We start from the raw sequence: 71573 nt of genomic DNA, 5'->3' as shown, positions 1-71573 counted from the left end.
TGTTTAGTTTTTAGGGTTTAGGATTTAGAGTCCAGTTAGTTTAGGGTTTACGACTTAGTTTAGGGTTTATGGTTGACTTATTCACTACTAGAAAAATCACTTTTTACAACATTGATTTTACTTTGGTTGATAAGAAACCGACTTAGAAAGAAACACAGTGGCATTTTTGTAAATAAATGCAACAGCTTTACGATGGTTTTCCAAAAACTGTCTTAAAAGGCTGTCATTCTAAGATAGTTTTGTAATATTTTTCACTGGTTTTAATATTTCATTTCTCCCTCGCGCTCTCACTCTTTGATTTCCTATCTCACTCTTTGACTCCCCTTCTAGGGTTCCCAAGCCACCACCTCAGCGTCACAAGGTCATCAACTAATACTCCACGCTCCTCGCTTCCCTCGTCGTCAATGTCGTTCTCTTCATCATGGATGCCGCCAAGCCCAACATGGTTAATCTCTGCGATGTCAAGATCGTGAAGAAGCTCTGCAACATCGTCGATGACACAGAGCATTTGAAAGGTCTTGTCTTTGACAAGAAGGTCAACCACACCACTGGGGTACCCACCCACAGTTTCTTTTATAACTAAAATTACTAAACTTAGGTTTGAAATATTCTACTTTACATCCTTAATTTTCTAATAGTTTTTTTTTGTTGGCAAGTGTTTGAATTTGTATAGGTCGTGGTGGTTTTGGTGGTAGCGGTAGGTTCAGGGGTAGTGGTAAAGGTGACAGAGGCAGAGGAAGGGGTGGTGGAGGAAGAGGGGGAGACAGGGGCACACCCTTCAAAGCTAGAGGTGGTGGTGGCAATGGAGGAGGAAGGGGTGGTGGCCGTGGTGGCAACAGAGGTGGAATGAAGGGAGGTAGCAAGGTTATGGTTCAACCCTATAGACATGATGGTTTTTTCATTGCCAAGGATAAAAAAGACGCTATTGTTAAAAATCTTGTTCTTAGTGAAGCTGTTTACAATGAGAAAAGGATTACTGTTCAGGTTTCTTTTCTTTCTCACCATTATTTTTTTTTCTTCTTAAGTATTGAACCATGGATGCATGATGTCGCAACCTACCCTTCGGCGGGAGGGTGACGCGAGGCTCACAGGTGCATCTTCCAGGTAAGGAAAATGTGCGGAGTCACCACCAACATTTATTTGAGGAAAACGTTACAAAAACCAAAAGGGGTCTACGAATTTAAAGGATAAAAGGTTCGAGAGTTGTTTACATGCAGGAAAGGTATTAGCACCCCAGACGTCCACCTCAAGGGACGACGGCCTTTAATCAATTGTGCAAAATCATGCCTTTAATATTTGTTTATTTTCCCTTTTTATGTTTTTTTTTTTTTACTTTTTGGGGTCGACAAGAGCGTGGCTCTTTCTCCTACATATCCTTAATTGTGATGAGGAACTCAGACCTACATAGTTCTTTTGAAAGCAAGAAAGTTACGCGTAGGGTTGATTTTAGACTTTTGAAAGGTTCATTTTAATCGATAAAAGAAAAAGAGACCGTTAAGGCGTTGGACCTTGAACGGATTCAAGCGATTTTTTATGGATAAAAGCTTGATTATTTGTTGATTTTAGTTTTGGTTTCACTTGGTTACTTTCTAACTCATTAAAAGAGGACTTGCAAAGTAAATGACCAGTTGAAACTTTATTTTTCAAAGATTAACAGAGGTTACAACACAAACGATCAAATGAATTTTTATTTTACAATGATTAAGTGAGATTACAGCATAATTAATCGGTGGAAACTCTCTTTACAATGATAAAAATGAGATTATAGCACAATTAATCGGTCGAAATTCGCTTTACACAAAGAAATAAAATTACTGATGGTAAAAAAATGAAGATAAAGATGCGAAAAGCAAGAGTGAACCCCTAAGACCATTTAAGGGGGACGAGTAATGTGATGGGAACCAATGTGGGGACTCGACAAGTTTAATCACAAGCGTGACGAGATAAAAACTATTTTGAGAAGAATTGAGGAGTCGTATGTTTTGTACAGTTCATAGATAGAGTCTGTGTGCTAAAATGTTTTCTGGGTTGAACCTGAATCAGAAGGGAGAGGCCCTAACGAACTCTTTGGAGTATAGGCCTTGGGCAGAAATACACGCAGTTTGAGTGCTCCTTTAAGTCTATGTTGATCCCATATGGTTAGAACATTCTCGCAAAACAGCATGACCCTGATTGGTCTCCCTGTGATTTTACCTAGTGAGAGTGACCTGACTTACTAGTGTGTGGTTTGTCTTGTCATGTACTCCTAGGCGTCGATGAGGTTTTTCACTGACATGGTACCACATTGCATATAAGATTGAGTCTTAGTGTATCTATTGCATAACTCTTGTGTATTGATCGATATTGATTGATTTAGTGATATTGTGTTTTGATCATTGAGTACGTGAATGTTGTGAAAACGAATAAGACGTGTGGTGTTGTGATGTGATGTTGTGCGACAAAGTGGTGAAATAACGTGAGTTATGCTTAAGTAAGTTGTATTTTGTTTATATGATATTTATACCTACATGTTGTCTTGTTTCTCTTTATTAGTTAGGAATGTGATAACTCACTCCCCGTGTGCTATTTGTATTTGGATCCTGTGATGATCTTGAACTTTGTGTTCGTGGGAACAGATGTATAAGTGGATGACTATGAAGAACCTCATGCTAGAGGATACAAGAACACTACTCTGATAGGATGTGGCATTAGGGTATAGGTTTCTATATTAATTGCATGAAGTCTTAGAAGGCCTTATTTTGAGCTGAGATGATTTATTATTTATTTGGACAAGTTTATTATGATGTTAGAAAAGTGAATGTGAGTCTTTTACCTTTTTGAAAGGCTTGAATTTAAATTTATTTTAAAAACTTTTAATTAATTTTGATTTCTTACTTCTTTTATTATTAGTACATATATGTGAGGGGTAGAGGGCGTCACAGAGCAGCCATAAATTAGAAAAATTTGTTGACAACAAAATTGATCTCAGGTCTAGTAAGGGTAGCATACTGTAATGCACCAACTACAGACCTGTATAAGGTTGGATCATGAAAAGCATCAGCACCATGTCGAGACTACTTGCAGTTGGTTACCATTAGAGAAGAGATATAATGAGCTTTAGCCATGTTAGTCTTGTGAAGTAAATCTCTAATATATTTGGTTTGAGTCATAAGGATAGAACTATTAGGTAGATACTTGATTTCTATACCCAGGAAATAATCTAGATGACCAAGCTGCTTGAGTGAAAAAGCAGTATTTAACTTGTATGTAATCTGTTGTATTAGTGAAGGTGAACTACCTGTTAGAATGATATCATCCACATAGACCAAGAGATAAACAACATGCATTTGATGGTGAAAAATGAATAAAGATGAATATCTAATCTGGTCCATCAAAGTGGGTGAATTGTTTAATATTTTGTGAGTCTCCAGTTACATGAAAGCTAGCTCCAAAATCTGGAATCCAGGTGGTACCAACTTGCCAATTCCCTTGAGAGGTTGAACTAGTGAGCATGGCACTAGGCTGACTATGACTTGGACCAAAATTCTTAGAATTCAGATTAACCCAGGTGTTTGAGGTTCTGACTGAACCAATAGAGTATGGGATAGGTTGTACACGTAATGTAGTAGGATCAATGAAAGTTAAAGATTCATGAGGATGGAAGGTCACATCAGATCGAAAATGACAAACATTAGCCATGTACCAAAATTTGAGACATATTTGACATTGAAAATTTGCAAATCGTCCACCACCATGACCTCTGCCGGAGCCACCACCACCATGTCCCGCACCACAGTCCGAAAAGGCACCACGACTACCACCACAACCATATGCATTGCGAGAACCACCAGAATCACCAATTTTATAGGTGTTTGGATACAAATAGCCTTGCGTGTAATTTATCGAAGCAGAGTTCATCACCTGTGCTTCTTTGTTGTAGCGCATGAGTCGAGTTTCATGTCCGTAGAGCAACGCTTCAATCTCTGTGAATGGACGGAGTTTGCTTTTTGTTTTCGATAATAGAAACCACCGATGCACAATCCGATGGCAGTCCTTCAAGCAGCGCGTTAACGTATTCCTCATGACGAACAGGGACACCAACACCCGCAAGTTCATCCACAAACCCATTGATTTTTTGCAAGTACTCCTCAATTGTTTTGCCGTCAAGAGTAACTGCTCTCATGGCAGTGCGAAGCTATCGTGCTCGAGTTTTCGTGTGAAGGATAAAATGCTCATGAATTTTATCTCAAACCTAATAGGAATGATCTGGACCAAGAACACGCGACAACACTGATTTAGAAAGAGTTGACTGTAGCCATACCAGGAGTGTTTGATCTTGGAATTCCCAGACTTCATAATCAGGGTTGATACGATCCGCAACGATCATCTTCTATGAGATAATGAGGAGGAATAATCAGATTAACCACGAAACGTTGCAATCTGTGTGACTTGATAACTGGTTCAACGTGTTGACGCCAGTGAAGATAGTTGGAATCATCGAGTTTTTCAGCCACAGAGTTGGAAAATGATTGAGGAACTGAACTGGTAGGAGCGAAAACCATGAACACAGAAGAACATTGGACCTTGTAAAGGAATTAGGAATTCGAAAAAATGTCTCTAGATACCATGTTGAATAGACTGAGAGAGAGAAGGGAGAGAAAACTTGTTGAACATAAAGGCTAATTTTATTGATTATCAAAAGTTGATTACAAAAGGTTATAAAAGAGGTATATATAGACCTCTGTTCTGTTATTGTAACAAGTTGTAACTAACTAACAGAATTGTAACTAACAGAACCTAACCAACTTTAACTGATTCTAACCAACTCTAAGATAGGTGTTGTTAGCAAAAGCTAACAACCCTTACAATTAGTTTACAGAACTGTTTTCATAGTTGACTAACAGCATACTCTAATACTTGGTAGCGAGGAACTGTGTTGAATGCACTTTTATGTATAAATATTTTACGATCCTCAAACAAGTACGCACACTTGTGATATGCTAACTTTGTTATTACAGATATAGATAACTAAATCAAGCCTCCAAGTCCTCTTAACAATATTAGTTCACTAGTAGCATTCAACCACTAACCTATGAATTGAAATATATTTCAAAATTTATAAAGTCACCATAATGTCATCAGATCTATAGAAAGCTCCAATTGAAACAAACAAGTATGCACACTCTCATCCAGGGTTTATGCTCAGAAAGAAACATGTACCTCAAATATAACTGTAAAATATATTCTCCTTTGGGAAGATTAGAAGAGCTTGGATATGCGTCTCCAATTGAATATACATGCTATAATCAGAAGAGAAAAAGCATGAGATAAAATATATGAAGCAAACGAAGTACATGTTTATTTTAGAGAAATAATCGTTTTATTTTTTTTCCCAGCTCCTTGGAAACAAGCATTTCCAAACATGTGCAAAGAGCTACCAGAATAGAAAAGATGTTGGAATACACCAAAGAAACAGATATTGTCTGGAAAATGCCCATTACTGATTAACACGTGCATTCTCACCCAATAGGTTATAAATCCCACTACTTAGTCCCTGACTACTAGTGCATTACAATTAGTTAGGTGAAAATTTGCAACAAAAAAATATATATAAAAAACTCAGCATTTCTATATATGAGCACAACTTACATGCAACTTATTATTATTCATAGGATTGTGCAAAAGAATCTCTAATGTAAACTATTTCATTCATTTTTAGTAGAAGGAAATTAAATATTAATATACCTTATTGGAGTCAGAAATCATATAAAATTGAGACTCAAATTTAGTTTCATATATCCGGTCATTTAGCAAAGGTATGTGAGGTTTTATTTGAGCTCCATCTTCTAATTTGATCTTGTAGCTGCAAAATCAGAATACTGAGAAAAGGCTATCCAAATTATCTAAAGACAAATGACACAATAATATTTATAACTCACTTCAAAGTCAGTGCCAGTATCTGCTTTCCAGAAGGAAGTTTGTCACGATCTGTTGAAAGTGCAATAATCTTAGAATTTATTGGTCGATATGGAACCCTAATCTGCAAGTTTAATATACATTAGTAGAACAGGTAAATCTCATTGGTTTCCAAACCAACAGCATGACAAAATAGCATTAATATAGGGAGAGGGAGCTTTAAAAAGACCTTGTTTAGAAGTGCCACTGGTGCAAGTTCCTCAAATACCAGTAGAGTTTCAGCATCAATCCTGACAGGGGCGTCACTACCATCAAGTATAACTTCTTCTTCATTGACTTTTATCCCGTGCAAAACAACCTGGAATTTTATGTAGACAGCAGGATTGTATATTCAATGTAGAATGAAATGACACATCATATCCCACATTATAAAAGAGATTATACGTGAAGCAAAAAAAATTCAGAGAAAAAGATCAAATTATAGCTTCAGAGGCTGCAATATATGAAAGGACAACTACTACTGGATCAAGCTGAAGAAAAAAATCATATGTTTATTCCTCGTGAGATTTATATATCTACAGCCTTCACCTTTTAACATTTGTTATTTTAAGTACCTGATCTGTTATATAGATATAAAAATGACAAACTATTAACCATTATCACACAATACAAGCAAGGTGATAAAAAGGAATTGAGATGCATTCAATTTATCAACATCAACTTCCAATATCAACAGGAATAATCATTATGTACCATGCAATTCAAAAAACTACAAGATCTTTCAGTTTGTCAAAAAGAAACAGAAAAATATTTCCAAACATCTGGGAGGGGGGGAAGTTCATCTAAATAAGAATTCTAGTACCTCAAAATCCACACTCGCAGTCTCATGACTCCCTGTACCGCTAGGCCAAAACTGAGAAATGACTAGTTCCAATGTCTGACTGCTTACTACCCTAAAGGAAAAGCTTTTGGCAGCAGAGAAGGAAAATTTACAGAAGTCTCCCATTTCAAAGGTCTTCGCAGTGGGCACAGCTGGGCATAGAAAACATGTCAACAAGACTGACCACAATCTGAGAAAATTTCAAGCCTCAAGTCGTACCTGAACAGCACCCACATAAAATCTTCGTACTGTGTCAAAACCTGATGTTTTCATCGTTACTTCAGCCCAAGATGCACCATGCGGCACTTCTATGTATCTCCTTTCTATATGGCCTAGTGAATCAAAAAATATAAAGAAAATAACAAAAAGTGTTACACAGATTAAGGACACTAGCAAAAAGAAGCATGAAAATAAACTTAATCAACTAATGCACACCTGGCCGGAATAACATCTTTGAAAATGAAATATGTGAAGGCTAGTTAGTTATGGCCTTGGGCTTTGTTATGGTAATTGGAATTCTGAAGAGAGGACCACGCCATGGAGCTTTGCAGTCAATACCATAGACCTCAAAATAATGAAGACCATCGGAAAGATTGGAAGGATCCACCACTACATTGAGAGTGGAAGAAACAAGTTGTGCAGTAAACAAAAAAAAAAAACTACAAATTAACATTATTTAATAGAAACTCAATCAAAATAATCAATAAAAAAAGAGCTGTATGCTAAGTCTATTTTAGTTCTACCTAGTGAATATTCCATCAGGATGAAGTTGTAATCATGAATCATGATAGTCTTGTTGGAGTTGTTGTAAACTCTTTTTGCTAGACTGTTTATTTTATAGTTTAATTGGATTAATATTGGTTTGGTTTAGACCGTTTTACTTAATTAATTATTAGCCAATAATGCTTATGCGTCACTTGTCCTGTGTCAATTATAAGGTAGAAACTCGTAACTGCTCAGCACAAGCTCACCCAAATTATGGATATATGTTTTTTAATAATGGCGAAGAGTTGTCTTATTACCAACAAGGTCCAGCACAGTTGATAGATGGTTGGGTTCCTTAAAATTGCTGACAAGGGTTCGATTCCCTAGCTGTGCATATGAAGAAGACTTTGTTGGATACAATGCTCATATGGGAAATTTCAATACTTCTGTTTTGTTAACATATAGAAGTCTGATAAGCTAGTACTCAAATAATAGATTATAGTAGATATAGCTGAGTCATTGCTAACTCAGCACAAGAGTTAGTTAGTTAAGCTAACTACTTTGGTAGTTAGAACACTCTATATATACTCTACTTTGTAATTCTGTTGTAACTAACTCATTCATAAATACAATAATAGTTTCATAATAGTTTAGTTTTCTCTTTTTCTCTCTCACCTCAATGAAAATCTACATGGTATTCAGAGCTTCCTAATGCCTTCAATGGCATTTTATCCTTATTTTTCGTTTCCTTCATTGCGGTTTCTCAGCTCACATCTCAGACTCATGATTTTTTTTGCTTGCAATCTCCGTATCAGGTTTCACGTTTGTGTTTCCTTGTGTTTGCTATGTCCTTGTCACTGATTAATGTCGTTTCGATGACCAGAGGTCCAGCGAACTCCTCCTCCAGCACTGCAAATAATTTTGCCTATCATGTTACGGCAAAATTTACGGATGATAATTTTCTTCTTTGGAAGCAGCAAATTGAACCAGTTCTCAAGGTTCATCAACTTCAACGGTTTGTTGTAAGTCCACTAATTCCCCTAAAGTATCTTACACAGGAAGATGCAGACATGGATAATGAAAATCCAGCATATGCAGCCTGAGTACACCAATGCCGGTGTTTATGGAAGACGAAACTCTGGATCAAATAAGGAAGCGTTCGAAATGGGAGAACGACGATTACATTTGTCGTGGACACATTTTGAACGGTATGTCTGACTCTCTCTTTGATATTTATCAAAATGTTGAGTCTGCTAAGGAATTATGGGACTCTCTTGAATCCAAGTATATGGCAGAAGATGCCTCAAGTAACAAATTCTTAGTTAGTAATTTCTTTAATTACAAAATGATTGATTCGAGGCCTGTTATGGAACAATATAATGAACTGCTGCGGATTTTGGGTCAGTTTACTCAACATGATTTGAAAATGAATGAATCCATTGCAGTTTCATCTATAATTGATAAACTGCCTTCTTCTTGGAAAGACTTCAAGCATACCTTGAAACATAAGAAGGAAGAGTTGACTCTGGTTCAACTCGGTAGTCATTTCATGATTGAGGAGTCGCTGAGGGCTCAGGAAATTGACAAAGCCAATGATAAAAACGTAGCAGGTTCCTCTTCCATTAATATGGTAGAGGAAAGTGGAACAGTTAAGCAAAATTACAATGCTAAAGGTAACAAACAAAAATTTCAAGGAAATAAGAACAAAGGTCCAAACAAACAGACAAAATTGTCATGTTGGAAGTGCGGGAAACCTGGTCATTTAAAGAGGGATTGTCGGGTGTTCAAAGGAAAGAACAAGGCTGGTCCAAGTGGGTCTAATGATCCTGAAAAGCAACAAGGTCAGATTGTAGTGAATAATTTTAATTTGAATACGAATTCAAATTATGTATCACTAATATCTTATGCATTCTATGTGCAGGAAGATGATGTTGCTTGGTGGTTTGATTCGGGAGCAACAAGCCATGTGTGCAAAGATCGTCGTTGGTTCAAGGAATTTAGACCAATCGATGATGGCTCTATTATGAAGATGGGCAATGTTGCAACTGAACCAATCCTAGGATTAGGTTGTGTGAATTTAGTTTTTACTTCCGGAAAAATTTTGTATTTGGATAATGTCTTATTTGTACCTGGTATTCGTAAGAACTTATTGTCTGGTATGGTTTTAAATAATTGTGGTTTCAAGCAAGTACTTGAAAGTGACAAGTACATCTTGTCAAGACATGGTTCGTTTGTTAGATTTGGTTATCGTTGTAATGGAATGTTTAAATTAAACATTGATGTTCCTTTTGTTCATGAATCTGTTTGTATGGCCTCGTGTAGTTCTATAACTAATATGACAAAATCAGAAATTTGGCATGCTAGATTAGGACATGTTCATTACAAAAGATTAAAAGATATGTCAAAAACAAATATGATTCCTCCTTTTGATATGAACATTGAAAAATGCAAAACTTGCATGTTGACCAAGATCACTAGGAAACCTTTTAAGGATGTTAAAAGTGAGACTAAAGTCTTAGACCTTATTCATAGTGATTTGTGTGATTTGCATGCTACTCCATCATTAGGTCATAAAAAATATCTTGTTACTTTTATTGATGATGAATCAAGGTATTGTTATGTATATTTATTAAATACAAAAGATGAAGCTCTTGATAAATTTAAAATTTATAAGAAAGAGGTAGAACTTCATCAAAATGGGCTAATCAAAACTCTTCGTACGGATAGGGGAGGTGAGTATTATGATCCGGTTTATTTTCAATCTACTGGAATAATACATCAAACTACAGCTCCCTATACACCACAACAGAATGGTGTAGCCGAAAGGAAGAATAGAACCTTGAAAAAAATGGTGAATTCCATGTTATCCTATTCGGGTTTAAGTGAAGGATTTTGGGGTGAGGCTATGTTGACAGCCTGTTACTTGTTGAACCGAATTCCTAACAAAAGGAATAAGGTTACCCCATATGAACTTTGACACAAAAAGACACCAAATTTGAGTTATCTCAAAATTTGGGGATGTAGGGCTATAGTCAGGCTTACAGAACCTAAAAGGAAAATCATAGGTGAAAGAGGTATAGATTGCATATTTATTGGATATGCTGAACATTCTAAAGCATATAGATTCTATGTGCTAGAATCTAATGATTCTGTTGCTGTGAACTCGGTTATAAAGTCACGGGATGCTATCTTTGATGAACAAAGGTTTACATCTATACCTAGGCCAAAGGACATGAATTCCATGTCGAAAGTCTCAGTTAATATTGAGGATATACCTTCAACTAGTACTGAAACTAGAAAGAGTACGAGAGTAAGAAAGGCTAAGTCATTTGGTGATGACTTTCAACACTATTTGGTTGAAGGGTCAAGGAATGATATTGAATTTCAATATCAATATTGCCTTAATGTTGAGGAAGACCCAAAGACTTTTAGTGAAGCAATGGCTTCAAGGGATGTTGTATTCTGGAAAGAAGCAATCCAAAGTGAGATGGATTCCATCATGCAAAATAATACCTGGAAATTGGTTGACTTACCTCCTGGATGTAAGCCATTAGGATGTAAGATGATCTTTAGGAGAAAGATGAAAGTGGATGGTACTGTTGACAAGTACAAAGCCAGATTGGTTATCCAAGGCTTTAGGCAAAAGGAGAATATTGATTTTTTCGATACATACACTGCTACAAAATTGATATTCTACAACACGTTTTTAACATCGGTGGTGCAGAAAACGTCTTAGTTTACAAGGCAATGGCATTTTAGTAAATATAACTTTTATTTCAACAACGTTTTGGTTAAAAACGATGTTGAATTCGCTTTACAAAAACGGGTCAATAGGCACGTCGTTGTATTCTATTATTCAAAGACAGTGGTTATAAACACCGTCTTTGAAATTGAAGCAATTTAATTAATTTCTTTTTCCCTCATGAAGTCGTATACCCTAGCCCTCGTCTGAGTTGCTTCCTTTGTCCCTCTTCGTCTTAGTCGATTGTCTCCATAGGCTTTCCAGCACCTCTTTGTACTACCTTTTCTCCCTCTTCGTCATAATCGATCATCGTGAAGGCTTTCCAGCACCTCTGTGGTTCTCGCGCGTGGTTGACTACCGTCTTCACTCCTCGTCTTCGATCAAGGTTTGTTCCTCGTCCTCAATCAAGTTCCATTCTTATTTTATGTTTTTTTTTTCTTTCTTTCGTTTGTAGTCTCATGTTTTAATTGAAATTGTTGATTTATTCCATATTTTGTGAATTTAGTGATGGTGAACCCTAATCGTAGTATCCTGTGAGCGTTCCTATTTGGTTTGTCTCCTCTTCTTCGATTTGTCAACATCACAGTAAGCCAATGGTTCGATCTTGCATTTTAATCTCTTTTCGATTTGTCTCACCTCGCCGTCATTGGGTCACTACTTACTATGGAGGCCATGTAAGTAGTTCTTTCTCTCTACTCAATTGCGACATTCATATGGATATTATTCATTCCGCAACATACCTTTTGTATATTAATTATAACTTTTAGAAGTTTTTGTACTCAGCATTGGGTAAAATATTCATTCATTTTCTTTCAATAAGATATTCATTTTGCAAATTAAAGTGGTTCACGAACCTTACCTGAGGCTCTCCTTCGGTGCTCTTGAAAACATGGGAAAACAGAGCACACAATTCTCTGCCCTCAACTACATCCACCTTGCACTTGATTTGGATGCTATTTTTTTTATCAGCCAGAAATGCTTGGAGAGCCCATAGCAACTCTGCGTTTGCTGCACTATGAAGGTATTGAATCTATAGCACTATGAAGGTATTGAATCTTACAAGTTAACCTCTCTGGAATTCTTTGCTTTCTGGACTAAACATTGATCAGCCAACACTACTTCACTACTATATATTTGGTTGCTGTTGTACTGTTTTTATTTTTGAGAAATTAGGAACTTGGGGTTTAGGAGAAATTATCTGATTACACAGCTTTTGCAGGTTTGGCTCACTGCAGCAAGTTGTGTAACCAAGGATATCAAAGAGCTTGGGTTTAGGAGAAAATATCTGGTTCAGGTTTGTTGTGAACTTAGTCTTATGATGCTTGCATAAAACAAGAATCTGGTGATCTTTTATTCACATACATTTCAGAAAGCATTCTCTTTTTTATTATAGTAGTAGTTCCATTTTCATTTTTCTTGTAGCATTGATTTTTATTTATTGTTCTGGAATGCTTAGTTTGTGAGAAAATGCGCCCTTATCTTTTGATAATATACTATAAATATATAACTTAGAAAGGCAAATATTGTTGTTGATAAATTATTCTGCATTCAGGATTAAATTTAAAGAGAAAAATGATCATTATATACCACAAATATTATTTTTGTTACATCCAACTATACTCATTCCTTATAATTTTAAATTTATTTAGATCTTTCTTGAGGCTTGGCAGTGAAAATTTATGTTGATTTTAGGGAAGCCACGGGTTCAAAATCAGACTACTGGTTTTATTGCAGTCAACAACTTGTTTTGTGTGGTGTGGTGACACGCATATATGATGCAGAGTTGGAGAAAATTGAAGGGAGTGGGAAACTACTATTATTTTTATTTCTTTTTCACTTCCTCTTGTATTCAATGAAAATATATACGTTTTCATTTTATTAAATTTTTTGAAAAAAATTGTTATTAATTTTAAAAAGTTACCTTTTAAATTATTCTTAAATTAATTATTATAAAAATCATCATCTTAATGACACACACATTACCTTTTTAATAGTAATAGAATTAATTGTGATAGAATTATCTTTTGAATTTAAATTAATGACAACACAAGTTATTCTTTTTAATTGTAACCAAATTAATTTGATTATTATTAATAAAGATAATTCATACGGTAAATTTAATTTAAAAATGTAATTATATGATATTACCATTAAAAGGTAAATTGTATCTTAATTAATTTAATTTTAATTTTAAAATATATGATTTGTATTACTATTAATGGAATTAGTTTTTAAAAAAATTAACTTATATCTATAACTTAGAAAGACAAATATTGTTGTTGATAAATTATTCTGCATTCAGGATTAAATTTAAAGAGAAAAATGATCATTATATACCACAAATATTATTTTTGTTACATCCAACTATACTCATTCCTTATAATTTTAAATTTATTTAGATCTTTCTTGATTTCTTCATCTCTTTTTTTAATTTAAATTAATTTAAATAAGATGCCTTATACTTTAACTCATTTTATATTTCCTAAATGCCATTGTGATGACAATTTTCTCATAGGTAGCCCAAGACACATTCTCTCAGGATCATGTAGTTTTAACTAAATTTCATGTAGTTTTAACCAAACTTTTCTTCAGGACTAATGTCATCAAGGCCTGAAATTGGAAACAAGAGCAAAACACAGAACAATGCAGAAAATGAAGGGTTTGCTGAAAGCCAGGGCAATGAAGTTATCCCTACAGGTTTCCCCGTTGGTCCGTGGGATGATTCTGCAATCATATCTGACAATATATGACAGGTCTGAAGAGATTTAGAGATGAAGATGTGAAACCATTTTCTGGTTTAAATGCACCTGAAAGTCAGGTAGAGTACCACTGGACCAAGGTAATATATTTGGTGTGTAATTTTGAACTGCAATGTCAGTGACATGCTTTTGTTGCATTGTTCAGAATGAAATTAGAGGCCAACAACCTTCTTCTTCTGCTTTGGCTCATCAATTGAGTTTGCCAAACACTTCTGCAGAAATGACAGCCATTGAGAAGTTTCTTCAACTCTCGGATTTTGTTCCTAGCAAAATTCGTGCCAAGCGGGGCTGTGCCACTCACCCTAGAAGCATTGCAGAGAAGGTATGATTTGTTCTCTCATGTTATGCATGTTTCATTGGGATTGTTTTTGGAGATATTATTGCTTATTTAAAAAAAAAAACTATTATTTCTCTGGGGATGCAGATTGGGTCATTGCTGGCACATGCTTGGAAAGTAGGACCAAATATTTCATTAATCTCTATTGTTTGCACTGTAAGATACCTTTCTAAGCTTTTATAAGCTCGAAACATTCAGACATATGCAATATATTCAATTTTGTACATAAAAGGTTCATTGGAGTATAGTTGGAGCGGCAATAGTATCATTTTGCTTTTATAAGCTCTAATTATTTTTTATTTTTAATAAATTTTATCGAATAGAAAAATGTGTTAGAAAGATTATATTCCTTATACTCTTTTTAAATATTTTTAATCTCAAAAGATATGACCCAAAAGAGAAAAAAGAGAGTGAGTAGACAAAGAAGAGAGATAATTTTCTTAAAATCTTCACCTACTTTTTTATATAAAAAATACATGTTTTTCTCTTCTCTTTTGAAATAAAACTACTTAATGACGTGTGAAATTTTAATATGGTAGAGTGGTGGAGGATTGGTCGAGTTTGCTGTTGCTAAGAAAAACATTTTGATCAATGCTACATTAGGTGGTGTAGGTCACTATGCACTCCATAGGCCTATTGTAAATTAACATCGTTTCTTAACTGAGCACCGATGTGAAAATCGCTATTTTACATCGTTTCTTATGATAACACTGATGTAGAAGGTCTAACTTCTACATCATTTCTTAACTGACCACCGATGTAGAAGGTCTAACTTCTACATCGTTTCTTAACTCAGCACCGATGTGGAAAAACACTATTTTACATCGTTTTCAATGATAACACCGATGTAGAAGGTCTAACTTCTACATCGTTTCTTAAGTAAGCACCGATGTGGAAAAATGTTGTCTTTCTACAACAGTGGTAGGAGAATCGATGTTGAAATTTTTAACTTTCAACAACATCTTATTCAACATCGGTTGACCACCGATGTAAAATGTGCTTTTCCACCGATGTTGAAACTGCCTTTTCTAGTAGTGATATGCTCCTGTTGCTAGGATATCCACTATTAGACTGTTGTTAGCACTTGCTGCTATCCACAATCTGGTGATTCACCAAATGGATGTGAAAACTACATTCTTAAATGGTGAATTGGATGAAGAGATATACATGAAACAACCTGAAGGGTTTATTATGCCAGGAAATGAAAATAAGGTGTGTAAACTGATGAAATCTCTTTATGGCTTGAAGCAAGCACCTAAACAATGGCATCAAAATTTTGATGAGGTTGTGTTGTCTAGTGGTTTTGTTCTAAACCAAGCAGATAAATGTCTATACAGCAAGTTTGATACTCATGGCAAAGGAGTTATCATTTGTCTGTATGTAGACGACATGTTGATCTTTGGTACCGACCAAGATCAAGTTGATGAAACTAAGGCATTTTTGTCTTATAAGTTTGATATGAAAGATATGGGGGAGGCGGATGTGATCTTAGGAATAAAGATCAAACGTGGAAACAATGGCATTTCCATCTCTCAATCACATTATATTGAGAAGATATTGGAGAAATTTAATTTTAAAGATTGTTCTCCGGTAAGTACTCCCATTGATCCTAACCTGAAGTTATTACCTAATAAAGGTGTAGCAGTGTCTCAACTTGAATACTCAAGGGCGATATGATCACTCATGTATGCAATGATTAGTACTAGGCCTGATATAGCTTATGCTATTGCTAAACTTAGTAGGTTTACAAGTAATCCCAGTTCTCATCATTGGCAAGCTATGAATAGAGTATTCAAGTACTTAAAGGGAACCATTGACTATGGTTTGACATATACTGGATTTCCTTCAGTTATTGAAGGTTACTCTTATGCAAGTTGGATAACCAATATGGAAGATTATTCATCCACAAGTGGTTGGGCATTCCTCCTTGGAGGAGGTGCTATCTCTTGGGCATCCAAGAAGCAGACCTGCATTACAAATTCAACAATGGAATTTGAATTTGTAGCTTTAGCAGCAGCTAGTAAAGAAGCTGAGTGGCTAAGAAATCTGATCTATGAGATTCCATTGTGGCCCAAACCTATACCTCCCATGTCTATCAGGTGCGATAGTCAGGATACTTTGGCTAAGGCATATAGTCAAGTATATAATGGGAAGTCTAGACACTTGGGTGTTAGACACAACATGGTTCGGGAGTTAATCATGCATGGTGTGATATCAGTGGAGTTTGTGAGAACTCAACATAATTTGGCCGATCATTTAACCAAAGGGTTAAGTAGAGATCTCGTAAAAAGGTCGGCTGTGGGATTAGGATTAAAGTCCATCTGAAATCTCTTATGTTAAGATACCCAATTCCCATCTAATATGACATTAGGTGCTGAATTCAATGTGGAAAGCTTAACATGTAGAGATTGGAACACATCATCGAAAGTATCCCAAAAGGTATGTGTTCGGTTCTGTAAGTTAAGGAGGTTGAAGTATAACTCTTCAATGGTTCTTTTGAAAAATTGCATTTGTAGGTGCAAGAAATAAAAGGACTACCTATATAAGCATGAAGTTTAGCCGCTTCAAGAAGTTGGGACTTGGCTTTGATATGCTTATGAAGGATAGGGACACAGGCTAGTAAACTAGTGTCGAGCAAGAGTAATGTTATAAACTATTGTGCAGATTATCTTCATGTATTCATTATGAATAGAAAGGGTTCAATCCTTAGTGACACCCTGATATTCGAATATTTGAAACGTGTAATTTGCTAAGATGAAATTCAATTGTCACGATATTTCATCTATGCAGTAGTTTGTGGTATATTATGACTTTGGTGATTTGATCGGTAATTACACTAAAATGGGGGAGGTTTGTTGGACATTTTAGTGTAATTGATCTCTTTATTATGTTAAAATAAGAGTGCACGCTTGTTTTAATGTAATAACGAGATGTTCAGTTTAGGCAAATTTTGGAAATTACATGGAAGTGACTTTCAGGAAAAGGCAGTTTTTAAAAAAGATAAAACTTCCATCAACTGCCAAAAACCACCTGTTCATCAACCGCCAAAAACCACCTGTTCTTTGATCATAAATAATCATTCTGGTTCAGAAAGCATGACGGGTGACAAAACATACAAGACCAAAACAAAACTCTTGAATTATAATCTTCTGATTTTATCCGATTGAACAATTTTGGTTGAACCCCGAAATTTGATTCAATTTGAAAGTGTTATACACGACTTCAGATTTATCCAGTATTATCTCGATTTTCAAATTAACCAACAAATTCTGTCGAAATTCGTTGGCTATGTTCATGCACATCAAGTGTAGATGTTATTCTTGAAAGTTTACCAAGTGAATATGAGTCACTAGTTACTGCAATCAGCGGCAAGATTGATCAGTTCAAATTTGAGGAGATCAAATCTTTTCTTTTGGCCCAAGAACAAAGGCTTGAAAAGTTAAGAGAAAGTGTTGTTGCTCCTACACTTAATTTAACTCGAGATCAAACAGCAAAGCCAAAGGATACTGATTCAGAATCAGCACCTCAAGTGTAGTTTACTCAACACAATGATGGGGGAACATCTTCTAATTTCAAAGGAAGAGGTGGCAGATCTGGTTATGAATATAGAGGAGGCAGAAATTATGGTAACAATGATAACAGAAACTATGGAAATAATGATAACAGGAATTTTTGAAATGGTAATCACAGGAATTATGGAAAAGCTGGAAATTATGGAAATACTTAAGGTATAAAATACAGTGCCAAGTCTGCTACAAATTTGGACATAGTGCAGCTGATTGCTATCACAGGTTTAATCCAAATTATGTATGTAGAAAGTAACAGGGAAGACTTTTTTATTTATTCAAGCAGTAAAAGTACTGCTTATATAAAAATATTACAATAAAGTATGTTCCTTGATTCAAGGAATAATAAAGGAAACAAATAATAGCTAATAATGATAAAGATCTTATTTTAAAACAAAGTAAATTAAATCTCTGATTTATCTAATATAGGAAACTGCAATATCTTCTATTAATTCTTACACCCCCCCCCCCCTCTCAAGTTGGTGCATAGATATCTATCATGCCCAACTTGCTTGTTAAACGCTAAAAAATGGGTCTTATTAGGCTCTTGGTCAAGATGTCAGTTGTTTGCTTATTGGAAGGCACAAATGGCAAGCAAATTATTCCAGCATCCAATTTCTCGTTTATAAAGTGGTGATCAATCTCAATGTGCTTCGTTCTATCATGTTGAAAAGGATTGTGAGCTATGCTTATTGTAGCCTTGCTGTCACAATACAACTCCAATGGGAGTTCTATTGCCATCTTGAGTTCTTCTAAGAATCTATAAAATCCACAATCCTTCACATATCCCTTGGGCCATTGCTCTAAATTCAGCTTCTGCACTGCTTCTCGCAACAACACCTTCTTTTTTGCTTCTCCAAGTCACTAGATTTCCCCACACATAGGTGCAATATCTTGAAGTAGATTTTTTTGTAACATCTCAATTTTCGTAAACTAATTTAAAATGGATTGTTATTTGTAAATAAATAGAGTTTTAAAAAAAATGATGAGGTTTTATAATTAAATAAATAAGGAGAAATAACTTTATAAATTAAAATAATGGTTTGAGAGAAAATAAAAAGAATATTTTATTATTCATTTGATGGAGAATAAAATAGAGTTTTTTTTATAAAATAATAAAAAGAGTAAATAATAGGTCGTGAATACCCCTAGCTATAAATAAAAAAATGTTAGGTTAGTTTTCAGACTCCTCAACCGCCTCTCAATTTCTTTTTTCCTTCTCAACCTCTCTTTTCCCGCAGACCAGCAAACATATCTTTGAAAAATGATGTTCTCGAACTCATTCACCGTTGGATCGTCGTGAAATTTAAGCATCAGATTCGCCACTTAATTCCGAACATTCTCACCGTTAGGAATTTGAAAATCATGTCTGAGCTTAGAGGAATATCCTTCGCATTGTAGCCTTTTATTTTCCCGTAGAAACTCAAAACTGTCTCGGTAAAACTACGATCCCGGATTACTTAACCGTTGGACTGTAGTCAAATTTGGATATGTTGTTCTAAATTCAATTCCTCACACTTTCACCGTTGGGATTTACAAGATAATAGTTGTGGGAGGAGAAAAAGGAATCGCATGAAGATAGTACAAATGGAGGTTTCAATCCCTTCTCATTCTCTCTAATGTTTGGGAACTCTATCAGAGCAACCAAAAAAATCTCAGGAACTTGTTGGAAATGTCTTTATCGTTGTTGGAAGACACGTGAGCCTGTTTAGAGGTAAGGGATGAGTTATTCACAATTGGGGGTTAGTGAGAACATGTGCAGGGATCCTTAGAGGATTAAATTGAGATTTTATTTTGTGATGTTTATTAAATTACAATTTTTCCTTCATGATTATAAATAAAATATTGATGTTCTGATGAGAATTGCTTGATAAATTGTGCTCTTGATATTTGTATATTTTGACCTATGATTTTGATATAATTGTGTAATATTATTTGAGGGGTTGTAGTCCCCAGGTTGTGATAGTCTTTTGTATAAATTGTTATATTAAGGATATGAAATAATGATTCAAATTGTGAGTATGTGGTGAATTGAACATGTGATGAATGATGGAATACATGTATATTGAGATGTGTATTGTGTTGTGAGCTATGAATTGTACAATCACACAACTGTAAGACCCTTTAAAGACGACGAGTATTGTGATGAGATCCATGATGGGAATCCGACGAGTTTAATCACAAGCGCGCCGAGTTAAAATGATTTTGAAAATAATTGAGTAGTTGTGTGTATTGCATAGTTCATAGGTAAAGTGTGTATGATTCATGAGGTGTGATAATATGTTATTTTGAGATTATAACATTGTGATTGAAATTGACTGTATGTGATAAATTGAGTATGCACGTGATTGAGATGTTGTATGCATTGAGTTGTAAACTATGGATTGTACAATCACATGACTATAAAACCCTTTAAGGGCGACGAGTTAATACTAAGTCCTTTTAAGGGTGACGAGTTAATGCTAAGTCCCGTTAAGGGCGATGAGTTAAAAATATTTGAGAACAATTGAGGAGTCGTGTGTTTTGTACAGTTCATAGATAGAGTCTGTGTACTAAAATGTTTTCTGGGTTGGACCTGAATCAGGAGGGAGAGGCCCTAACGGACTCTTCGGAATGTAGGCCTTGAGGGTCACCCGGTTTGAGTGCTCCTTTAAGCATGTGTCGATCCCACATGGTTGGAGCATTCTCGCTAAACACTGTGACCCTGACTGGTCTCCCTATGATGTTACCTAGTGAGAGTGACTTGACTTGCTAGTGTGTGGTTTGTCTTGTCATGTACTCCTAAGCGCCCGACGAGGTTTTTCATTGACAGGATACCACATTGCATATAGGATTGAGTCTTAGTGTATCTGCTGCATAACGCTTGTGTATTGTTCTATATTGATTGATTTGATGATATTGTGTTTTGACTATTGAGTATGCAAATGTTATGAAAACGAATGAGACGTGTGGTGAAATAACGTGAGTTATGCTCAAGTAAATTGTATTTAGTTATATAATATTTATACCTATATGTTGTCTTATTTTTATCTATTAGTTAGGAATGTGATAACTCACTCCCTCTGTTGTTTGTGTTTGGATTCTGTGATGATCTTAAACTTTGTGTTCGGGGGAGTAGATGACTAGGTGAATTACTTTAAGGAACCTTATGCTGAAGGGCGTCGGGACACAATGCTCTGATAGGATGTGACATTAGGGTATAAGTTGCTATATTAATTGTATGAGGTCTTGAACAACCTTGTTTTGAACCGAAATAATTTATTAATTATTTGAACAAGTTTTATTATGGTATTAGAAAAGTGAATATGAGTCTTTTATCCTTTTGAAAGGCTTGTATTTAAATGTATTTTAAATTTTTTTTTATTAAATTTGATCTCTTATTTCTTTTATATATATATATATATATATAGAGAGAGAGAGAGAGAGAGGGTGTCACATTTTCTGTCTGTAACAGACCCTGCCCAGTCTACATCAGTGAAAACAACAACATTCCTTTCATTATTTTTCTTAAAAAACAGAGCTTTTCCCGGATTGCTCTTTAAGTACCTCAAAATTCGGTAGACTGCCTCAAGGTGTTCTTCATAAGGAGAGTGCATAAATTGACTTACAACACTCACTGAAAAAGCAATGTCAGGTCGGGTATGAGACAAGTAAATCAATTTGCCAACTAACCTTTGGTATCTTCCAACATCAACAGGAACACTTCCTATTTCCGAAAGTTTCCCTTTGGGATCCATGGGGGTATCTGCTGGTCTACAACCACTCATTCTTGTTTCTTCCAAGAGGTCTAGAATATGCTTCTGTTGGGAAACAACAATTCCCCTTTTTGAGTGAGAAACCTCCATGCCAAGAAAGTACCTCAAGGATCCCAAGTCCTTGATCTCAAATTCTGCTGTTAAGTTCTTTTTTAGCCTAGCCAATTGCACTTCATCATCTCTAGTGAGGATGATGTCGTCAACATAGACTATTAGTGCAGCAATTTTCCCTTTAGAAGAAAATTTTGTAAATAAGGTATGATCTGCTTGGCCTTGAGAATATCCTTGTTTTTTAACTGATTGGGTAAATTTTTCGAACCATGCCCTTAGAGACTACTTGAGTCCATAAAGAGACTTTTCTAGTTTACAAACCTTTGTCCCAAATCTGTGTTCGAAGCCAAGAGGACTATCCATGTATACCTCTTCCTCCAAGTCGTCATTGAGGAATGCATTTTTAACATCTAATTGGTGCAAAGGCCAATCCAAGTTTGCAACAAGTGATAGGAGAATTCTAACCGTGTTTAACTTTGTGACCGGAGCAAAGGTCTCTGAGTAGTCTATACCATAGGTCTAAGTGAATCCCTTAGCCACCAATCGTGCCTTGTATCTGTCCACTGAACCATCAAAGTTATACTTGACAATGAACACCCACTTGCAACCCACGGTATTCTTTCCATTTGGCAAAGGCATAACACTCCAAGTATGGTTCTTCTCAAGAGTTCTCATCTCCTCAAGGAAAGCTTCCTTCCACTTTGGAACCTTTAGAGCTTCCTAAATATTTTTTGGAACTTCTACACAAGACAACCGGGAGGTAAACGCAGCAAAAGATGAAGATAAATTTGAATATGACACAAATTTGGATAGAGGATGCTTAGTACAAGATCTAACTCCTTTTCGAAGAGCTATGGGTATATTCATTTCAGAAGGGTTATCTTGATCATTGGAGTTAGAAGAAGAAGGTTTACCTATACCACTAACTAAATTCTCCCTCGGTTCAGACTCATGGTTATGCTGGAGAGTTTGTGCATCTTCAACTTCCTTGTTTCTCCTCATGTAAACCTTTCCTTTCCAAATTTGGTCACAATCAATGAGCCCGTTTGCTACTCCTCCTCAACCTCAAAATACACATTCCATGCAAACTAGATCAAAGTCAAGTATTGTACAACCTCGTTACATCCAACTTTACTTCTAACTGCTACTGAACCTACTTTTGTTAAACATGCTCTCTCATCTCCTGAGTGGAAGGAAGCTATGTAGCAAGAGTACAATGCTCGCATGCCCAGTAACACTTGGTCTCTGGTCCCGTTACCCTCAAGCAGAAAATCCATTGGCTGCAAGTGGATTTTCAGGGTAAAATAAAATCTTGATGCCTCTATCTTGAAGTATAAAGCTCGGTTGGTGGCCAAGTGATTTAATCAAATCCCTGGTCAGGATTATTCAGAAACTTTTTCACCTATTGTGAAACCTCACAATAAGAATAATGTTGACAATTGCTCTTACTCATCACTGGTCTATTCAGAAAATCGATGTGAACAATGCTTTCTTTTATGGCTATTTGGAAGAAGAAGTCTACATAACACAGTCACCTGGATTCGTTGATTCTGATAAAAGTATGGTCTGCAAACTCAAGAAAGCTATCTATGGGTTAAAACAAGCACCTAGGGCCTAGTATGAAAGATTAACCAAAACACTACTGACTTTTGGCTTTGTTCAAAGAAAGTGTGATCCATCCCTTCTAGTGTTCAACACTGATTCTAAGTGTCTTTATCTGTTGATATGTATTGATGATATTATCATCACAGGGTCATCTCCAGTTCTTATTTGAAACTTAATTACCAAACTACATGTTGTTTTTGCTCTTAAACAGCTAGGAAACTTGGATTATTTTCTGGGTATTGAAGTAAAACATTTGAGTAATGGTTCTCTATTGTTATCTCAAGCTAAATATATTTATGATTTGCTTGAAAAGGCTAAGATGGTTGATGCCAAACCAATATTCACTCCTCTGCCCTCTGATCTCAAGTTAACTAAACATGGTACAACTAAGCTTGTTTCAGTACCTGTTGTTGATGATGCTACCCTCTATCGGTCGGTTGTTGGGGCACTTCATACATTAATGTAACTAGGCCAGAAGTGAGCTACAATGTAAACAATGTCTGTCAGTTTATGTCAGAACCTATGGAGGAACATTGGAAGGCTGTCAAGCGTATCTTAAGATATCTAAAGGGTACTATAGACTATGGGTTGTCTTTAAAATCTGCTCCTCATGGAGAACTCTATACTCTAGAAGCTTTCTGTGATGCTGATTGGGGAATGGATATAGTTGACAGAGGATCAATTTCAAGGGAATGTATTTTCTTTGGTCCTAATTTTGTTTCTTGGTGGTCAAAGAAGCAGTCCTCTATTGCTCGATCAACTACAGAAGCTCAATATCGAAGCTTGGATGTTTCTGCATCAGAACTTCTATGGATTCAATCCTTACTAAGAGAACTATGTATTAAAATTACTACTCCAGCTGTCTATTGTGATAATCTCAGCACTGTTGCTTTGAGTCACAATCCTGTTCTTCACTCAAGGACCAAACACATGGAATTAGACATCTTTTTTGTGAGAGAAAAAGTTTTGGATAAATCTCTGCTGGTGTGTCTTGTTCCTGCCTATGCTCAACTTGCTGATGTGTTGACAAAACCTCTTGCCAAGCAGTCTTTTCTGAATTTGTGATCCAAATTCAGTGCTTTCTTTCACTGAGTTTCAGAGCACTCTATGTTTGAGTGAGGAATAATAGTGTATAGTAGATACAGATGAGTCATTGCTGACTCAACACAAGAGTTAGTTAGTTAAGCTAACTACTTCTATAGTTAGAACTCTCAATAAATACCCTACTTTGTTAGTCTGTTGCAACTAACTCATTCATAAATACAACAACAGTTTCATAATAGTCTACTTTTCTCTCTCACCTCATTGGAAATCTACATTTAAGAAGTATACCATTATTTTGGAAAAGGTGGAAAATCAATTAAGCTTTGTTGAAAGGAAAATGTTAGCAACACACTTTACTACACACTATTATTGAGAATCACAAAATTGTGAACATCTCACTCCATATTTAGTGAGTCCCCACTCATAATTTTGTAGTTTCTAATAAATTTTAACCAATGGTAGTGTGTTGGAGAGTATGTTGCTAGCAATCTTCTTGTTCCAATTCTAGGAAATTTCAATTGGACTGTTTAGTAGGTTAGCCCCTGTTTTCGCTATCTGGATAGTTGGCGTTAGTTATTGATAAGTTTGAGGCTGGCATGACTTGGATGAGCCTGTGGTCATCTCAGTTAGGTGACAATCACAATTTGGGTCACGCAAAATTGCAATGTGTTTAGTTCAAAATTGTTATATATAAGTGTTTCATGAAAAGGTTAGATCTGATATTGATTGTGCAACAGACCATGACACAAAATTATGATAACAAAAAACCAATTGCTTTACAAATGCAATGGAAGTGTTTTGACTCAAGCAGGAAGGGTTGACATTACACAGGCAAGGCAAACACAATCATTTCAATTTCCCACAGAAGTCATAAATCTAATTATTAACATAAAGAGATAAACTCGGAAGAAAAAAGGTGTTTTCATCTTGTTCCGAAAACTTCGCTCCGAATTTTATTAAGAAAACAGCTTTACAAAATTAAAATATTAGCACATAAACAGCTTTATCAGATATTACTCTATAATCTAGCTTTTCCTCCTAGACAAGTTACACATATACTTTCCTAATTTCAATTTTAGTGTGTATAACATTATTTGTGCACCAAGCCGTCTAATTAATTAGATTATTAGTCCAAGGGCAATGCAACAATTTTTAAAAGATAAAAACAATATTGACGTCAGAAATCAATGCTACTCTACTTTTCATCCATGAAACATTTCACGTACATGTTAAAACTTATATAGTAATTGCTGGAAACAATTTCTATACATTGGGAATTGCTGTCTAGGATAGAGTGGGCTATTGCATTGCATACACTCTTATTAGAAGAATGGAGGTTAAATTGGGGACTTTGATATCATTTAATGTACCAACAGCCAACTATACCAAAATCCTAAGCCATTAGGTAAAGGCACAAGAATGATTATAGTAACATACTACACTTTCTACTCTTACAAATATAAGATAAAGCCAAAAGATAATATCTTTCCTGTCTTTGGTCACATAAGGGGAAGGTAAAACGTACATGGTTGAATGTGAACTCACTTGTTTTTCCACATTGCTGGATTTTTATTTGATACCAAACACATGGAACATTTTGACACTTCTGCATATATTCAAAAGCCCTGTCAAGGAGTATATGATTTAAGTCAATAAATATCACAAAACTATGATTTACTAATATTTTCATGGAAGTAAAAACTCGGCAGATTATTTTACTTGTCAACTTGCATAAGCCCTTGTCCGGTGGATAATTTATCCTCAGGTAAATCACCTATGGGAATCGCAATATTTTCAAGTGCCTTCCTCACACAGTATGGACTCACAGGGATTCCCTCAGCCTGAATGCAGATCATACACACAAAACTAGAGATATGTGTGCAAGTAAAGACCACTAAATAAGCTACAAAAGAACCACATGCAAGGACCTTCATTGCACTTATGAGCAATGTAGTTCCACCAGAGGCTGATGGTGATGCCATTGATGTCCCAATCCCGAGCATACGCCGTTGAAGAGTCCATGTGGGGACAGGAGCAACAGCACCACCAGGAGCGCTCACACACACACCAAGGTCTCCATCAGCTGTTGGTCCTCGGCTAGACCTGCAAAGTTTTTTGCATCAATCATGCAATGATAAGGATGCAAAAAAATTAAAAAAATAAAAAAAATGAAACATAAATAACAAAACTAAAGACAGAAGTATATAAAAACTCATCCAATTAGGAAGTTTCAGAGAAGTGAATATACCAAGTGTATTCAAGCCCCTCGGATGGAGGTTCAACAACACAAGTGCACCAGCAGCCATAGCAGGAGACACATATGCACCAATACCTATGATACTTGAAGATGTACCACCAGGTGCACCAACAGTGCTCAGTCCTGGCCCACTATTACCAGCACTGCTCACAAATATCAGACGATGCTTGTTCACCACCTAGAAGTAAATCAACCAAAACAAAGACTTTGAGAAAAGAAAATGACTTATAAATGATGAGAGCCCAGTTAAAATGAAAGTATAAGAAAATACCCCATTCACAAGATCAACAAAGCTTCCATAGTCTGGCAGTAATGTTGCTTCACCATAACTCATGTTGATAAGGTCACTCTTATGCTGAAAAAGAAATGTTGCACTATGAAGCACGGACACTCCAGTCTCTTGTCGTGTCTGGTGTCCGATACGCGTCCGTGTCAGTGTCCGACACCGACATGACACCCGTATTACGTTCTATATTGTTGCATGCCCATCATTAAAATCCTAAAAAAAACTTCGTTAATCAAACACACAAATAGAAGACAAATCATATTTCACTTGTCAGAATATCCAGGATAATCAGCTAAAGAGGAGGAAAAAGAAGAAAAGTTTGAAGGAACTCCACAGCTGCTATCAGTGCCCGAATCAAACCAGTTCCTGTTTCCATTGAACCTAGGCGAGAATCCCCAATTTTACAAGATATTATTTGTGCACCAGGTGCAATTCCATTCAATAAGGGCTCCTAACAACAATATTTTATATCAAAAGGTATTCTATTCCACATAAGAACACTACACTATATGGATAAAATTATATATTGGTACCTTTGGATGGAAAGCAGTAGCTATACCAGCAACGTGGGTGCCATGTCCAGAACAGTCTGTTACAATACTTAAGACATTCCCATCATTATAGACATTAACAACAAATGTACAAGCATCTAATTTGCTGAAGACGCCATACTTCCTCTCAATCGTGAAAGAGTAGGCAGTCACAGTTAGCATTGAAATCACTTACAATTTTAATACAACTTAATAGAAACAAAAATGACAACAATTGCTTCAATAGCTACACCACATAAATTCTTTTCTTTGATGGCAAAGTTAATTAATTCAGAAACATCAACTATAGTAAAGGTGGGAACCAAGCTCTTCCCAACTCAATCGTTAAGTTTCTCCTTTTTTAGGAAAAAAAGTTATCTATTTGATTTTTTCTGTAATACAAAAACCAGAAACAAACCCATAAACCCTGAGTGAAGAAACCAAATACATTGAGAAGTACTGTTTGCAGAATGTCATTTGAACTGTTTTGTTGTATAACAAAAAAATGATCAATATGATGACATAAAAATCAAGTGTCAAATTGTTTCAAAAGAAATTTTCAAAAACAGAAGAACAACACACTGAAGCTTCAATCCTATTAGTGTATTAAGTAAGTTTCACTTTATGATTCAGTTAGAGCAACTATTATTCTGTTAGAGCAATTATGATTCATAGAATAGTTGTGATTTTGTTATTCTGTTAGAGCAGTTACTAACTATGTTAGTTAAATGCCTTAATCAGGTTAAGTGTGACCACATCCATTTCCTCTATAAATAGAGAAACAGAATCAGTTGTAACTGTTTATTCATTCTGAATCAATAATAATATCTTCATTCTTTCTTCTTTTTTTTCTTTCTCTCAAACTCTATCATGGTATCAAAGCCAGTGACCCTGATTGGGCATCGGATCCAAGTGTTAGAAGGTCTACCTCTGGTGCAGTGCTTTATTTTAGTCCTAATTTGGTCTCTTGGTGGTCCAAGAAGCAACAAATTGTGGCTAGCTCTTCCACTGAAGCTACATATAGGAGCTTGGCTCAAGCCACGACTGAAGTTACATGGATTCAAACTCTTATAATTATCTATTCCTTTCCAGGCCCTAGAGATTTACTGTGACAACCAAAGTGCAGTAGCTACCACTCATAATCTAGTTCTTCATTCCCAGACTAAGCACATGGAAATTGGCATCTTTTTTGTCAAGGAGAAAGTCTTAGCTCAAGAGCTCAAAGTGTATCATATTTGTGGTGTGTAACTCAAAATCACAAATGGCACAAGTGAGAAGACTTTAAATTGGTGCTATCATAACTGTTTTCAGTTATTATAACTGAATTGGTTTTGGCACCAAAGCATAGCTAGAGTGTACATACATATTCTTGATCATGTAATGCAGTGGGTGGTTTTTGATGAGAGTGGCTGAAAAACAGAGAAGCTGGAAAAAAAATTGCAGAAATCAGAGAGTTCAAAAAGGAGGTAGTGAGCTAGGTGATTGAGAGAGGTTTTGTTGAAAGAGAAACCAAGAGAGATCAAAGCTAGTTGCTGCTTGTATTGAACTTGTAATTTCATGATCAATGTGATGATGATGAGCTGCGTTTTCCCGTGGATGTAGGCACATTGCCGAACCACGTAAATCTTTGGGTTCTTGCTCTACTCTGTATTGCTTTGCTATGTTTTTTATGTTTTTCTTATTTTTGATCTTGTGCAGATTAAGAGTAGCAGAATTTATAACTAGAACCAAAAAGTGGCGCCGTCTGTGGGGAAAAAGGATCAAGATCAAGAAAGATGGGAACAACAAAGTACGATATAGAGAAGTTTTCAGGGGGAAATGACTTCGGGTTATGCAGAATCAAGATGGAAGCAATCTTGATTCAACATGGCTGTGCAGAAGCTCTTAAAGGAGAAGAAAAGATGTTTGAATCTTTAAGCTCAAAGGAGAAATCAGTGATGATTGCTAAATCCAGAAGTGCAATCATTTTATGCCTTGGAGATAAAGCTTTAAGAGAAGTTGCAAGAGAAAAGACAGCAACCTCAATGTGGCTGAAACTGGAGTCATTATATATGACAAAGTCCCTTGCAAATCGGCTATGCTTGAAGCAACAACTATACACCTTCAAGATGACAGAGTCAAGAACAGCACCGAACAATTGGCTGATTTCAACAAGATTCTTGATGATTTGGAAAATATTGAAGTAAAGCTTGAAGAGGAGGATAAAGCTCTCTTGCTTCTGAATTCCTTACCAAAATCCTTTGAACATTTCAAGGATGCAATTCTTTATGGCAAAGATCAAGACATTGCCCTAGAAGAAGTCCAGACCTCAATAAGGACCAAGGAGATGCAAAAACAGCAAGACTCCAAATCTGAGGATAATGGTGAAAGCTTGAATATTTCAAGGGGAAGGAGTGAAAAGAAGGGAACAAGAGGAAAGAAGTCCAGATCAAGGTCAAGGGATTCAAAGAAAGGCCAGAAAATAAAGTTCAAATGCTTTAATTGTCACAAAACTGGTCATTTCAAGAAAGACTGCCCAGACAAGATCAAGAAAGAATCTTTGGACTCTGCTGACATTGTTGAAGCCTCTGAAGGTTATGAGAGTGCAAGTGTTTTAGTAGCTTCTAATACCAAAACACAAACAGAATGGATTATGGATTATGGATGCTCATATCACAGCAGCCCGAGAAAGGACTATTTTGAAACCTTGGAACTGAAACCAGTAGGAGCTGTATTGCTAGGAGACAACTACCCTTGCAAGGTACAAGGCATTGGAACTGTGAGATTAAAGATGTTTGATAATAAAGAGTATCTACTGAAAAATGTAAGGTACATTCCAGAACTCAAAAGAAATCTTATTTCCATAAACATGTTTGATGATCTAGGATATTCAACTAGAATTTTAAATGGTGTTCTTAAGATTTCAAATGGATCTTTAATCATAGCTAAGGGTAACAAGAATAAAAGTAATGGCTTGTTTATTCTTGAAGGTTCCACTATTGTAGGACATGCATCGGTAGCTAGTAATACATTGATTGATAAAAACAAAACTTTCGCATTTGAGATTAGATCATGTTAGTGAAAGAGGATTACATGAACTTGAGAAACAAAATCCATTAAGTGGTGATAAACTTGATTTTTGTTATCATTGTGTGCTTGGTAAATCCCATAGAATAAGATTTGGCACGGGTATTCATGTTTCATCTAGGCCTTTTGAGTATGTGCATTCAGATTTATGGGGACCATCTAGAGTGAAAACTCATGGTGGAAGCTCATACTTTCTCACCATCATAAATGATTTCTCAAGAAGAGTATGGCTGTATGTTTTGAAAAATAAGTCGGAAGCTTTTCAAAAATTCAGAGAATGGCATACTCTTGTTGGAAATCAACTTGGTACAAAATTAAAAGTTTTAAGAACTGACAATGGCCTGGAGTTTGTTTCAGAGCAGTTCAATGAGTTTTGCAGAAAAATAGGCATCAAAAGGCACAAAATAGTCCCTCACACTCCACAGCAAAATGGTTTGGCAGAAAGAATGAATAGGACCATTTTGGAAAGAGTGAGGTGCATGCTTATAAGTGTAGGACTGCCAAAGGCCTTTTGGGGAGAAGCTGCAAACACAGCAGCATATTTGATTAATAGATGTCCTTCATCAGCCTTAGGTTTCAAGACACCAATGGAAGCTTGGAGTGGTGAACCACCTAATTATTCAAAATTAAAGGTGTTTGGATCGCTGGCCTTTGCTTATGTTAAACAAGGAAAGCTGGATGCAAGGGTTGTAAAGTGTGTGTTCATTAGCTATCCTGAAGGAGTTAAAGGGTACAAGCTGTGGAAATTGAAACCGGGTGAGATAAGATGCATCATCAGCAGGGATGTAACCTTTGATGAGAGCAGAATGGCAATGCTGAGTAAGGAGAAGAAGGATAACATCTCAAGTAGTAAGAATACCAATTTTGAGGTGGAGCATTCTGAGATTTCAGATCATGACAGTGGAAATATTATTGATCACAGTGATCAAGGAGAAGCTGGAGATAATGAAGAGCTGATTACTCAGCATGACTTGTCCAATTATCAATTGACTAGAGATAGAGAAAAAAAGGGTGATAAAGCCTCCAAGGAGGTATGGTCATGCTGATATTATTTGCTATGCCTTGAGTGTTGCTGAGGAGATTCAAAATTCAGAACCTAAGACCTGGAGGGAAGCAATTGAAAGTGAAGACAGCCAGCTGTGGCTTCAGGCAATGAGTGAAGAAATGGAATCTTTGAGAAAGAACAATACATGGATACTTGTGGATCAACCCAAGAAGCAGAAGGTTGTTGGATGTAGGTGGATTTTCAAGAAGAAAGAAGGCATTCCAGGAGTAGAAAGGCCTAGATTCAAGGCAAGATTGGTAGCAAAAGGCTTTAGACAGATTGAAGGAATTGATTACAATGAGATTTTTTCACCAGTTGTGAAGCATTGCTCAATTAGAATCATACTTGGTCTGGTAAATCAGTATGATTTGGAACTTGAACAACTGGATGTTAAAACAGCTTTTCTCCATGGAAATCTGAAGGAAACCATTTACATGAACCATCCGGAAGGTTTTGAAGAAAGGGATAACAAGGTGTGCTTGCTGAAAAAATCTTTGTATGGACTGAAGCAAAGCCCTCGAATGTGGTATCTCAAATTTGATGAGTTCTTGATCAGATATGGCTTCATTAGAAACAGATATGACAGCTATGTATATATCCTGAAAAAGGGGAAAGTGTGTGTTCTTTATCTTCTCTTGTATGTGGATGACATCCTCATTGCAAGTGCGGATAAGGAAGAGATTAGGATACTCAAAGAAAGCTTGAACACAGAATTTGAGATGAAAGATCTAGGGTCAGCTAGAAGGATACTTGGAATTGATATTCATAGGGACAGGGCAAAGGGTGAACTATTCTTGTCCCAAAGAAACTACCTCAAGAAAGTGGTGGAAAGGTTTAGGATGCATCAAAGCAAACCTATTAGCACACCACTTGGTCATCATACAAAGCTATCTATTATTCAAGCACCAGAAACAGCTGAAGAAAGGTCTAAAATGGATCAAACACCGTATGCCAGTGGTGTTGGAAGCATAATGTATGGAATGGTTTGTAGCAGACCTGACTTAGCTCATGCTGTAAGTATTATAAGCAGATTCATGGGAGATCCTGGCAGTGCACATTGGGAAGCTATGAAGTGGACACTAAGGTATCTAAATGGATCTTTGAAAGCTGGTTTAAGGTACAAGAAGACAGCACACGAGGCAGCAGTCACAGGCTATGTAGATGCAGATTTTGCAAGAAATGTAGACACAAGGAAGTCCTTAACAAGATATGTGTTTACTTTGTTTGGGACAACAATCAGTTGGAAAGCAAATCAGCAATCAGTTGTTGCTCTTTCAACAACTGAAGTAGAATACATGGCTCTAGCTAAAGGAGTGAAGGAAGCAATCTGGCTTAAAGGTATGATTAATGAACTTGGAATAGCACAAACTTGTGTCACAATTCATTATGACAGTCAAAGTGCCATTCACTTAGCAAATCACCAAATGTACCATAAGAGGGCAAAGCACATAGATGTGAAACTACACTTCATCAGAGATGTGATTGAATCTGAGAAGGTGAAGGTGGAGAAGGTTTCAACAAAAGAAAACCTGGCTGATATGTTCACAAAGTCCCTTTCTAGTGTCAAGTTCAAGCACTGCTTGGATTTGATAAATTTTGAAGATGCCTAAAGCATATTGGTAGAAGTGCATCCCTGAATCACAAGGTAGACACTTACTGATTTAGAGTCAAGGTAGAGATTTGTGGGGTGTGACTTAAAATCACAAATAGCACAAGTGAGAAGACTTTAAATTGGTGTTGTCATAATTGTTTTCAGTTATTATAACTGAATTGGTTTTGGCACCAAAGCATAGCTAGAGTGTACATATATATTCTTGATCATGTAATGCAGTGGGTGGTTTTTTATGAGAGTGGCTAAAAAACAGAGAAGCTGGAAAAAAACTGCAGAAATCAGAGAGTTCAAAAGGGAGGTAGTGAGCTAGGTGATTGAGAGAGGTTTTGTTGAAAGAGAAACCAAGAGAGATCAAAGCTAGCTGCTGCTTGTATTGAACTTGTAATTTCATGATCAATGTGATGATGATGAGCTGCGTTTTCCCGTGGATGTAGGCACATTGCCGAACCACGTAAATCTTTGGGTTCTTGCTCTACTGTGTTTTTCTTGTTTTTGATCTTGTGCAGATTAAGAGTAGCAGAATTTATAACTAGAACCAACAATATTCATGCTATAGATCAGTGGGTTGATGCCCTCACTAAGCCTCTATCACCAATCTGGTATCTCTTTCTTAGGTCCAAACTCAACATAGTTGAGTCCATATTTGATTCTCACCAAATTGAGTTTGACAGGGGTATTAGTGTATTAAGTAAGTTTTACTTTATGATTCAGTTAGAGCAGCTATTATTCTGTTAGAGCTATGGTTCAATTAGAACAGCAGTGATTCTGTTATTTTGTCATTCTGTTAGAGTTGTTATTTCTGTTAGATCAGTTACTAACTATGGTTAGCTAACGGCCTTAGTTAGGTTAAGTGTAACAACATTTATTTTTTTCTATAAATAGAGAAACATAATCAACTTTAATTTTCTATTCATTCTGAATCAATAATAATATCTTCAGCCTTTGTTCTTTTTCTCTCTCTCAAACTCTATCAAATCCCATTCAGCTCATTTAACATTTTACTTTATATTTAAAATATATGACATATTTTCATATAAACAACATTTACAGTAGCATTTTGTTGTAGTAGAAATAACTCAGGAAAACAAGGAGGGAATCAATAGAACAAGGTTTTCAAACCAAGGGCTATTAAGCAGTGACAGTCAAAGAAAAGGTTCCTTGCGATAGCAAATCTGTTGCCAGAACACGCAAGTACCTGCCAATTTCACGATATGTGTCCAGACAAAAGCTATCAACTAAGATTAACAATTATAATAAATATTAATACCATGAACTAAATGTACCTATAATTAGTTAAAGGCATAAAATTAGCAAGCTTCCTGCAATTTGGATCATCCTCTAGACTCTGTGTGTCAAGGGCAACCCTCCAAACCTCTCCATCATGCTAGACAACAGCATCTATGGCAGGTCCTTTATCATCATAGCTCTGAAACATAAAACAGCATTTCCTTTTCGACGTAATGAATTTCTGTTGAAAATATTTTCAATGGGAGCACATACACAAGTATAAATGTCTCTTTCAGTTTAAGTCTTTGAGACAAGTCAGAGGCAAAAAAAAACAAGAATTTCATTATTTCTGTGTGGCCAGGTGAAAAAGAAATCAACATTATTTCATGCAGAGACAATCATTCTATCAGTATCCTCATTCCACCACTTATAGGTGTCCTATAACGTTATAAATTCAAATCAATTATTCATTCCCTATTTCAAGGGCAGGAAAAGGAACAAATACCCTATGAGGAATAAAGTAGGATGGCATTCTCGGCACTCACCTCAGATTGCCTTCTTAGAATATCATGTCTATTCTGGAGATCTTCTCGAGCCATTTTAAGTTTTACATCCTCTACCTTGATGTGTTTCTAGAAAATGTATCATGGTTCGAGTTATATGCAACAAGAATGATGTAAAAAATAAATAAATAAACATCCACATCATATCTAGATATGCATGATAGTTATTCATAAAATTTATTTGGGAAAACTCAAATCCCACATTGGCTAGAGATAAGGAAAAGAAAAAATATATAAGTGAGGGAAAACCCTCACCCTATAAGCTAGCTTTTGAGATTGAGTTAAGCTTAAATCCACATTCTATGATGATATCAGACTGTATCCTAGATCCATTAAAATGGATCACCCACCTTATTATCCACGCACCAAGTCCAAAAGTGTCGGACGTGAGGGAGTGTATGGTGAAAAACCCAAGTCCTACATTGGCTAAAGATAAGGCAAAGCTAGAATCCACATTCTAAGAAAATTAAGACTTAAGAGTATTATCTGAAATTTGATCTGGTAAATAAATTAAAAAAATCAACATGCTATCAAACACTGTGTGAGTATTGTACTCGGTTCACAAAAGTTAGAGAGAGTAAGCTTCCTTCTGCAAGTTTGTGTAGCTTGCTCGGCAAGTCTCACAGGTCTATATAAACCACAGTGTAACTGAAAAAAATTGGGAATAATATTAGAATCCATAAGTCTCACAAATTTTCTCTCACTCTTTCTATTTTTTATTATCTCTTTCTAATTAACACAAATTTCATATCTATAAATGACCATCCATAAGGGAAAAAAATAGCACATCACACAATGCTAATTTAATCCATATTCATGATGCACTAAGGATGTTGGGAGGGGGATATTTGGGTTTGGACGCTTAAATAGCGAAGGTGTTTTCATTGGGAAGCTATTGGAAAAACCCCAAGTCCCACATCAGCTAAAAATAAAGCCAAGTTAAAGTATATAAGTGAGGAACAACCCTCACCCCTTGAACTAGCTTTTGGGGTTAAGTTAGGCCTAAACTCAGTCTCACATCAGCAAAAAATAAAGTTGAGTATATAAGTGAGGGACAACCCTCACCCCTTAAGCTAGCTTTTGAGGTTGAGTTAGGCCTAAACTCACATTCTAAAAAATCTAAGAGAAGCAATTCAAATGCAGCAACTGGAGTCATTCTTATCAAGGGTGGAAATAAAAAATGAAGAGGTAGATAGTTCTTAGGAGCAGAGTATAAGAAGCTGGTTTCGAGGGTCCAGTACCTCTAGAGAAAGAAGGAAGACAAGTCTAAGCTTTTTCATTCATATCCCTTGCTAGTTATTACATAGTTATATATATAACAATTCTTGCTAACAGAATTGCACAAAACGTGCTAGGAAATATTACAATTAAAGGAATGTGGTTATCCCTATCCCCTAATAACACTACACAGCAAGATCATTATCCTCCCTCTGCCAAATTAGCCACGAATTTGTTTTCCTTTTGGGCCTTAGCAGGCCTGTTTCTTCCTTCTGCAATTCCTTCTTCCTATCGCTTCCAGCCCCATCAAAAACACCTAGTCCTCAAGGTGTTGGGGCTTCAACGCATGGCTTCCAAAAGTAATATCGGATCCCAAGGTCTATTTCGACGAATTGCACCTGGTTTAGCAATTGTGCATAGTGCAAAGGCAACTGGTTGGAGCTTGTATGCGGCCATGGCAGTCCCACAGGACACATGTCCCATCTCAAACAGCGCCATGTCTTTATTTTTCCAAGGTTTTTCATGAGGAACAACTGCATGGTCATAAAGAAAAATGGTGTTGATGAGCTTGTTGAAAGAAATGGTGGTGCGAACAAGGCCGAGATTGGGCAGATGAAGAGCAAGCATAGGAAGCAGACCTGACAATGAAGGCGCAGCCGACATGGAAAGCGGAGGTGGCATAGACGGCGGAGGTGGCATGGGCAACGGAGTCGACATAAGCGGAGTCAATATGATGGCGGCTAGTATCGGTGCCTGTGCAGGGACGAAAGATGAAAAATGTGGAGTGGGATTGCGAAGGCTCAGTCGCTGAAGAAGGTCGTCGATGGTGGTGGCCAAGGTGTCAACGGCAGCGACGAGGTTGAGTTGACTGAGGGTAAGTTTGGCCAAAGAGGTCTCGAGGCGGTCCACGCCAATGGGAAAAGATTCGGCATCCGCCATTCGAGGTGTATGCTGAAATGGAAGGAACAGAGGTGGTTGCTGATGGAGGGTAGTGTGGAGAGGATGGCGTGGGAATAGATGGTTGACACTGGCATGGCAGTCATGGAAGGCAGTATGGAGAGGATGCAATGAGGAGAGGTGGTTTGGCGGGTGGTGCGGGTTGCAATGGTTTGGGCTGGAATGGCAGCCATTGGAGCTCTCAATGAGAGCACCAAATGTTAGGAGTAGAGTATGATAAGCTGGTTTCAAGGGTCCAATACCTCTAGAGAAAGAAGGAAGATAAGTCTAAGTTTTTTCATTCATATCCCTTGTTGGTTATTACATAGCTATACATATAGCAATTCTTGCTAACAGAATTGCACAAAACGTGCTAGGGAATATTACAATTAATGGAATGCAATTATGTCTATCCTCTAACAGCACTACACAGCAAGATCATTATCCTACCCTCTGCCAGCTCAGCCACGAATCTATTTTCCTTTTGGGCCTTAGCAGGCCTGTTTCTTCCTTCTGCAATTCCTTCTTCCTAACAGATAGTTCATTTTAGAATCCATATGGGTCAGGTGCTTTCTCAATAAAAGTGGCTTACAACTCCCTTCATGATATAAGAATTGGTCATCAGACCAATGAATTGGTCTCTTTGATGTGGAACTTTAATATTCCACAAAAAGTCTCACATATGCTATGGAGGGTAATTTTGAATAAGTTACCTACTATAGATAATTTGAGAAGTAAAAATGTTCAGTTGCTGACTATTTGTGTACATTTTGCAAAGAGCATGAGGAATCATGTAGCCATTTATTTTTGACATGCAGAGAAGTAGATTTCATATGGAAATATTGCTTTGGTTGGCTTAATTACAGTTCTGTTCTTGCCGCAAAATATCAGCTTCACAGCGTGGTCATGGCAGATCCAAAGACTTTAGCTAATCCTTCAACCAATGATGCGTCAGTCCTGGAGCATCTTTGGGGTATGAAGTTTGATCCCTTTGGTTATATTATTCTGCTTGGTATTGGTGTCAAGTTAAGTTGTTGGAAGGTGTCGAGCATTTTGAAGTACTAAGTGCGGTGTTGTTCATGGTGTTAGTGAAAATTAAATGTGCTGGGTATTGGGTGGTGATGAGCTTGTTGGGTCTCATTGAATTTGTATTTGTAGGATTGATTGTTGTTTTCTGCTATTCAATGCTCTGCAAGGTTTGTCTAGAGGTTTTGTTTGGGGAGGGTGTTAATGATTGGTGTATTGTATTGAAAAGCTTTAGTGACTGGCTATATGCACTTGGTTACCCCATATTATGGATTGACTTATCATTAATAAGGTGTAACCTTGTGATTGGTGGGTTGTGTCTGTTGATGCTTTATCAAATGGTTGTGCTATGACCTTTGGTACTTTTGTTACCGTTTAATATTCATTGACTACGTTGAATCTTTTAAAGAAAAAATATTCATTTGTTCATAATGTTGAGAATCAGGAACATAATAGCATAATGCAGTACTGATGAGTACTTCCAGATAAAACGTTAAGAAAATACAGCAAGAAAGGAGGCTGGAATATGAAAAGATAAATTTATTTATCTTGTCTCAAATACAGTACTAATTAATGTATCAACTGTGTTAGAAAGTCTCACATCGTTTGCCTCAATTCTTGAGGTACAGCTTATATATTTATTAGACAACTTCACTTAGTGTCAATTGATTTTAAGTTGAAATCTAACATGGTATATGGGTTATACTAAACAAAATGTTGAAGGGTTGAATATATCATATGTAATTTAAGTTTCTACCATTCTAGTATATGTAAGAATCAATAAAATTTTCGTGAACCTGATCAAAGTCAGCAAGTTGTTTTACAGCCCTAACAATTTCCTCCTGGTTTTTCTCATCCCACTTTTTCTTTCTTTCTTTCTGCCAATGAACATTTCAAAAGGAGAAAAAAGATATTAGATCTAATAGCCAGAATATGAAGGCTAAAGAGAAACTAAAATATTTCATAAAACTGTAATACCACCTTCAAACGAGAAATCACATCTTCTGTGAATAGCTCATAAACTAATTTATAACCCACATGCCATTCACCAGAAGGATTTTTCCATGAAGTATTGATAACCAATAATGTCCCTGTACAAATTTTTCAGGAAGACCAAAGCATGGACGAGCTTAATAATTCAATTTTCATTTCCCTTGACTAACAAGAATGAATAAATTAAAAAGGGAAGAAACAAACACCAGAGTTAAGAGATACGTGCATTAAAACAAAAACAACAGCTAGATAGAAAAAAAATACTTTGTTAGATTTGTTGGAGGAGGAAATTTTAAGGGCCTGTTTGGTTTCTGTTTTTAATAAAAGCTTTTGGTTTTTAATAATAAAGAGTTAATGAAACCTTATGTGATAGTGTTTCCTTATTTAAAATTTTTCAAAACAATACAAGGTAGGAGTTTTAAAACCAAGAAAACAAAAATAGTTTGTTAGGAAATGCGCCTCAAAATGGGGAAAGCCCTTTAAGGTGTATAGTCGTAGGCCCAAGACCAAGTTAATGAGCTTATGCTTTGTTATTATCATTTACTTAGTTATTCTAGAAGGGGGTAGAATGGGCATTGCTGAGTTAGTTAGAGAATAGTGGTGAGGGAGAATTCTGTTAGGGTGGGGATTGTTATCATTGGGGGCATCGTGGAGATCACTAATGAATATGGGAGTGCAGAGAAATTTCTCTCACTAGGGAGGGTTATAGCTGTCTGGAAACCTTTTTCTCTTCTTCCTTTTACTGTTATTTCCCTTTTTCTGCAGATACCCTTGATACAATATGTATCATTGGTGCTTTCGTTGAGAGTTTCACCTCAATCGTGTACGTGTACAAGGATGGCTTCTCAGAGACTTGACGCTTTGGAAGTAGAGCTTGAGGCCATTAAGTCCACGCTTCAGTCTCACGCGACCACCATGGCAGCACAGACCACGAAACTGGACACCCACTCCTCAAAGTTGGATTTGATCGCAGCCACCATCACGGATTTGTCTAAATCTGTCGTCACACTCTGTGACAAGATGAAGGAAACGATCCACTCTGGCTCCTCGGGCTCGATTTTCAACCACGAAAACAACGGTAACTGGCACGTTGATGTCCTTCTCGCAATCAAACACATTGACTGTTAGGGGGGGAGATCTAATTAGCTGGTTTCGAGGACCAGGGCCTCCATAGAAGGAAGGGGAGAAGGAATAAGGCAAGGAAATATATTCTCATTTATGATTCTGATTTTATTTACATACTTATTTATACTATCCTCTGCTAACAGAATTCTTATCTTTTTGGTGCAAGAGGAATATCACAGAATCAATACCGTTAAGCTTGTCCCCTGCTCTAACGGCACTATCCCACTAATCCCTTTTCTACCCTTACGCATAATCTTGAAGGTAAGCTGGCCTCATTACTCTCCTTTTGGGCTTTTCCATATTCTGCACCTCTGCTGAATGTTCTCTTTGTACCCCTACTCTGTGATCTGTGTTTTCCCTATCATCCCGCGGCCCTTGGGAAATCACCTTGTCCTCAAGGTGATAGTCATTAAGCAAAGCAGACCAATCCTCCCAAGACGTATCATCTGGGGATAAGCCATGCCATTGAACCAAGACTTCCCAAGCTTCTGAAGGGGTTCTGCGATAATCCACAATTGCTGCCGGAGTGAGAAGGGGTTGATCATTATGAAATTGAGCAGGTAGAGGCGCGAAGGAAGTGATGTCCAAATGACCATGAAACGGTTTGAGTAGAGAGCAATGGAAGACATCATGAATCTTCGTATCCGGGGGAAGCTGCAGTCGATAAGCCACTTTGCCGATGGCTTCAGTAATCTTGAATGGGCCATAGTACCTTCTTGCTAGTTTCCCTGCAGAGCTCTGAGGACCTTTAGCTGATGTTTGTCTGTGGGGTCGCAATTTAAGCCAAACCCAGTCACCCAAATTGTAGCATACTTCGCGCCGATGACGGTCAGCCTGTTCCTTCATGCGACTTTGGGCTTTCAAAAGCTTCCGGCGGACCAATTGGAAAGTTTCATCACGATCTTGTAACAAGGAATCCACAGCATCCACAGCAGAGGTCCCAGCAATGTACTCAGGGAAATTGAATGGTTTCCTTCCGAAGGTGAGCTCATAAGGAGTTGTCCCGGTGGCTGAGTTCCAAGACGTATTATGTGACCATTCCGCCCAAGGAAGGTATTTACCCCAAGTGTGGGGTCGCCGGTGAACAAAGCTTCGCAAATATTGTTCAATAATCCTATTGAGTACCTCGGTTTGGCCATCACTTTGGGGGTGATAGGCGGTGCTCATGCGGAGTTGGGTACCACTGCGCCGGAAGAGCTCCTTCCAGAATCTACTGATAAAGAGAGGGTCTCGATCCGATACAAGGCTTCGAGGAACACCGTGAAGCTTGACCACGATGTCGACAAATAACGAGGCCACCGTCAATGCTGTGTGAGCTGTGGGAAGCGTACCCAGATGAACTCCCTTCGAGAACCTATCCACGACGACAAGAATGACGGTGTGTCCATGGTATGCCGGCAAACCCGTAATGAAATCGAGAGAAAGGTCCTCCCATGGCCGGAAAGGAACCGGAAGAGGACACAACAATCCGGCCAAGCGCTTAGTCTCGTATTTGGTGCACTGACATTCTGCACAATTGGTCACGAAGTGTGCGACATCCTCCTGGAGCTTAGGCCAAGAAAAATTCTCCAAGACCCGAGCAACTGTTCTCGCGATTCTGGCGTGACCCCCTGTGGGTGTGGAATGGTATTCGGCAATTAAAGTGGGGATCAAGTGAAATCCCTCTGGGAGCCAGATACGCCCCTTATGGAGAATCAAATTACTCGAGATAGAGAATGCAGGGTGATTGGAGGGTTGCTCCATGATATCTTGGCGCTTTCGGACATAATCAGGCTGGGTCTGTAATTGCTGCTGAAGTTCCTCGAAGAATGTCAGACAAGGAACGGATAACACCCAAAGAGAAGCAGTGGTTTCCGGCAATCGGGAGAGAGCATCGGCGGCCTGATTATGAGCACCGGTCCAGTATTGGATTTCATAATCATACCCAAGCAACTGAGCCAAGTAGGTATGCTGCTCCGGGGACTGGATTACCTGTGTGAGCAATTCCTTCAGACTTCTGTGGTCAGTGACGATGATGAAGTGATGTCCGAGGAGATATTGACGCCATTTCTTAATGGCTGCCGTGATAGCAAACAATTCACGGACATATGTTGATGACCGGAGGAGCTTGGCGCTAAATGGTTTACTGAAGTAGGCAATGGGGTGTCCCTGCTGCGAAAGGACGGCGCCCATGCCAACCCCGGAGGCGTCTGTCTCCACCGTGAAGGGCAGGGTAAAGTCCGGCAGGGCCAAGACCGGAGCCGATGATAACGCGTGTTTGAGACGATCAAAAGCAGTCTGAGTATCCGCCGTCCATCGGAGTGCATCACTAGTGGTTGCCTTAACCAAAGGGGCCGCAATGGTTGCGTAGCCTTTGATGAACCGGCGGTAGAAGCCGGCAAGGCCTAAGAAACTCTTCAAGGTCTTTACCGTTCTTGGAGTCGGCCACTGCTGGATAGCATCGACCTTTGACGGCAATGGTTCAACTCCCCGGTGGGAAACCAGGTGACCTAGGTATTCGACCTGTTCCTGGGCAAAAGAGCACTTCGAAAGTTTTAGTGTGAATTGATGATGAAGGAGTACCTGAAAGGTGAGCTCGAGGTGGTGCACATGGACATCCAAGGAGTTACTGTATATCAAAATGTCATCGAAGAAGACAATGAGGAATTGGCGGAGGTATGGTCGGAAAATAGCATTCATGGTGGCCTGAAATGATGAGGGGGCGTTGCACAACCCGAATGGCATTACCTTGAATTCGTAATGGCCATGATGGGTGCGGAAAGCAGTCTTAGGGATATCGGGAGGGTGCATGCATATCTGATGGTAGCCCTGGAGCAAATCAAGCTTAGAGAAATACCTTGCGCCACCCAATTCATCGAGTAACTCATCGATCGTCGGAATTGGGAACCGGTCTCTCACGGTCAACGCATTCAGTGCCCTGTAATCGACGCAGAACCTCCATGAACCATCCTGCTTCTTAACCAACAAAACAGGAGAGGAAAAAGGGCTAGAGCTGGGCTGAATAAGGCCCTTTTGCAACATTGAATCCACCTGAGACTCAATCTCCTGTTTTTGGTAATGGGGATAACGGTATGGGCGGACATTGACCGGAGGTGCTTGGGGAAGGAGATGGATGTGGTGGTCGGTGTCACGGGTTGGGGGTAGTGTGTTCGGAGGGTGGAACAGGGTATCGTATTTGGTCAATAAAGTAAGGATACTTGGAGGCAAGTCCTGCGTGGAGGTGTCAACATTGGGTAAGAGGGTGATATGGTAATAGAGCCCATCCCTGTTCTTACGACTCAGTCTGCGAAATTGTAACGAAGAAAGTGAACTCAGGGCAGCATCCATGTCCCCCTGTAAGTGAATCAAGTTGCCTTCATAGAAGAATTGCATTGTCAGGTGATTGTAATCGGTGAGCACTGGGCCCAAAGATTTGAGCCAGTGCACTCCAAGGACAACATTTGCACCCGAGATTGGTAGTACATAAAGGTCAACGTGAAATGTGGTGGTCTGAATAGTAATAGGGACAGCAGAGCACAACAAATTGCATTCTAATTGTTGGCCATTGCCAACCATGACACGGAGGGGTGACGTAGACATGGGACGCAGGCCCAATTGGGAGACCAATTGCAGTTGGATGAAGTTATGCGTGCTTCCTCCGTCCACCAGGAGCACGACGTCACGGTCGGAAATGGTGGCTACGAAACGGAGCGTTTCAGGGGCTAAGTGGCCCGCTAAGGAGTTTAAACTGAGTTGGGCCGGGTACGGGTCATGGGTATCGGGCGGGTCAGGAGCGGGTTCGGGTATGTGGTCCAATGGCTCTATAAGAGGTGGGTTAGGGTTATCCTCCTCTTCAGCTAGCAACAGGAATACCTGAGAGGCGCAGCGGTGCCCCCGGTGGTACTTCTCGTCGCAGCTGAAGCAGAGCCCTCGCTCACGGCGAGAGGCTATCTCGTCGAAGGTGAGGCGCTTGAAGGGTGGCGGTGGGGGTGGGGGTCGAGGGGAAGGCGTGAGAAGAGGGGGAAGAGGGTTAGGGCGAAGTGAAATGGGGTTCGAGGGAGAAGGTGGCGGAGGGCGAGGGCGGTGGGGAGGGGGTGGCGGTGGGGGTCTGTGGTCGATGAGTTTTTCCTCCTGCAGGCGGGCGAGGCCGGCGGCCTGAGAGAGGGTCAGGGGCTGGTGTGCTTGCACCTCGCGGCGGATATCCGGGAGGAGGCCGGAGATGAAGCAGCTGAGGAGTACCGCTGGAGGAATGCCGGAAACACGATTCGAAAGATCCTCGAACTCCGCCTGGTAAGCAGCTACTGTCCCTTTCTGCATGAGTTTGCACAGCGCCCTTGTGGGGTCTTCGTACTGCGAAGGGGCAAACCGGGATTGCAAAGCCTGGAGAAACACAGGCCAAGATGTGAGGTGACCATTGCTGGTCATCCACTGAAACCAAGAGAGTGCGCGGCCCTCCATATAGAACGATGCAATCGTTAAACGCTCGTACTCGGGGGTGCCGTGGTACTCGAAGAATTGGTTTATTTTAAAAATCCAGCCCAAAGGATCTGTACCATCGAACCGTGGTACGTCTAATTTCATTCTATGGTGGGTTACAGGAACGGGGAATTGACGAGGTAAAGGTGAGGAGAAGGACGGGGCGGGTGGTATCAAAGGGGAAACGTGATGTATGAGATCGTCAATTTTGCTGGTGAGGGATAATTGTTGGTGGGTGAGGCGGACGAGAAGCTCTTCCAATTTGTCGGCGGAAGAAGGAGGTGGTTCGGTCATGGTGAAGGAACGAGAGCACCAATGTTAGGGGGGAGATCTAATTAGCTGGTTTCGAGGACCAGGGCCTCCATAGAAGGAAGGGGAGAAGGAATAAGGCAAGGAAATATATTCTCATTTATGATTCTGATTTTATTTACATACTTATTTATACTATCCTCTGCTAACAGAATTCTTATCTTTTTGGTGCAAGAGGAATATCACAGAATCAATACCGTTAAGCTTGTCCCCTGCTCTAACGGCACTATCCCACTAATCCCTTTTCTACCCTTACGCATAATCTTGAAGGTAAGCTGGCCTCATTACTCTCCTTTTGGGCTTTTCCATATTCTGCACCTCTGCTGAATGTTCTCTTTGTACCCCTGCTCTGTGATCTGTGTTTTCCCTATCATTGACCTTCCTCCTTTCACCGACGATGATCTGGTAGGGTGGCTCGTGAAGGCAGAATCGTACTTCACTATGCAAAATACACCGCTAGATTTACGGATTTCCCTTGCCCAAATATGCATGGAGGGGATGACTTGGCACTGGTTCAAGGTCCTCACCAACACTGAACTTCACCTTCAATGGGAAACGTTCAAGCGTGTGCTCCTAGATCATTATGGAGACCATCAGTTTGGTAATTCATTTGCCCAATTGAAGTTTTTGCAGCAATCTAGATTCGTGGATGAGTATGTAGAAGCATTCAAAGTCCTCATGGCTCAAGTGTCGCCATTATCAGAGGATCAGTACGTGGGGTTTCTTCCTTGGGGGGCTCCGAGACGACATTCGTACTGAGGCTCTTGTGTTTGAACCCCCAAACCACCATCGCATGATCTCCATTATGCGCTTGCTGGAACACAAGCTGGCGCACTATCACTCCACAGTAGCTATAATGGTCGACCACCACCTTTGCTCAAGCAACTCTACCTTAAGGCTCGATGATGGGAATGGAGCGCCCATTGCAAAGTGAGCCGATGAGCCCAACTGCTTCTGTCGGGTCAACTAATGGGTCGAGACCCATTCCAAGACCCATCCTCCCAATTCTCGGACAGGTACCGAAATCTCTCTTACTCGAAACTGATGGACCGACGAAGCAGATTTATGTTTCAAATGTGGTGGCAACTGGGTTCCAACCCATGTCTATCTGGGCCGCCATTTGCATCTCCTTATTTGGGAAGGAAAGGATCCATCATCACCGAAGCTACGGACTCACCAGTAACTGACAATGTTCCCACCAGCAATGATGAAGAAATGTTGTGTCAAACACTAGACTATGGTGCATTGGACCTAGGCGAGCTTGCTCAGTCTCAAACCATCAAGTTGGAAGGCGAATTGAGAGGCTCCCCACATCCTTCTCCTCATGGACAATGGAACTACCCATAACTTCATTGCCCGCAAGTTGGTAACTTTGCAATCTGAAAATTTCCCTGCACAAATGTTTAATGTTGGATTGGGCAATAGGTCGAAGTGTTCTTCCCATTTCGGGGTGCAAGCAGCGCAGGTAAAGGTTGGGGGTTATACTCTGATTGTAGATGCATTCGTGTTGGACCTGGGTTGTGTTGATTTAATTCCAGGTATGTTGTGGTTAGAGTCATTAGGAAGCACTATAATTGATTGGCACAAGAAGTCAATGAGTTTCAAAGTGTGTAGGGCACTATGATCAATCTGTAAGGGCATCACCTTCACGACCGTTACAGAACAATCGCATTATAAGGTGTGCTTCATAACTTGGCCGCAAGAGACGCGCGAATTACCACCATTGAACCCTTGCTGCCTTCTGAATTGCAACAGGTTTTAGAGCTCCATAGTCCAGTTTTTCATCCTCACAAAGTGTATCATCTCATTTTTCATAAAATAAATTTAAAATAATTTTATTTAAAATAAATAAAATTTTAAAAAAATAATAAAGTTTTTGTAATTAAATAAATAATAAAAAATAATTTTATTAATTAAAATAATAATTTTAAGGTGAATAAAATAAATATATGTTTATGGAAAATAAAAAGGAGATAAAATTTATTTATATTTAATAGGGAGTAAAATAAAGTTTCTTTTTATAAAATAATAAAATAAAAAATAAAGTAAATAATAGGCTAAGAGTACCCTAACTATAAATAGAGATAATTTTACATTTACGATAGATCTCTACGCTCTCTCTTCCTCTCAAATTTATTTTCTCTTTCGGCTCTCCCGACATCCTTTCTTTTTCCCGCATACACTCACATCTGTCCCGTTAAAACTATGATCCTGGACACGTTAACTATTGGATTGTCGTGAAATTTAAATACTAGTTCCGAACTCATTGTTGCACATCCCCACCGTTTGGATTTGCGAAATAATCGCTGTGGTGAAAGAAATATCCCTCGCACGTAACTCTCTTTTTTCATACCTGTCTCCGTAAAACTACGATCTTGGACTCGTTAACCTCGGATCGTTGTGAAATTTAAACATTAGGTTTGGAACTCATCTTCGCACATCCTCACCATTGGAATTTGCAAAATAATATATGTGGTGATAGAAATGTCCCACACGGAGACAATGGGATAGAGGCTCCAATCCCTTCTCCTTTGCTCTAATGCTTGAAAATTCTAACAGAACAACTAGTGAAAAGCTTGAGAAATCTTAGAGACGCTGCTATCACTACCAAACTATACACGTGAGCCCACTTAGAGGTAAGAGATGAGTTTATCACAATTGGGGTTAGAATGAACATGTATAGAGATCAAGAATCAAATTGAGATTTATTTTGGGATGTTTAATGTATTGTGATTATTCCTTAATGATTAAAATTACGAGATTGTTGTGTTTGATAGGTCAATTGATGCCCTAATGTGAATTAGTAGATAAAATTGAGTGTTCTTGGTGTTTTTGACCTATAATTTTGATATGATTATGTGAAATTGTTTGGGGGATTTTACTCCCCATGTTATGAGAAGTATTTTTGTATAATTTTTTTGTGTTAGAAAAGATTTACTAGATTAGCATGATAAATTGTTATATTGGGATTGTGAAGTTGTGATTGAAATTGTGTTTAAGTGATAAATTGAGTGTGTTGAATTGTAAGATACATGTGTATTAAAATTTTGTGTGCATTGAGTTGTGAGTTATAAACCGTACAATCACACAACTGTAAGATCCTTTAAGGATGACGAGTTAATGCATGATAAGTATTATGATGGGATCCACTATGGGAACCCGACGAGTTTAATCACTTCAATGCGCGACGAGTTAAAATTATTTTAAGAACAATTAAGGATTTGTGTGCTTTGTACAGTTCATAGATACAGTCTGTGTGCTAAAATATTTTCTTGGTTGGACCTAAATCAGGATTGAGAGGCCATGACAAACTCTTCGGAGTCTAGACCTTAAGGGTAAATACACCCGGTTTGAGAACTCCTTTAAGCATGTGTTGACCCCACATGGTTGGAGCATTCTCGCAAAACAACATAACCCTGACTAGTCTCCTTATGATTTTACCTAGTGAGAGTGACCTATTTACCAGTGTGTAGTCTGCCTTGTCATGTACTCCTGTGTCTGATGAGATTTTTCACTGACATGGTATCACATTGCATATAGGATTGAGTCTTGGTATATTTGTTGCATGACGTTTGTATATTGATCGATATTGATTGGTTGAGTGATATTGTATTTTGATCCTTGAATACGTGAATGATGTGAAAATTTGTGAGACGTGTAGTGTTGAGATGTGATGTTATGCGATAAGTGATGAAATGACATAAGTTGTGTTAAAGTAAATTGTATTTCATTTATATGATATGTATATCTATGTTGCCCCCTCTCTGTTAGTTAGGAATGTGATAACTCACTTCTTGTGTGTTGTTTGATGATCTCAAACTTTGTGTTCATGGGATAGATGGTTAGGTGGATGGTTATGGAGAACCTGATACTAGAGAACGCTGGAACACAATGCTCTGAAAGGATGTGACATTCAGACATGGGATTCCATATTAATTGCATGAAGTTCTGGACATGTAGTTTTTATCATTTTGTTTCACATGCTGAGTTTTTATTTCATTCTTTGGAGTTTTGACAGGTCTTATTTTGAGTCGAAGATGTTTTTAATAAGTTTTATTTGGTAACATTGAAGTAATTGCGACTCTTTTACCCATGTGAATTTGTTTCAGTGATTTGAATAAAATTTATTTAATTAAATTCCAAATTTTTATATGTTTTTCTTAAGTATATGTATGTCGGGGTAAAGAGTGTCACACAAGGGGCTTCCCCCACTTGTGCCTGCAATCACTCTATCAACCTACAACCAGGAACCATCCCTATCAACGTAAGGCCATACTTCTATGCTTACCATCATAAGGACGAGATTGAGAAACAAGTTCGAGAGCTTCTTGACAACGGTGTGATTCATCACTCAATTAGTCCCTTCTCCGGTCCCGTTATATTGGTCAAGAAAAAAGATTACTCTTGGCGCATGTGTGTTGACTTCAGAGTCCTCAGCAAGATTACCATTTTGGATAAGTATCCAATCCCTACCATCGGCGAGCTTAATGACGAGTTTCATGGCTCACACTACTTTTTCAAGCTCGATTTGAAATCCCGATTTCATCAAATCAGAATAGTAGAGTCCGACATCCCAAAAGATGTTTTTCGCACATATGAGGGATATTACAAGAGGAGGCCAAGCTTCATTTGTTCCATCATCAACGATCATGATCCTTTGTTACTTAGCAAGTTTTGGGGCGAGTTGTTCCGTCTCCAAGGTACCAAGCTGCGAATGAGCACCACATATCATCCCCAAACCGACAGCCAAACCGAGGTCGTCAATCGTTGTTTGGAGACATATCTGCGATGCTTCACATCCGAGCAGCCTTCCAAGTGGCACTTATGGCTATCATGCACCCTTCATCTCATTCGGCCACAACTAAAACACCCTTTGAGGTTTTTTATGGGTGACCCCCACCATCCATCTTGCGTTTCCTTCCCAGCGAGATGCAAGTGGACTCTGTCACTTCTGTTCTATTTGACCGCGATGAACCTTTTCACCAGCTTAAGTTTCATTTGACCCGCACTCAGCAATCCATGAAGAAGGTGGCCGACAAACATTGTCGGGCTCTGCAGTTTGATGTTGGTGATTGGCGTAAGTAAAACTACGCTACATCATGTGTCGCATCAATCCAAAACTCTCTCCACGCTATTTTGGTCCTTTTCATATCCTGTCCCACGTTGGCGAGGTTGCCTACAAGCTGCAACTTCCTGATTCTGCTAAGGTTCATTCTGTCTTCCATGTGTCACAGCTTAAGAAGTCCTTGGCCCCAGCTTCCAGTGCCTCAGCTCTGCCTCCGGGGCTGCTCTCTGATGATCCTGATGCACCTGTTCCAGAAGCTGTTCTAGCTTCTCGTGAGGGTAAGACTGCTGGACAAACAGAATGGTTGGTTCTGTGGCGATCCCAACCTGTGGAAGAAGCTACCTGGGAAGCAGCAGACTCCATCCATGCCAAATTTCCAACATTTAGCCTTGAGAACAAGGCTGATTTGACAGATGGGGGTATTGTCAGGAAATGCACCTCAAAATGGGAGAAGCCCTTTAAGGTGTATAGTCATAGGCCCAAGACCAAGTTAATGAGCTGATGCTTTGTTATTATCATTTACTTAGTTATTCTAGAAGGGGGTAGAATGGACATTGCTGAGTTAGTTAGAGAATAGTGGAGAGGGAGAATTTTGTTATAAGGGTGGGGATTGTAACCACATTGTGGAGATCACTAATGAATATGGGAGTGCAGAGAAATTTCTCTCACTAGGGAGGGCTATAGCTCTCTGGAAACCTTTTCTCTTCTTCCTTTTACTGTTATTTCCCTTTTTCTGCAGGCACCCTTCTTACAACACGTATCACAGTTCAAATTTAACATTCCTAGCAGTCTAGCACTAACCTGATGCCCCACAAATACGACCATCAGAATCGGCCTTCACCACCTTTGAGGTATCAATATCACCACTCCCTGTGCTGAGGAAAGAAAAAGTACTATATATTAATTGGGAAACCAGTACACGCTCAAAAGAAATATCAGCTAAACTAAATATCCAAAATGAAGTACTTTCAATTTATTTACCAATCAATGACATCGAGAACTTTTGGTTTCCCATCTGAGGTAACCTGTAATCCATCAGCTGCTGGGTCTACACCAGAATCTGTAAACATGCAGATCTAATGATTTAACAAATTTGTCGTATGAACCATTATTAAATGCAATCACAGTATAACAAAAACATACATAAGAATACAAGCAACATAATCATTAAAAGACATTTTAGTCGCAGCAAATTAAATTGGCACGTAGCCAATGGAAGAAAAGAGTGAAGGTTACAATCATTACTCTACGTTCTAGTGAGAACAACAAACAAGCAAACTTTTCTACAAGAAAAAGTGATCCAAATTAAAAACAGATGCGTAAAAATGCAGGCCATAACTAGTAACAAACACAGCACACACGTATCTTCATCACTAAATTGAAACCAAAAAAAAAAAAAAAACTAAAAATTCAAAAAACAATAAATACCTAACATGTGAATAAAGACCCAACACAAAATCTTAATCACCAACACTCCTTACAAACAAAGGTTTCTAAAGCAATACAAAAAACACTTTATTAGCGCAGCCAATCAAACAAGTTCATTACAACAGGTTCTCTCTTCATAACTCCAAACCACACAAATGGACATAACCAAATCACTCTCCATTCCAACAACTACGAACTCCAATAATTTCAGCACTTCTTCACTTTCTTTTCATCAAATTCACAATAAATCTGCACATACTCCACTGATTTAAGTTTAACACAAGCAAAACAAACAACAATTAATCTGAAAACAAAGAGATAAAAGCGTCTTAATGTCGATTAATTCCACCCTCAAAACCTTATAATAAAATACATCTTAATCACATAACAAATTAACTCGAACACAATCCTCAACTAGAGGTTATTTGCAATTTATTACTCCACAACCTAAAATTAAAAATAAAACAAAGAGAAAAGAGAAAATTGAAGGGAGAGAGTGAACGGTGTAGGAGTACCGAAGATAGCGATGAGAGCGCCACGACCGTCGTATTTGGGATGAGCATCAAGGAAGCGATCCACGCCAATCTCTTTCTTAGGCATGAGCGAAGCTAAGAAGGTTGATTCGTTCAGCTTGAATTCACGGAGAGAAGAACCATCTTTCTTCTTCATGTTGCTGCTATTGCCGGTGGTGGTAGTGGAAGTGAAGGAAGAGCAAGGCATCGGCTTGTGAGCAATACGGTATCGTTTTGATGAGATGCAAGTCGAAGGTGGAAGCGGTGGCTTTTGTTTGGAGTTTGGAGTTTGGCTATGCATGCAACCATCGTGACGGGTTTAACGACCTCTTTTATCATATATATAATAAAGTAACGGATATATATCCACTTTAAAAATTAATTATTTTGATTCTGAATATGGTAAAAATGCAACAAACGTGGTGTCTATGACATGATAATTTATGATTATCACGTATAAGAATTAACTTTTTAATTTAGTCTTTAAATTTAATTAATATGTGTATTATTATTTTAGTTTTTCAACTTAATATTTTAGTCCTGAAATTAATATTTAATGAGTATACCAAGAAGTAATCAGTGTTCTTTACAAAACAAACCACCCCATGCGCTGACTATACCAAGAAGTCCAATATACACTAAAATGGACCCTCCCTGTAAACCAACCAGTAAATTTTCACTATATAATAAGCTTTGTACGTCCATTTAACTACTGCAAGAATTAAAACGTTACAAAAATTACCCAAGTAGCCCATGTCCCATTTTTAATTTTATTTTTTTATGTGGATTACTTGGGTAACTTTTATTTATACAAGTTCTGTAAAAAAGTCTTGAAAGGGCTTGGAGGTGGAGGTGAAGGTAATTAAAGGTGGGTGTGGGAGGGGAATAAGCTAGTGCTGATTAAAGCACCGAATGCGGTAAATAATATCAAAGAGAAGGGGTGAGTGTGGCCTAGCTAGCTAGTTGCTTTTTCTTACGCATGACCAAGGACATGCAGGACAAGGATTCATCATGGCATGGGTGATAGATACTCAAGACAGACACACACTTTCGAAAATAAGAAAAAGTAATAAGTAGTCATATGCTTATTATAGTTTGGAATGTATTACATAAAATTCTAAATTTGTGAAAACAAAAGCCAAGCACTATTAATTGGACAGATGGTAGGTACGTATTATGCATGACTGGAGAGAAAGATATAAAAAAATTCACAAATTCTAGGTAAATTAATTATGGTAAATGTTATTTATTATTAGTAATTGTTTTCTTGTTTATGTTTTATTAAGATTATATTAAGGACATAGATTTAGCTAATGACAAATTTTGGGACTGAAAATCAAAAGTCACATCTGAACAATTTGTTTGTGAATGATAAACTATATTTATGAGTAAAACTTGTGTTATGTCTTTTATCACACAAGGATCACCCAAGTTACATTTATTAGTTAATTATACGCAAGATTATTTTAGTAACTTAAATAGTTACATTTAATTGAATTTAGATTATAACTAAACTTTCATTAGAAACTACAAAAAATGATAATCTTAAATTATTTGGTAAGTGTATAATACACATGTTAACTCTTACAAATTTTTTAAATTTAGACACACCATATAATGAAAATTTTTATTCATACTATGAATAAGGTGGTTAAGTCTATAATAAATAAAAGTTATCATTTTGTCATTAATGGTTAACTCTAATTCTTCTAATATTATTACTCAAAAGCCATATATGAACATAAATTTGTTTATCTTATGCATGAAAGACTGAACTTGTATGAGAAAAACTTGTGTTGTGTCCTCTATCATATGGGGATCACGCAAACTACATTTATTGGTTAGTAATGCACAAAGTTAAGATTACTTTAATAACTTAAGTGATTACATTTGATTGGATTTCATTTTACATCCAAACTTTCATTAGAAACTAAAAAAAAAAGACGATCCTAAATTATTTGGTAAGTGAGTGTATAACAAACAAATGTTATCCTTTATCATTTGTGGTTGACTCTAACCTTTCTAATATTATTATTCAAGTGTCTCATGTGAACAAGATTATTTTTGGTTCATACTTGAAAGATTGAACTTGTATGAGCAAATTAAAACTTGTGTGAGGTTATCAGGTTATTTGAAGAAATAATTCTACTTTACCAAGAGAAACACACAAGCTATATTTCCTTATTAGTTATGCACAAAGTTAAGATTACATTAGTAAGTTAAGTAGTTACATTGGATTAGATTTCATTTTAAAGTCAAGCTTTCATTATAAACTACAAAAAATGATCATAAATGATTTGATAAGTATATAATGCACATGCTAGCTCTTACTATTGTTTTAAATTTAGGCACTCTATTTGATGAAAATTTGTATAGATGTTATGAATAAAGTGGTTAAGTCTATAATAAACAAAGGTTACTCTAGTAGTTAACTATAACCCTTCTAATATTATTACTCAAAAGTCACATGTGAATAAGATTTTCTTTGGTTCATGTCTGAAAGACTAAAGTTGTATAAGCAAAGTTTGTGTCAAGTCATCTGAGGGAATAATTTTACATGTACAAAGGAAATCACACAAGCTATATTTACTAGTTAGTTATGTACAAAGTTTAGGTTACATTAGTAACTTATGTGATTACATTTGATTGGATTTCATTTTCCTCTTTATTTTTTATTTCATTTAAATGTTTTTTGTGATATTTACTATTTCTTTTATTAAAAATTATTATATAATAAAATACTTATTTTTAATCCATGTCGAGGTGTCTAGTTGAGGTTGGGCACTATTGAGTGGTTTGTCTAACATTTTTCTAACATTAAATAAGGTAAAATTAGTATAAAAAATTTATATTTAAGAAAAAAAATATGTTTTTTTTTTTCATATTTAAGACCAGAAGAAATATATTATTTATACATATAATATAGCATGTACAATTTTGTTTTACAATATGTAAAACATATCTAATATGCTAAATTAATTGGAGCATGGAATGATCAAATTATGTTAGCTACATTATATACTTTTTAATATTTTAATATATACCGAGTTAAATCGATTCAACCAGTGACCCTCCAATCAAACAAGTGACCCCAATAATCCAATGTCTTGACCGGTTCGATTCTTAAAACATTGGTTTCAACAATCCTAGAGGCTCTATTCTATTTTTAATCAATAATAATGCACACTTTTCTTCAGTATTTAATATAATTCAGATAATCTTTGTGAATCATAATTAATTATATTTTTCTTTGTATTTAAAGTTATTACCTGAATTATAATTATATTTTTCTCTATGTTTAAAGTTATTATCTTTGAGGGGAAAGAAAAAAGAGTAGTGTCATTAACAAACTACACATGTTGCAACTAGCTAGTGGATAGGATTCTAAGAGGAAGAACAAATAAAACAATTATGATCTAGTAGTTATAAGGGACCGAATAGCCTAAAAGGGGAAAAATTTGGGGGGTGTTGCTAGGTGCACCAGGCATATTGCTTGTGCACCCGACATAAAAAACAAATTTTCCAAAATGTCCTTCATACTCATATAGATCATCTAATCCGTATGAGTTATACAGATCATCTGATCCATATGAGTGTAATCCGTATGTGAATTAATTTGATATAACTCATACGATTAGTATTAAATATACATTAGAAATTTTACTGTTATATATAGTAACATTATTTATTTTATAACATAATTGACCTATTAGCTTAGTTGGTTAGAGCGTTGTACTAATAATGTGAAAGTCACAAGTTAATCCCTATTTGGTGTAGCAGTGCCCAAATTTGGGCAATGATAGTGTAAGGAGTTCATCCCTATTTAGTTTTTTTTTTCTTAACTTCAGTAACCCCAAAGGACATAAATCATTAAATGAACAAATGACAGAATATCAAAGTACCAATTTGTGATAAGTGCAAAGTCTTCATTATTATTATTAAATTAATGTAAATGAGATTGACAAAGCCATTAATGTGGCAGCCACACTGAAGGCATGGCAAAGTTCACATGCCATGTTTGAAATACCTAGGCCAAGATGTCCATAAAAAGAAATGATAGGTCTAATGATACATAAATCATCCACAAATGAAAAATATTGAGGAAAAGGACATGATTCCAAAGTCCTAGCATTGCTGTCCAGCATCCTAGAAAAGAGGCAAGCTTGGAGGGAAACGCACATGCATCCACTGTCTCTCATATGCAGCTAAATGTGTCCATCCAATCTCATCAAGCAAAGAGAGCTTTAGTTCATAGAACTTCTTCTTGGCAGCCTCAGCATCATCTTGAATTATGTCACACAGTACCTGAATCAAGGGAGTAGAGGTTCAGAAGTAAGTAATTTGGTGGTTTATCTACCCAAAGTCCCTTTCCCCAATCACCTATCATCATCAAAATATAAATATATATACACTTGCATTGAGGACACGCATGTAGATTGATCTCATTATAAATTTTAATGATCTACCTCACAAGTTTTATGACTTTTATCCATTAATCACACATGTTACAATATGCAACAATGAAAAAAACTGACCAGGCTGGTCAATTTGACCCAAAACCAATCAGCTGAGTGTCCAATTCATATAATGCACAAAACCAATGTTATATGATATGATTATTTGTTAGTAAATTAGTAATTGATAAATAGATGAGTTACATGCAGCAACCAATGCAAGACTCATAAGAAAATACCTTCAACGCTGTCCCAAGCCTTTGAGATCGCCTCTCACGTGTTACTAAGAGGATTCCATATTTAGATGACTTCACATTGACCCATTTCTTCAGTTCTTTAAAGTTCTCTTCAAACAAATCTCCTTGACTGCGACCATCCGTAGATTTTTTATTTTCAATGTCTTCTTTTGTCCCTTTTGTAGCAGCCAAAGTCGGGGACTTATCTTCGTCCTTTGACAATATACACCAAGTCAAGTCTGCCAACTTTTATTGATAAAAAAATAATTAAATGTTACCACTATCATAATGGAAATGTGACACATCTAAGGAGGGTCTCTGCATTTTCTTCAGAAAAATAATGCCGATGACTCAACTCAACTAACCAAAGGAGACTGTAAGTGAAATGCGGGTAACAAAATCCATAAATATCATGCTGATGAGAATTGTAGTTTCACAAAAGATTACGAATTTAATTTATTATATGCACTGTTAGTGAAAAAATTTACATAGACATTCAATGAGATTTAGTCATTTTACCACACCACCCTATTCATTAATATGAAGTGGCAACACAGGGAAATTCCTATTGGACGTCTCTCAATATTTTACATTAACAGTACATATAAATTAAACTCAAGAATATTTACAGCATGATACCTGTGGTTTGTGCACGAGAAAAATACTTAAATTGTCACCTCACTTTACAGGGATATTTCCTATTCTTGGATATATTTTTAATAATTTTACAAGATCAAACACTACTGCTTCAAACAGCTACTAGGATAAAACAAGTTCTCTATTAACCTAACACAACAAAGGAAACAGACTTTGGTAATATCATCTATTTTATTTTTCACTTTGTTTAGCATGTACCTAAATAAGAGAAAAAGAGTCATGCACCAACAATGTAAAATAGTTTTACTCAACCATCCATCCAATCGCAAACTACCATGTATGGCAAGTTTGTTGACTTTTATAATAATTATCTTAAAAGTCATACAAACCATGATTTGTAAATGGATGACAATGTTTTTACACTGTCAGTGCATATAGTCATTAAACTATTTAAATAATTGATGAAAATGTAAAATAATTGCTTTAAAGAGCCTGATCAGAAAAAGAACAAAAGCTCAAACCTTTAAAGACTCAATCTCTGCCAGCGCAAGCCCCTTTTGGTACAAAGCATCTGCCAATTGGTCTCGGGTTAACTCCATCTTTTTCCTGATATTCTACAGTGGAAATGACAGATCATTAAATGCCAACCAATTACGAATAACCACTGATGGAAATGATAACAATATATAGCTAGGGAAACATAGTAATTTTTGAAGCATTGGGAACACAAGACTAATAAAAAATAGTCCAATTCTTTTTATTCTTATAAATATAAGCTGTCTTATTTTTGCACACATGCAAATATCAGCATGCTGAGTGCACTCGGGCAATTCACTGAAATCTCTTGAAATTTATTCTTGAGTACCACAATGCAGTGTGAAAGTAGTACGGAACTTATCAACAAATAGATAGAATCAACTTCTATAATAAATTTAGCCAAGAACAAAGTTAACATTTGAGACAGTTAGTGTATAGAAGTATTTACTCCATAACCCTTTTTACAATGTTTACACTTAAATAACTGTTAAAAGGTTAATTAATCTATAGCATTGTAACTATTTGAGACTTTTCAACAAAGCCCCTATACTATTTGAGAACTTCCAAGTGGGTCCACATAATTCATAATGTTTAAATATCCCTATGGTTTATATATCCATACTTGATTAAACAGACAACACGGTAATGTGTATGATAACGTATACATGAGTATTTTTGCAGATCTCACAAATAGAACCAAAGTGTAACTGTTAGATTTAGCATTAACTGTTAGTTTCAGAACATGCTAAATAAGTAGTTGTAGGACAACTGTCCTCAAGACATAAGCTGTGATTAGTTGATAGGCTACAATTAGTTCACTAATATCTGTAGTTGCTCCCCTAATTTACTGTACCAACAGTATTAATAGATTACATGCATACAGTAGCATACAGGATTTCTATATATCTTCTGTTTCTTTAGTAACCATTTCAGAATGGGCGATGGAAATAAATAATAGTATTGAAGACAAGATTGAGTACCTCTGCTTCCTCATCTTCTGGATCATTTTTTAGTGCAAAAAATTTTGCTAGCTCTTCTCTGTCAATACTGTTAATCACCTCATTGGCTGCACCAACCACCTGCAAATTGAAATCATGATATTCATAGTTTTACGACACGAAACCAGTACAAACTTCTATAGGATAAACTTTTCATATAAACCTGTTAGGACTCAAAACAATTACTAAGATAACTAAGGAAGCAAGGATGGGATTATGAGGAGACCAAGAGTTGAGATGGAAATTCAATCTGAAACCAATCCGCATGTGGCACGTAGGAGTAAGGTTGGAACTGAGGCGTGCAATCTGCTAGGGAAAATGATAAAAAGGTGGGACCGTGGGAGTGTGAGAAAAAGTTTAACCAATTATTCAATAACGAATTGGGGTATTATTAGGGAAGGGAGGAAGCAGACCCTGGAAGATCTGCAATATTTCTATCTTTTTGTTTTCTAGTTTTATAGAGTGACGAACCTGTAATTGTGATCACTCTGTTGGGGTAAAAAAAACAAAATTGATAAGACAAAAAAAAAATGAGAATCCAAAAGAATAATGAAACATCAAAACTCCAGAGGTCAACCATAATGAAGTTTTTGAACATGTGTGTGATATATATGTTTTGGGGGGGGGGGGGGGGCGAGGATTGAAATGATGTAAAATCAGAGATGAGGTGAAAAAAATCAAAAACATTTACTTCCACCAAAAAATGTACCTCTTCGTCATGATGGATTTTGTCTATGACATTACTCCTAGAAACTAAACCTTCCAAAATCATTGCAAGTAATGGAGTGTACTTTGGATATTCTAACTGCAAGGAAATAGAACATTCATGTATTATTTAATTAATAATACAGAGAATAGACAGCTGAATACATTATTCAGAAAATATACAGACAATCACAATTTTGAAAAACATAAAAAAAAATCTTGAAAAAGAATATAAATCAATTATGATGGTACTAGAAAAATAAAATGAAGGCAAAAAACAAATTCGGACTAAATTTTCTGTACTGACTTTAAGCAAGGCAGATAGCTCTTTCCACTCCAAGCGCTCTTCATCTGTTTCTTGTTTTAGGCTTGCTAGAACTTTTAATTTTGCATCTCTTACCTGATGGACAAGTAAAATTAAAGAACCAGGAAGACATAAGAGAAACATTCTAAAATCCATAGAATAGAATCTACATTATGATAAGAAATTTGAGGCATAATTACAGTACATCAGATATTTACAATATACACACATGCTCTGCTAAAATGTTAAAGGCATTAAAACCCACATGAATCACTTTACCAAAAAAGAAAAAGAAAAAAAGCATACATCATTCACTCATATCAGCAAAGACCCGTCCTTTTTTATAATTATTAAAATAAATTGGGTGAATAACCAATTTATAATTTAATATTCAAGATAAAGGAATATTCTAGAAGACATGTTTTCAAATACAGAATCAATAGATAGAAAATGTTCCATAAAATGCCATTGATTTGAATCAAGAAAGGTAATTAACTTCAATGATAAAATAAATTCAGTATAAGGTATACTAGCAAACTTCACCTCTACCTAATTAACCTTATTTCAGGCATCCTCGTTCACAGTCATTTACCAATGTTTCAAATAATGCAATTTATGGAGTATAACAATGGGAACATGGATAGTAATGCAATTGCCTCAAGAAGTAAAAAGATGCAAAAAGAGCATATATTGAACCATAAGTAAAACAGGAAATAGGATAAAAACCAAAAGGAAGCTCTTTCACTGATTTATGACTAGCATAGTACCTCTTCTTTTAAACGTTCTGAAACATTCTTCTTGGAAGATAAGGAAGAACCTTTTCCCTTGTCCTCATCAATCTTTCAAAAGATACATAATTAGACATTAACATAAGTCATATATTACATGATAGTTGATTCAACTACAGCACAGCCCAGTGCTAGCTCAAAGCAGCCACTTAGGAGTATGGGATGTGCAATTAACTTTATAAATCATACAAGAAGAAATGAAGGCAGGTAACTTTATGAGGCAGAGAGTAACCTTATTTGGGGGAACTATATAAGAAATATGATATGATGCAGGGTGCTTTTCGGGATTTTTATTCTCTCCCTGACCAGCAAAGGACAGCTTCCCATATGAAATTGCCCCAAGCAAAACAGATCCTTGTGGAGAATTCTGCAGAAATTTTACAATTGCCGTTACAACTGTCAGTGGCAATATCTGAAAGGTTGAAATGGATAGCAATGTACCTTGGGAAGCTTTTCTTTTGGTGGTGGACCAAGATATATTCCTTCTTTTATACTACCAATAAGTAAAAGTCAACACAAATACACAAGAAGAAATTTAAACCATTTTAGGACTACAAACATACTCACATACCCTGGAACTAGAGATAAGGATTTGAAGGAACCATTTCCCATAAGTGGGCCATCGGGTTGAGAGAAAAAGCTTAACCGAATGACATCCTGGAAACCAACAAAAACATAAATAAGAAAATGAATAGAATATTATCATCTAAATTTTAGTAGTGTGTATAGAATTATTATAGCTAGACAGCAGGAGCACCGTCGGATGGAGGCATGTATAACTCAATAACAAATTATTTTCGAACACGAGGATTAATTATCGGGAGAATTACAAATACATTTGAAAATTCCAGGCAAAAGGTTTTGCAATTTGGGCATGTCTAACCCAACAGCATTATCTGATCTTTGTAGCTGCCATGTGATTATACTAGTACACTAGTAAAAATACCATTTAATCATATTTTCAAAATTCTCCCCTTGATAAGATTTGTGGTGACTCATGACCCCATCTTTATCGTAAGTCACATAATCAATGCTAATTCAAAAAACTTCAATCATAGTGGAAAAGCTCTTCTAGATTTCAGCACCAATTGACCATTGTGAATACATAAATCGATATGATAAACTACCTTCTCTTCCAAATTTCGCTCAATGAATAACACCAAATGCCTCATCTTTTCCAAAATCTGCACATTGTCATGCCTGAAACCAAAAAAAAAAAAACAAAAAGTTATTGGAACCAATAACAACTGTCTTGAGCAGTCGTGTATTATTAGATATAACTGTAATAATAACTATCGTGTTGGTAGTTTTTGGTAGAGTAGGAGCTAATTTATTATCAGAAATTCTTTAATAATAAATGTCATTAGCAGTTATGTATTATTAGAATATGTTCAATAACAACTGTCATGTTGACAATTTAGGGCAGACATAATGACATATATTATTAAATGAGTGTAAACAGGGGAATATGATGGCTTGTCTCCTTGTACTTTGGACAGAGACTGATATCTGTAAGAGTCTATGACTCTGGGACAACAAATACTGCTGTATTCTATGTATTTTGTGTGATTTAATAATTCTGCTCAATTGGCGTTCTATCAGTGAAGGACTAAGATGAATGCACTTTTATGTATAAATATTTTATGAACCTAGAAATATTCCACTTGTGATACGCAGGCTTTTTTATTACAAGTATAGATAACTAAATCAAGCTTCCAAGTCCTCTTAACAATATTAGTTCACAAGAAGCATTCAACCACTACCTATGAATTGAAATATATTTCAAAATTTACAAAGTCGCCAGAATGTCATCAGATCTATAGAAAGCTCCAGTGTTATTAATGGCAGATGGTGGGACATGGCAGAATGCCAAAATTCCACCATATAAACACGCCATTGTGCCTTATAGTGCCACCATGGTGGGCCTCCCTTCACAAATTGCCTATGGTGGTTGACAAAAAATCTGCCACGCCATTCCACCATGGCGGCGACATGGCCGCTATTTAACAACACTAAGCTCCAATGGGAACAAACAAGCATGTGCACTCTCATCCAGGGTTTATGCTCAGAAAGAGACATGTACCTCAAATATAACTGTAAAATATATTCTCCTTTGGGAAGATTAGAAGAGCTTGGATAGACATCTCCACTTGAATATACGCGCTATAATCAGAACAGAAAAGGCATGAGATAAAATATATGAAGCAAACGAAGTACATGTTTATTTTAGAGAAATAATTGTTTTGTTTTTTTCACAACTTCCCACAAGAGCTTTAAAAATATGGGATTATTTCCTTGACAAAAAGCATTTCCAAACAGGTGCAAAGAGCTACAAAAATAGAAAAGATGTTGGAATACACCAAAGAAACAGATATCATCTGGCAAATGCCCATTAACACATGCATTCTCACCCAATAGGTTATAAATTCCACTACTCAGTGACCACTAGTGCATTACAATCAGTCAGGTGAAAACTTGCAAAAAAAAAAAAACAAATGTAAAACTCAGCATTTCTATATATGAGCAAAACTTACATGCAACTTATTATTCATAGGATTGAGCAAAATAATCTCTAATGTAAACTATTTAATTCATTTTTAGTAGAAGGAAAGTAAATATTAATATACCTTATTTGAGTCCGAAATCATATAAAATTGAGACTCAAATTTAGTGTCATATATCCTGTCATTTAGCAAAGGTATGTGAGGTTTTATTTGAGCTCCATCTTCCAATTTGATGTTGTAGCTGCAAAATCGGAGTACTGAGAAAAGGTCATCCAAATTATCGAACGAAAAATGACAATAAAATTTATAACTCACGTCAGAGTCAGTGCTAGTATCTGCTTTCCAGAAGGAAGTTTGTCACGATCTGTTGAAAGTGCAATAATCTTAGAATCTATTGGCCGATATGGGACCCTAATCTGCAAGTTTAATATTACATTAGAACGGGTAAATCTCATTGGTTTCAAAATTAACAGCATGACAGAATAGCATAAATAGAAGGGGGAAAATAGGAGCTTCAAAAAGATAACCTTGTTTAGAATTGCCACAGGTGCAAGTTCCTCAGATACCACTAGTGTTTCAGCATCAATCCTGACTGGTGCATCACTACCATCAAGTATAACTTCTTCTTGATTGACCTTTATCCCGTGAAAGACAACCTGAAATTTTATGTAGACAGCAGGATTGTATATTCAATGTAGAATGAAATAACACATCATATCCCACATTATAAAAGTGATCATACATGAAGCCAAAAAATATTCAGAGAAAAAGATCCAATTATAGCTTCAGAGGCTGCAATATATGAAAGGACAACCACAAAATTACTGGATCAAGTGGAAGAAAAAAATCATATGTTTATTCTTCATAAGATTTATCTACAGCCTTTGTCTTTTAACATTTGTTATTTAAGTTCCTGATCTGTTATATAGATATAAAAATGGCAAATTGTCAACCATTATCACACAATACAAGCAAGGTGATAAAAAGGAATTGAGATGCATTTAACATCATCAACATCAACTGCTAAAAGTAACAGGAATAATCACTATGCACCATGCAATTCAAAAACTAAAAGATTTTTCAGTTTGTCAAAAAGAAAAGGCAAGATCTTCCCAAATATCTGGGAGGAGGGAAATGCATCTAAATAAGAATTCTAGTACCTCAAAATCCACACTCGCGGTCTCATGACTCCCCATGCCACTTGACCAAAACTGAGAAATGACTAGTTCCAATGTCTGACCGCTTACTACCCTAAAGGCAAAGCTTTTGGCAGCAGGAGAAGGAAAATTTACAGAAGTCTCCCATTTCAAAGGTCTTCGCAGTGGGCACAGCTGGGCATAGAAAAATGTCAACAAGACTGGCCATAATCTGAAAAAATTTCAAGCCTCAAGTCATACCTGAACAGCATCCACATAAAATCTTCGTGCTGTGTCAAAACCTGATGTTTTCATCGTTACTTCGGCCCAAGATGCACCATGCGGCACTTCTATGTATCTCCTTTCTATATGGCCTAGTGAATCAACAAATAAAAAGAAAATAACTGAAAGTGTTAAACTCAATAAGTATATCTACTTGACTTTTGGGGCTAGGATTAGTATGTGGACTGGGCCAATGTGTATGACCCTTGTGCTACACTAGCACTCACAAACATGAATGAGATCTGTATAAAGATATCCTAACTAAATAAGTTGGAGCATCCCCATCATAAGTCTCACTGTAAGCATACTTTTAGAGCTACATACACGTAAATACAAAAGAACTGTGAATGCAATGAGAATATGGGATAAATAATTTAAGACAAATCCAATACTTGGTGTATTAGGCAAAAAAGAACAAGGCTACTGGGCAATAGCTTAAGTTTTGGTTGCTATGTGTTACATGTAGATGCCAGATTTAAAACCTTAGTAGGACACCAGTAAAAAGAAGCATGAAGATAAACTTAATCAACTAATGCACACCTGGCTGGAATAACATCTTTGAAAATGAAATTTGTGGAGGCTGATTAGTTACAGCCTTGGGCTTTGTTATGGTGATTGGAATTCTGAAGAGAGGACCACGCCATGGAGCTTTGCAGTCAACACCATAGACCTCAAAATAATGAAGACCATCAGAAAGATTGGAAGGATCCACCACTACACTAAAAGTGGAAGAAAACAAGTTGAGTAAGTAATAAAACAAAACTACAAATTAAAATTATTTAACAGAAACTCAATCAAAATAACAAATAAAAAAAAAGCTGTATGCTAAGTCTATTTTAGTTCTACCTAGTGAATTTTCCTTTAGTATTAGAGTATGTAAATACATAACTGTGAAAACAGTTTTGTTTCATAATTGTAAGGGTTGTTAGTTTTTCCCTAACAACATCCAGGCAGTTACATTTTGTTAGAAGTTAGTTACGATTAGTTAGAGTTAGTTATGGCTAGTTTCTCAGTTGTAACTAACTCAAATCAACTTTTCAGAATCAATAATATCAGTTTTTCCTTCTCCTGTTCTCAATGTTTTTGCTTATTCTCTCTGTTCTCTCAATTCTCTAATTCTGATATGGTATCAGAGCTTGTTTCTTCGCAAAAGCTCTTCTCTTCAGTTTATCGAGCTTCACCTTCACATCCATGGCTTCTGCATCTCAAGGTTTCAGTTCGCATTCATTTCCAATGACGATAGCTGAGAAATTGGATGATTCCAACTATCTACACTAGCAACAACACGTCGAACCAGTCATCAAATCGCATAAGCTGCAGAGGTTTGTGGTTAATCCAATCGTTCCGCCTCAATTTCTCACAGAAGATGATCGAATCATGGATCACGTTAATCCTGAATATGAAGCATGGGAAGTACAGGACCAAACACTCCTTGTTTGGCTTCAACCGACGCTCTCAAAATCCGTTCTTTCATGCGTGTTAGGCTCGAATCACTCCTATCAGGTGTGGGAGAAGATTCACGAGCATTTCAGCCTTCACACCAAGTCTTGGGCACGTCAATTACGGACTGCGATGCGTGCTGTCTCACTCGAAGGGAAAAAGATGGATGAGTACCTTCACAAAATCAAAAGCTACGTCGACGAGCTTGCTGGTGTTGGAGTTCCAATTCGCCATGAGGAGCATGTCGATGCTATTCTTGAAGGTCTACCTTCGGATTATGCGCCAGTAGTTTCCGTGATTGAAAGCAAGAAACATACGCCATCCATTGCAGAGATTGAGACTCTGCTTTATGGCCACGAAACTCGCCTTGTTCGGTACAATCGAGACACTCAGATGCTTGCACCTCCATCCCTGAATTACACTCAAGGTTATTCAAGTACTGGTTCTTCATCTTTTGTGTCTCCTAATGACTTTCATATTACTTTCAAACTTAATAAGCTATTACATGTTCCTTCAATTTCAAAAAATTTGTTAAGTGTCAGTCAATTTGCTAAAGATAATGCTGTTTTCTTTGAGTTTCATCCTCACTCATGTTCATGTCTTGTGAAATCACAGGGGACCAATAAAGTGCTCCTTCAGGGTGCTGTAGGTGTTGACGGCCTCTATTCATTTCATAGCATCAGACTTCAGGACCACAAACCTCAATTGTTATCAACATCATCTTCTACTGCTAATAAAGATTCTGTTGTTTCACCTCCTAGCACTGTTAATCTTTGGCATGCTAGGTTAGGACACCCCAATAGTCATGTACTGAAACTAGTTTTTGATCAGTGTAATATTTTGTTATCTAATAAAATGATTTCAGATTTTTGTGCCTCTTGTTATATGGGAAAATGTCATAGGTTGTCTTCTCATTCATCTACTTCAGTTTATTCCCCTTTAGAACTTATCTTTACAGATTTATGGAGACCTTCTCATTTAACCTCCTACTCTAGATTCAAATATTATGTGTCATTTGTTTATGCTTTTTCAAGATACAGTTGGATATTTCCTATTAAAACCAAAGCTGAAACTACATCTGTATTTCAAAATTTCAAGTCATCTGTTGAACTTCAACTTAAGACTAAAATAAAAAGTGTTCAATCTGACTGGGTGGATGAATACAGACCCTTTTCTGCTCTATTAGCCTCCTATTGTATTTCACACAGATTAATTTGCCCACACACTCATCATCAAAATGATGTAGTTGAGAGAAAACTTAGACACATAGTAGACCTACGACTCACATTGCTCCATCATGCAACTTTTTTTTTTTTTTGGAAGGCAAAAATATATATTATTGATATGAATCATAGCAGTACCAGTGAATTTTATCTCTACAGTTTTGGGATTATGCTTTTGTCACTGCAGTTTATTTGATTAATAGACTACCCACTGCATCCCTCAATTTGTTATTCCCTTTGTTACTCTTTTCAACAAAGAAGCTGATTTTCATTTTCTTAAAACATTTGGTTGTGCTTGTTTTCCTTTGTTGAAACCTTATCATACTCATAAACTCAACTTTAGGTCTCAAGAGTGTATATTTTTAGGGTACTCCTCATCACATAGAGGCTATAAATGTCTATCTTCAACTGGTAGAATTTATATTTCTAAGGATGTTTTGTTTAATGAATTGAGATTTCCTTATTCGGATCTATTTTCCTCATCACAATGAAGTTGTAATCATGACATTGTCTTGTTGGAGTTGTTGTAAACTACTTTTGCTAGACTGTTTATTTTATAGTTTAATTGGATTTCTATTGGTTAGGTTTAGACTGTTACTTGAAGAATTAATTATTTTCCAATAATGCTTGTGCATCACTTGTCCTGTGTCAATTATAGTAGGTAGAAACTCGTAAATGCTCAGTCACAAGCTCATCAAAATTGTGGATATATGTTTCTTAATGACGGCAAAGAGTTGTCTTAGTATTCTACTCCAGCAATTCTGATATTGTTTTATTGGTGAGCCCAATATAATGCTCATATGGGAAATTTCAATACTTCTGTTTTGTTAATATTTAGAAGTCTGATAAGCTAGTACTTTTAGAAGTAAACCATTATTTTAGAAAAGGTGAAAAATCAATGAAGCTTAAGTTGAAAGGGAAATCTAGCAACACACTATTATCGAGAATCACATAAGTGTGTACATCTCATCAATATTAAACGAGTCCCCACTCATAGTTTTGTAATTTCTTATAAATTTTAACCAATGGTAATGTCTGTGTTAGCGTGTTTACTAGCAATCTTCTTGTTGAAATTCTAGGAAATTTCAATTGGGCTGTATTGTAAGTTAGCCCCTGTTTTTGCTCTCAGGATAGCTAGGTATTATTTATTGATAAGTTTGAGGCTTGCATTGAGCCTGAGGTCATCTCAGTTAGGTGACAGTTGCAATTTGGTTCATGCAAGATTGCAATGTGTCTACTTCAAAATTATTATATAAGTAACAGTGTACCATGAAAAGGTTAGATCTGATATTGATTATGCAACAGACCACGACACAAAATTGTGATAACAGAAAACCAATTGCTTTACAAATGCAAATATGCAATGGAAGTGTTTTGACTCAAGCAGGAAGAATTGACATTACGCAGGCAAGGCAAACACAATCATTTCAATTCCCCACAGAAGCCATACATCTAATTATTATCAAAAGGAGAGAAGGAATAAAAAAGGTGTACAAAATTAGTATCTTGTTCAGAAAACTTTGCTATGAATTTTATTCAGAAAGCTAGTTTTACAAGTTTTACAGCTGTACAAAATTAAAATATAAACCCATAAGGCTAAAGACACAGAACTAAAATAATTAGATTAACAGGAACATCTCTATATGTCTAACAAATTAATATTGAATTAACAAAAATCAGGTGCGTAATAATTTCAGGTTATCACAAAAAATAAAATAGATAACAGCAAAGACTATTTTGGCAACACATTCAAGGTAAACTTATGGCAATATATGCAAACAATGAAAATAATGGTGAAGTAAAGCACACTAACTTGAAGGTGCGACCATTATAAGTGAGCAATAGATAGTCAGGGGCCTTGATAACTGTCTCTTCTGTAGAATGTAATTCAATGCACTCCTCAAATGGAACCAAATCCTTGAAGTTGTCAGCATCTTCATGAAATTTTGGATTAAGTTGCACTGTCCACTGTGAATATGTGTGAGCAAAAGTTTGAAAAGAATTACTAACTGAAATCATAATGGACCCAACCGCAATAAAATTTACAAGTAGCTAATGAAAAGATTAGAATTTTGAAAAGTACAAGCAACCAGAGAATATGGGTCAAAACTTATTCCATGATAAGTCAACCAAATTAATTGGGTGATTGATTATAATTGACATATGGCTGTTAATTTGAAATTCAATAAAACAATTCACTATTGTATAATTTTCCATCCAGCTACGCATTATACCACTATAATGTTTTGGAGTAAACCACCATGCACCACTATCACAGATTGATAACTAACTACTTGATGAGATTGGATTCATGGGCCAACTATGTATGAAACTTTGGTGCGATAATCAAGTTAACATTCACATTGCCTCAAACCCAGTGTATTGTAAAAAAAGAATAGAACACATAAAAGTCAATTGCCACTTTATTCAAGAAGAGTTAGAAAAAAATGAAGAATTTATTATGATAGAAAAGTACAAGCACAAGAGGATAAGAAATCCCTAAGACCTGACAAAATCAAAACCAAAATAAAAGGGGGGGAAGGAAAACTGAGAACAAGAAACATACAACACAGCATGTCAATCTCTCCATAAGACCAGAACTCAATCCCCAAAAAGACCGTGAGAAGAATACCACAATGAATAGAAAAAAATACTTCATCCTAAATGACCTCAAGACAACCAACAACCAGTAAAGATTGTAGCATTTATTTTACCAACCAAATACACCAAAGCAATACAAATTGAGAAAAAGATTTAGCTAAGACTTATGCCTACTGCATGTTAGAACTGGAAAACAAAATCAACAAGTAGCTGATATCTTCAAGAGGGCACATGATGGGAGTAAGGCTAATTATCATTGTTTCATTGTTTCCTAATAATATGTTGAACACTTGAATATATTAGGAATCAGGCCACTCATTATAAATAATTAGACTTCCTAATTAATGTAGGTTGTACAAATTAGAAATTAGAATTATTCCGTCATTAACAACTGTATGTTTTCAAAAATAAGTCATTATACTAATAAGTCATTATTATTGTTTTCAAAAATATTTTCTAAAATTTGTTAGTCCCTTTACTACGTGTGAAGTGTTTGTCCCTTGAGAACATTTCCTAAAAAATTTTACCCTGAGCACTAGAACAAAGCATTTGAAGAAAATAGAAAAAGAGAATGACAAGACATCTCCCTGCTCTTTCTGTTTTTTATTTATTTTAAAACACTTCTTTTCGAAACAACTTTCAAAACTTCTAATAGATTTTGAATAAGAAATTGATTGCAACATATTGTAGAATTGTTTTAGAAAATTGTTTTCAAAACAAAAAAGTAAAACAGGAATCAAACAGACCCACAATTCCTCACCAATTTTTTACCAACAGAATTACGGACTCTATTTTATGTTCTTTCCTTAAGGATGTAAGCTAGTGTAGCATAGTTAACTCATCAATTTCTCATCATTTGTATAAGATTACAAGTCATCAGTAATTGTTTTTCCCATCTTAAATTCATTCTACAAGTTTCAAAAGACCTGATTCAATCATTGTGATCAACAATGCACAACAAATTTATCAATGATCTCACCTCCGTAGATTGTTGGCAAGCACTAGCCTCCCTAAGGTAGATGCCCCTTGATGAAGGACCTGTTATTAGAAATCATACAAAAGCATCAGATATTACTCTACAATCTAGCTTTTCCTCCTAGACAAGTTACACATACACTTTCCTGATTTCAATTTTAATGTATAACAACATTTGTGCACCAAGTCATCTAATTAATTGGATTATTTATCAATGGGCAATGCAACAATATTTCAAAGATGAAAACAATATTGACCTCCTTAGAAATCAATGCTTCTCTATTTTTCAGCCATGAAACATTCTATGTTCATGTTAAAACTTATATAGTAATCGTTGGAAAAACTCTCTATATATTAGGAATTGCTGTCTAGGATAGATGAATAGTCACATTTGCGTATAGCGCTAATCATTATTCTTAGGGAGTTGCATTTTTATTTATTACTCTTAAATGCAATTTATTCTGAAATGAGTATAAATATAGATGCCGCTGAGTGCTTTTTCACTCCAGCAATTTACCAAAAATCTCAATCTCTAACTGTAATTCTCTTTCCAAACATTAGAATTTTCTTTCTCATATAGGTTGTCATGTTTTGTATGCTAATGTAACTCTATCATCAACTTTAGACAGGAGCAAGGAAGTTGAGAGACAATCCTAGGCAAGAAAAAAAAAATTCATACAAATTCACAATATTAGACGAAATGTTCACTATATACAAAAGAATGTCTGCCAACCTATTTTCCCCGAGTAACTTAATTGTATATATTGTCATGAACCAACTATCTTTTAGGTGAAGTCACAT

At 36.7% G+C, this 71573-nt stretch overlaps 5 protein-coding genes and 1 long non-coding RNA gene across 7 annotated transcripts in view; 2 read left to right on the top strand and 4 right to left on the bottom strand.

The window, feature by feature from the left end:
- Positions 1-4950: 4950 nt before the first annotated feature.
- Positions 4951-7226, bottom strand: LOC114368360 (tripeptidyl-peptidase 2-like). The gene is made up of 7 exons (XM_028325666.1): positions 7211-7226; positions 7036-7107; positions 6758-6927; positions 6125-6253; positions 5919-6019; positions 5725-5842; positions 4951-5279 (listed from the first exon to the last, which is right to left on the bottom strand). Exons 1-7 carry the CDS (start codon positions 7224-7226, stop codon positions 5124-5126), a joined length of 762 nt encoding a protein of 253 aa, XP_028181467.1. The 3' UTR covers positions 4951-5123.
- Positions 7227-11351: 4125 nt separating this feature from the next.
- LOC114368061 lies at positions 11352-13297 on the top strand. Its single transcript, XR_003657323.1, has 4 exons — positions 11352-11607; positions 11728-12243; positions 12442-12516; positions 12915-13297. It is a non-coding gene; the product is annotated as an uncharacterized LOC114368061 (long non-coding RNA).
- A 401-nt stretch (positions 13298-13698) lies between these two features.
- LOC114368359 (transcription factor bHLH130-like) lies at positions 13699-14965 on the top strand. Its single transcript, XM_028325665.1, has 3 exons — positions 13699-14040; positions 14127-14303; positions 14858-14965. Exons 1-3 carry the CDS (start codon positions 13969-13971, stop codon positions 14963-14965), a joined length of 357 nt encoding a protein of 118 aa, XP_028181466.1. The 5' UTR covers positions 13699-13968.
- A 10662-nt stretch (positions 14966-25627) lies between these two features.
- On the bottom strand, positions 25628-27595 carry LOC114368358 (tripeptidyl-peptidase 2-like). Its single transcript, XM_028325664.1, has 6 exons — positions 27416-27595; positions 27217-27333; positions 26868-26951; positions 26588-26727; positions 26059-26442; positions 25628-25964 (listed from the first exon to the last, which is right to left on the bottom strand). The coding sequence occupies exons 1-6, from the start codon at positions 27593-27595 to the stop codon at positions 25763-25765; spliced, it is 1107 nt and encodes a 368-aa protein (XP_028181465.1). The 3' UTR covers positions 25628-25762.
- On the bottom strand, positions 26735-52285 carry LOC114368060 (tripeptidyl-peptidase 2-like). Its single transcript, XM_028325409.1, has 10 exons — positions 51996-52285; positions 51034-51112; positions 50854-50927; positions 39087-39196; positions 38903-38983; positions 34908-34994; positions 34419-34561; positions 27416-27471; positions 26868-27333; positions 26735-26774 (listed from the first exon to the last, which is right to left on the bottom strand). The coding sequence occupies exons 1-7, from the start codon at positions 52198-52200 to the stop codon at positions 34520-34522; spliced, it is 678 nt and encodes a 225-aa protein (XP_028181210.1). The 5' UTR covers positions 52201-52285; the 3' UTR covers positions 26735-26774; positions 26868-27333; positions 27416-27471; positions 34419-34519.
- A 3612-nt stretch (positions 52286-55897) lies between these two features.
- LOC114368059 (tripeptidyl-peptidase 2-like) overlaps positions 55898-71573 on the bottom strand; it is a 22273-nt gene continuing 6597 nt past the window's right edge. The window contains exons 15-34 of one of the 2 annotated variants that reach the window (XM_028325408.1): positions 70777-70835; positions 69010-69164; positions 65074-65252; positions 64513-64625; positions 64276-64446; positions 63643-63771; positions 63431-63531; positions 63239-63356; positions 62695-62774; positions 61739-61811; positions 61183-61268; positions 61053-61104; positions 60844-60978; positions 60591-60662; positions 59827-59919; positions 59524-59619; positions 58797-58895; positions 57801-57893; positions 56686-56895; positions 55898-56297 (exon numbers count right to left, since the gene is read on the bottom strand). In XM_028325408.1, coding sequence (XP_028181209.1) covers positions 56139-56297; positions 56686-56895; positions 57801-57893; positions 58797-58895; positions 59524-59619; positions 59827-59919; positions 60591-60662; positions 60844-60978; positions 61053-61104; positions 61183-61268; positions 61739-61811; positions 62695-62774; positions 63239-63356; positions 63431-63531; positions 63643-63771; positions 64276-64446; positions 64513-64625; positions 65074-65252; positions 69010-69164; positions 70777-70835 — 2273 coding nt within the window. In that variant the 3' untranslated portion in view covers positions 55898-56138. Of the gene's footprint in view, positions 56298-56685; positions 56929-57800; positions 57894-58796; positions 58896-59523; positions 59620-59826; positions 59920-60590; positions 60663-60843; positions 60979-61052; positions 61105-61182; positions 61269-61738; positions 61812-62694; positions 62775-63238; positions 63357-63430; positions 63532-63642; positions 63772-64275; positions 64447-64512; positions 64626-65073; positions 65253-69009; positions 69165-70776; positions 70836-71573 lie in introns of both variants that reach the window. The other variant, XM_028325407.1, reaches the window with a different exon arrangement.

Source organism: Glycine soja, chromosome 9 (genome assembly GCF_004193775.1).
Source record: "Glycine soja cultivar W05 chromosome 9, ASM419377v2, whole genome shotgun sequence".
NCBI classification, from domain to species: domain Eukaryota; kingdom Viridiplantae; phylum Streptophyta; class Magnoliopsida; order Fabales; family Fabaceae; genus Glycine; species Glycine soja.
This window is presented reverse-complemented; position numbering and strand designations above follow the sequence as displayed.

What these genes read in the sequence shown, in the direction of transcription:
- LOC114368360 (XM_028325666.1), bottom strand. An exon ending in CAGTGGCACTTCTAAACAAG is followed by an intron (nt 6,020 to 6,124) that starts GTCTTTTTAAAG and finishes TTAAACTTGCAG; the next exon opens with ATTAGGGTTCCATATCGACC. An exon ending in ATACTGGCACTGACTTTGAA is followed by an intron (nt 5,843 to 5,918) that starts GTGAGTTATAAA and finishes CTGATTTTGCAG; the next exon opens with CTACAAGATCAAATTAGAAG.
- LOC114368359 (XM_028325665.1), top strand. Translation starts at nt 13,969, where the DNA reads ATGACAGGTCTGAAGAGATTTAGAGATGAAGATGTGAAACCATTTTCT. An exon ending in TAAATGCACCTGAAAGTCAG is followed by an intron (nt 14,041 to 14,126) that starts GTAGAGTACCAC and finishes TGCATTGTTCAG; the next exon opens with AATGAAATTAGAGGCCAACA. An exon ending in CTAGAAGCATTGCAGAGAAG is followed by an intron (nt 14,304 to 14,857) that starts GTATGATTTGTT and finishes TTAATATGGTAG; the next exon opens with AGTGGTGGAGGATTGGTCGA.
- LOC114368358 (XM_028325664.1), bottom strand. Translation starts at nt 27,595, where the DNA reads ATGCTAACTGTGACTGCCTACTCTTTCACGATTGAGAGGAAGTATGGC. An exon ending in CTACTGCTTTCCATCCAAAG is followed by an intron (nt 27,334 to 27,415) that starts GTACCAATATAT and finishes TATTGTTGTTAG; the next exon opens with GAGCCCTTATTGAATGGAAT. An exon ending in TTGTTGATCTTGTGAATGGG is followed by an intron (nt 26,728 to 26,867) that starts GTATTTTCTTAT and finishes TGCTGGTAATAG; the next exon opens with TGGGCCAGGACTGAGCACTG.
- LOC114368060 (XM_028325409.1), bottom strand. Translation starts at nt 52,200, where the DNA reads ATGCCTTGCTCTTCCTTCACTTCCACTACCACCACCGGCAATAGCAGC. An exon ending in CGCTCTCATCGCTATCTTCG is followed by an intron (nt 51,113 to 51,995) that starts GTACTCCTACAC and finishes GCATGTTTACAG; the next exon opens with ATTCTGGTGTAGACCCAGCA. An exon ending in TCGTATTTGTGGGGCATCAG is followed by an intron (nt 39,197 to 50,853) that starts GTTAGTGCTAGA and finishes AAATTTGTACAG; the next exon opens with GGACATTATTGGTTATCAAT.